Genomic DNA, 72,089 nt, shown 5'->3' with positions numbered 1-72,089 from the left:
TCCCAAGCCATTCCTCTAAGCGATGAAATTGTGTTTGCTGTACAAACCTATCCAAAAAAGCCTTCTACCCCATCATCTTCAAATCAGATTAGCATTCTAAGACTCCAGCATACGAAAATTCTGGAGCCTCCCTTTAAATGCTATTTAAACAATCCAAATGAAAAGTAAGTTCTCCTGAGTTAAATCCCCAGTCCTCCTCCTGTAAGGCAACAATTGCTAACATACTCTTTCTACCCTTCTCGAAGTTTATTTTTAAATTAAACTAAGAATGAATAAATTACTGATATAAGAACTCAGACAATAAAATTATAGTTTCTATCTATAATACTATCTGTAAAACTTTACCAGCTAGGTATCAAGAAACAAAAATTTAATCCAAACTAGATTTTTACACTAGACTCCCTGATTTGAAAAATTTCTTCTGGTATCCCAGACCATTGAATTAAAAGCTTATTCTTTTAGCCCTCATGCCCATGCCCTTGGCTTCCCCAAGGTATTTTCTGAGTGTTCTCAAAACTGGGAGCTAAAGGTATCTCTCATGTATATTCTCAAACTGGAGACATTGAAATTTGACCAACCCTAGGCCCAGGTGACTACTGTCATCTGCTGCTGTGTGATTCTTTCTACAGGTTCTGATGTATTCATTGTACAGATATTCATTAAGTGAATACAACAAACCAGACACTTTTGTAGACCCTGGGGCTGAAATGGTAAACAAAACTGAAAATTCTAATTTTCAGGGAGTGTACATTGTAGTGGGGGGAGCGGTCAAACAAACGAATAAAATATACAGTTTATTTAATTATTTTAAGTCCAATAGGGGAACAAAAAGTAGAGAAGGGGGTAGAAGAGAGTGCTGTTATTAGAAGGTAAGTAGGAAAGACCCCTACTGAGAAGGTAACATTACAGTAAAGATGTGAGGCAGTGAGCCATACAATGATCTAGAGAAGGGGTAGCAAGCAAGGCACACAGGCCAAACCTGGCCCATCACCTACTTTTGTATATCCCATAAGCCAAGAATGATTTTCATGTCTTTTAATTACTGAAGAGAAAAAAATCAAAAGAATTTTTTGTGCCACATGAAAATTATATAAAATTCCAATTTTAGTGTCCATAAGCAAACTTTCCTTTTTTTTTTTTTTTTTTTTTTTTTTTTGCGGTATGCGGGCCTCTCACTGTTGTGGCCTCTCCCGTTGCGGAGCACAGGCTCTGGACACGCAGGCTCAGCAGCCATGGCTCACAGGCCTAGCCGCTCCACGGCATGTGGGATCTTCCCGGACCGGGGCACGAACCCGTGTCCCCTGCATCGGCAGGCAGACTCTCAACCACTGTGCCACCAGGGAAGCCCAGGCAAACTTTTCTTGAAACACAATTATGCCCGTTTGTATATTGACTATGGCAGCTTTCATACTAAAATGGCAAAGTTGAGTACTTGTAGATATCTGATCTGCAAAATTAAAAATGTTTACTGATTTTGTCCTTTACAAAAAAATCTTGCTGACTGCTAATCTAGAACTAGTGTAATCCAGGAATATCTTTTTTCATTTTTATGCCATTTTTGAGTAATGACAGATTTTTGAGGAATGATAGATTTTTGATTTAAGTCTTTATTATAAATCTTATCCTTTATTGTTCACCTATATTAACTTTGAATTAAAACTTTTCTGATATTAATATTATGATCCATACTTTAGTTTTGGTTGCATTTAACTGATATGTTTTTGCCCACCCTAACTTTCATCCTTTCTAATTCAGGTGTCAATGCCCTTTGGCCAAAGAGACTAGGAATTCATGTATAGTTGAACAAAGTTAGTTTTATAATGTGTTATAATGGACGAGACCACACATCGGAGAACCATGGAGTGTCTCAGTAAAAGGGTGTTATAGGATTTGGGTTTGTGTTAGGTGATTTGGAAGAGGGATCAAGGAAGTATGGCTTGGTTAAGGATCAGATGATGTCATGAAGTGGAGAAAATTTTATGGTTATATCTTAAAATTTTTTTTATCTGCAAAATAGGAAGAATGAAACAAGAGTAACCTATAATTGGTGAAGCAGCAGTAGTTACTCATATTAACCATGGGAGGGATATGTCTGAGCATTTTTGTGGTTTGGGCAATATTTTCTTTTTCATCTGTGTTCAGACATGACTATAGAATAATTTTGTTTTGATCTTGATCCATATGGTGACAGAGTGACTTCGTGATGCTGGTGCTCTGTGAAATTGTTACATTCAATAGGAGAATATCATGGACTACTTGTGAGAACCAGACCAGATCCTCCTAACAACACTAAGGCCTAGATGATATAAAAAAGAAGGCAATCAAGAATTCTTTATTCAAACCATTCTTCCAAAAAGGGTAAATGAAGACATTTCCAAATAACCAGACAGATAATTCATCGCCAGCAAACCTGCTTTACACAAAATACTAAAGGTAATCTTTGAGGCATAAAGAAAGTGTCATCAGACAGTAAGTTAAATCCATGGAGAAATAAAGAATACTAGGAAAGGTAATTACTTAGATAAATATAAGAGAAAGTAAGAATATTTTTTTCTTCTTTTGACTAATGTAAGGATAAAAGATTATTATAAAACTATATTTTATAACTTCTATCATATAATATTTAAGGGTAAATATATATGACAATAACATCACAAAGGATAAATGAGGGAAGGGAACTATACTAGAGCAAAATTCATTTTATTGCAATTAAATTAGGAATAATCTGAAGCAGATTATTTTTAATTAAGATGTTATAATCCCTAGGGAAAAAGCCATTGAGAAACTAACTCAAAAAAAAAAAGTGATACTCCAGCAAAGATCTACTTAAAGCAAAATAAGGTAGTAAAGGAGAAAAAGTAAATAGCAAAGTGACTGACATTAATCCAACTATATCAATAATTACACTAAATGTAAATGGGTTAAACACTCTAATCAAAAGGCAGAGATTGGTAAATTGAGACCAAATAGGTATGTACTACAACTGTACTCTATCCACAAGAGATAAACTTTAGATTGAATGGCACAAAGTGACTTAAAGTGAAAGAATGGGGAAAGCTGTACCAGGCAAACAGTAATCATAAGAGAGTTCGAATGACCATATCAGTGTCAGAAGAAAATATACATTCAGACCAAAGAATGATAAAATGGTCAATTCAACAGAAAAATAAGGAATATCAAAACATAAGTACCGAACATCATATCCCCAAAACACATCTAGTAAAAAAAATGACAAAATTGAAGGGAGAAATACAGATCTCAACAATAAAAATCGGACATTTCAATACTACATTCTCAATAATGAAAAGAGGAACTAGACAGAAAATCAGCAAGGATACAGAAGATTTGAATAACACTGTCAACCAACCTGACATAACTGACATCTCTAGAATACTCCATCCACCACAAAAAACACACATCCTTTTCAGATGTAGATACAACATTCTCCAGAACAAACTATACACCAAGCCATAAAACACGCTTCAGTAAATTTAAAAGAATTAAAATCATGCAAAGTACATGATTACAAATCAATAACAGAAAGAAATTCAGGAAATTCACAAATATTAGAAATTAAACAACATACCTCTAAATGACCCATTATGTTTCTGTTGATACAAAATTACACAGAAAAGGCAACTTTATAAAGATAGAATGTAGATTAGTGATTGTCAGGAGCTGGGAATGAAAACCAGTATTTATTGCAAATGGACATCAGGAACCTTTTTAGGTGATGGAAACGTCAAACTAGATTGTGGCTATGGTTACATACCTATATAAAAGTACAAAACAAGCCATTGAATTCTAAGACTTAAATGGGACCATTTTATGGTATGTAAGCCCATATAGTATATAACACTTCTACATAGTTGATAGGTCAGAGAAGAAATCAAAAGGGCAATTACAAAGTATTTTTCTCTGAATGAAAATGAAAAGACAACATACCAAAATTGGTGACATGCTGCTAAAGCTGTTTTTCATGACGAATTTATAGCAGTAAATGCTTATGTTAGATAAGAAAAAGGTCTTAAATATCAATGACTTAAGCTTCCAACTAAAGACTAGAAGAAGTCAATTAAACCCAAATTAGGAAGATAAAAAATTATCAGAGGGGAAAAAAAAATCAATGAAATAGAAAACAAAGAAAAAATAGAGAAAAATCAACTAAACCAAAAGCTGGTTTTTTGAAAAGTTCAATAAAATTTATAAACATTTGACCAGACTGAGCAAGAAAGGCATTTGCCAATATCAGAAATGAGATATGGCATCAATATAGATTTGCAGATATTAAGAGCAAAGGAAAAGTTTATGAAAAACTTCATGGAAATAAACTCAAAAACTTAGATGAAATGGCCATATTCCTTGAAATATATAGGCAAACAAAGCTCACTAAAGATGAAATAGATAACTTGAATAGCCTTATATATATTGAAGAAATGTAACTTGTAATTAAAAACCTTCCTACATTGAAAATTCCACATCCAGTTTGCTTCAAAGGTGAATTCTACTAAACATTTAGGAAATAATTAATTCCAATTCTACACAAGAATATTTCAAAAAATTGAAGAGGAGAGAATGCTTTCCAACTTATTCTGTGAGGTCCTGATACTAACATCAGAAAAAGACACTGAAAGAAAAAGAAGACTAATATCCCCCATGAACATAAATGCAAAGGTTCTAAAATTTTCAACAAATCAAGCTATATGAAAAAGGTTAAGAATCATGACCAAGGGAAGTTTTTCTCAGGAACATCAGGTTGATTTAACATTCCAAAAAATAAATAAATAAAAATCAATGAATGCAATTCATAGTATTTGTTAATTAAAAAGAAAAAATCATATGATCACCTCAATCGATGCACAAAAACTATTTTCCCAACTCCGACATCTATTCTAAATTTTTTAAGTCTCAGAAAATTAGAAATAGAGGCAAACTTTTACAAAGTGATAAAGCACATCTATAAAACATCTATATCCAACATTGTAATTAATGATGAAAGAGTGAATGAATTCTCATAAGTGAAAGAGTTCCCAGCTGCCAAAGCTGGGAAAATGTGAGCAATCAAATACATAATGTAGTATTACAATGATAACCCAAATTATAAAATAAAAACATGAGTCTATACTGATAAAATAAAGGCTTATATAAATAAATAAATAGGAGACAAGAGACAAATCTCCTTTACAGGAGATTTCCAAGTAATTTATATAGACACTCTCCCCTTAAAGAAGGTGAAGCATAACCCCACACTTAAATACAGGCTATACTTGGTGACTTGCTTCTAGAGTACAGAATGGAAAGAGGGAAAAAGTGACTTTTCAGGGCAGAAAAACTAGCCAGATGATCAGAATTGTTACCATAAGTGATAAATCAGTTATAAATTTAAAACTACTTCACTTCTTGGTTATACTCTGAAAAACCCTTAACCCTAGTCTAACCATGAGAAAACCACCAGACAAACCAAAACAACATACTGTTTAAAATATCCAACTAGTACTCCTCAAAAAAGTCCAGGTTATCATAAACAAGAAAAGTTTGAGGAACAGTTATAGCCCAAAAGAGTCTAAAGAGACATAACAACTAAATGTAATGTGATATTCTGGATTGGATCCTAGAAACATATATTATGGAAAAACTAATGAATTTCAAATAAAGTATGAAGTTCAGTCAATAACGATAAACAAGGCACAAATTACTGATAGAGGCAACAATAAACTGAAGTGTAAAAGTAAGATGCTAAGAGAAAGAAATCAGATACAGAAGAATATATCCTGCATCATTCGGTTTATATGAAATCCTAGAAAAGTTATAGCTACAGAGACAGAAAGCACAATATTGATTGCCAGTGGCCAGAAGTGAGGAGAGGATTGACTGCAAAGGCACACTAAGGAATTTTTAGAGTCATGGAAATGTTCTACACAGGAACCACTACCATAGTGGTTACTAGAATGCATACATTTTGCAAAATTGGTGACTTTTTATAAATTAGATCTTAATAGTGCTATTTTCAATAGCCGTTTTATTGTCTTTAAGGCCTTTAGTTTTACTCAGGGTCACAGCCACCTCTAAAATGATAATACCAACACAGTGTTGTAAGCATGCTGGTAAAAGTGTGGCATATAACTCTGATATTGAGGATAACTGCCCAAAACAGCTATGGGGATAGAGATCTTAGAGAAGTCTTCCCAGAGCCTCTGGGAGGAATTTTACTGTTTCATCTTTTTGCATGTTTTATGGGTGGTCAACTTGTTCCAGAGAGACATTCCATTCTCTTTACAAGGAGAACGTGGGGATACTAAGTTTTTCTAAAGAACACAATAATTTAACAGAAAATGAGGTACCTGCTATTTGACATTACTGTACATGCCTCAGCCAGATCCTATATTAGTTATAATGTGTTAGTATCCGAATTATTAGTCAACTCATGTTGACTATGGGCCTGGGCAAAAGTCCTGCACAGAAAGGGGAAATTGCTCTTGCAGGTTCATGTAAACAGAATTTGGCTTGCTGTGATGCTTGTAAGTTTATCACTTTCCCAAATGTTCTATCAGATCCAAGGATAGTCTTTCTTAGCATATACTTATGTGATTTTTCTTTTTCCTTTTTTTTCTACTACCTTCAATCACCCTATAGCAGCTGGTTTCAATGAACACTTTCAAAGTCAGCAGACGATTCCCAACTGAAATGTCCAGCCTTGATCTTAGACCCTTCTGCTTGTTGTGTGTTTTCTTACAGCCTCTTTCTCATGAGAATAAATATATTTGCTTTCCTCACACATAAAGAAACTGTCTCTTATTTTTGCCAAAGATACAACCATCCCCCTAGTTCCCTAGGCTCAAGTTATTGGAATAACTTTTTAATCCTCTCTCTCCCTTGATCTCACCAAGTCTTTCCAAATGCTTTACTCAAATGTAACCTCATATGACCTCATATCCACACTCTTCAGATGACCTTCCTCCTGTTGCCTCCACCCCTTCTCTGTTCTAAAACACCTATACAAACTCCTATAACACCTTTTAAGTATCTTTTCACGGACATCTCTTTCTATACAGGAATCTACACTTCCCTTTGTCCGCTATAATAAATACAAACTTAAGTGTCCAGCATGCAGCGCCTTATATCAACTGCTCTTCTATATATTTTACACATCTCAAAAAACTCTGTTTGCTTTCCCATTTAGAGTTTACTGTACACTAATTTCCACATAGATTCTCACAATAACTCCATAAAACAGATGCACTATTATCACCTACATTTTACAGATGAAGAATCAAAAAATCAGAGTACCTTGACAAAGGTCACTCAGTTTGTAAGTGGTAGAGTTATTACTTTATGTCAGATCATTCTGACCCAAAGACTATAGTCTTAACTATTATACCCTATCACCTTCACATCAAATACCTGTCTCTGTAAGTATCATTTACGTCCACCTAGACTCTCTTCTCTCCTTCAATCTTACCCAGGTTGGCTTTAATCTAAACCACCACCCAGTCGTGCATTTCCTTTCATGGTTCGTCTCCTGCCTTGTACTATATCTGTTTACTCTTGCTGATAGGTGATATTCAACTCAACTATAGAAATTTCAACTTTGAGAATTATGTGTGTCTTATACAGCCTGGATCCCCAGCATCTAGTAAATTTCCTTGTCTACTGATGGAGATCAGTAAGCGTCTGTCAAAAAAAAAAAAAGTTCTTCATTTTTGGAAGTCTCTGGATTCTGTAATCCTTTCAGTGGTTAGTACACTTCTCTGCACACAGTAAAGGTAAATGCTGGCTCACTATGCTCCTTACACTTTAAATATGTTAACACATATTTCCTTGAAGTTATTTGCGTTCTCTTGGACTTTCCCTCTTTAGTTCATGCATTTACAAAGGTTAGGAAAGCAGTGGGTGTGCAAAGAAGGATTCAGAGGCTAGAGCTACTCTTCCTCAGACCCAACAAAATGGGTTTTGACATCTTATACCACATGGAAATGAACGGGAAAATGTTCAAAAAATAGTTGAACATATGACCAATGGGAAATCATTTTACATTCATGTTGGACCTTTTTAGGACTACCTTTGTTACTAGTAAGAACACGTCTTAAAATTAATGCCTGAAAAACAAATAAAGAAAAAACAAAAGAATGAGAAATGATATTTGCATTTACACAGCATCCTACCTTTCCCTTAGTGATTTTTACAATCATTTTCTATTCCTACCCTTAAAACAGCAGAAGCCAAGGCAGTTGTTATTATACTAATTTAATTTATAGTGTTATTTAAACACTATGAGATTTATTTTTGCAAAGTGATGAGGCCAATAAGTAATACCACTGGGACCAGGACTTGGATTTTCTGGATCACAATCCACTATTCTGACATATTTGAATTTTGCTGCATTCGCAGCCAATAATCCAGTCACAATTGCTTGCTTTGGGATCAGGGGTATATTTGTTAAACAGTGCTACCACCTGCTGGTAAGTTTTCCAATAATTCACAGTATAGCAAACCTAAAACAGGAAACAAATAAAAGGATAACCAATATAGCAATAGTTTACAATTACATTTACCTGCCACATTCTAACTGTACTTCCTAACTGTGCTATCATATCTGCTTAGGCGCTCCTTTACAGGTAGCCAATGAATCTTCCAACTTTAAATGTCCAAACATTTCTTTTCTCAAGATCTTATAATTACATTAATTTTGTCTACTTCTTAGAATATGCATGTTTGGGAGAACATTTTACTAAACTTTTATACAATACGATAACAAACTTGGTGCCTACCAACAATGTAAGTCAGTAATACCCAAATCTGTGTACATAAAATCACCATCTGGTGAGGAGTGAGGGCTATTATGGTAGCAAAGGCCTGTCTCCCTACATAAAAAAATAGTAAGCCAAAAAATACCACCGCATTCCTGAAGGGATTGCGGAGATCAGTGCCATTATTGAGGACTTGAAAGATTCAGGAGTGGTGATTCCCACCACATCCCCACTCAACAGTCCTATTTTGGCCTGTGCAAAAGAAAGATGGATTTTGAAAAATGACAGTGGATTACCGTAAGCTTAACTGTGATAGTGAATCCAATTGCAGCTGCTGTACCAGATGTGGTTTCATTGCTTGAACAAATTAACACATTCCTTGGTATCAAGTATTCAGCTATTGACCTGGCAAATACCCTTTTCTCCATAAGGTCCACCAGGAGAAGATTTTTTTTTTCAGCTGGCAAGGCTAGCATTATACCTTGACTGTCATATCTCAAGAGTATATCACAACTCTCTAGGCCTATATAATAACTTAGCCCAGAGATGTTGATCACTTTTCCTTCTATAAGATATCATACTGGTCCATTACATCAATGACATTATGCTGATTGGAACTAGTGAGCAAGAAATAACTAGTTTAGCCTAGGCATTATCTGATCCACCAAGCTACACAGTTGGGCATGCATAGAAACACTCCATAATCAAATGAAAGTCGTATATACTTGATTGGCCTCAAGCAGGCACATGGTTTTTCACTTTGCTTGGAAGGAGAAATGGCCAGATGTATGATTATAAACTGGCTCATGGGTTGTGGTCAACGGTTTGGCTAGTCAGTCAGGGATTTGGAAGAAACATGATTGGAAAATTTATGAGGAGGAAATCTGGGGAAGAAGTACAGGGGTTGACCCCTCTGATTGGGCCAAAACATGAAGATATTTGTATCCCATGTAATTGTTCAGTAAAGGGTGACCTCAGCAGAGGAGAATTTTAATATTCAAGTGGATAAGATGAACTGTTTTGTGAATACCAGGCAGTCTCTTTCCCCAGCCACCCCTGTCATTGCCAAATGGGCTCATGAACAAAGTGGCCATGATGACAGGGACAGAGCTTATGCATGGGCTCAGCAATATGGCCTTCCACACACTGAGGCCAATCTGGCTATGACCACAACTGAGTGCCTCATCTGCTAGCAAGAGAGACCAATTCTGAGTCCCTAATATGGCACCAACTCCCTAGTAGTAGGTTGATTACACTGGACCACTTCCATTATGCAAGGGGCAGTGTTTTATGCTTATGGGAATAGACACTTACTCTGGGTACGAATTTACCTTCCCTGCACTTAATGTTTCTTCCAAAACTACCATCCATAGACTTAAAGAATGGTTTATCCATCATCACGGTATTCCACACAGCATTGTTTCAGATCAAGAAAATCACTTCACAGCAAAAGAAGGGCAGCAATGGGCCAGTGCTCATGGAATTTATTGGTCTTACCATATTTCTCACCACACTGAAGCAGCTGGCTTGATCGAATGGTGTAATGGTCTTTTGAAGACTTAGTTACAGTGCCAGTAAGGTGGTGATACCTCACAGGGCTGTAGCAAGGTTCTGCAGAAGGCTGTACATGCTCTAAATCAACATCCTGTGTATGGTGCTCTTTCTCCCGAAGCCAGGATTCACAGGTCCAGGAGTCAAGGAGTAGAAATGGCAATGGATCCACTCAATATTACCCCTGGTACCTCTAGCAAAATTTTTGCTTTGTGTTCTTCAGGCTATATACTCTGCTGGACTGGGGATTTTAGTTCCAGAGGAAGGAATGCTTACACCAGGAGATGACTCCACTGACCTTGAAGTTAATAATGCCAACACCCCACTGGCCACTTTGGGCTCCTCATGCTTCCAAATCACCAAAGAAGGGCGTTTCAGTGTAAGCTCGGGTAACTGATCTCATACCAAGAGGAAACTGGACTACTACTTTACAATGGCAGCAAGGAAGAGTAAGTCTTGAATATAGGCAATCTCTTAGGGTGCTACTTAATATTATATCATGTGATTAAAGTCAATAGAAAACTACACTAACCAAATCCAGGCAGGACTACTAATGGTCCAGACCCTTCAGGAATGAAGGTTTGGGTCACCTCACCGGTTAAAGAACCATGACCAACTGAGGTGCTTGGTGAAGAAAAGGGGATAGAGAATGGATAGTGGATAAAGGTAGTTATAATTACTAGCTAAAACCATGTGGCCAGTTGCAGAAATTAGGCCTGTTTCTATACCACTCAGATATACACACACATAGGCATGCTTGTTCTCTTTCCTCTCTTATTTTCTTATAATGTAAGGTAAAATATATTGACTTTACAACATATATTTAAGTATTGTTAATTTAACATCATAGTATAAGTTATAGACTATCAAAGAGAAGACTAACCATCACTCAAGAACTCTACCTCTTTTACCAGAAAAGCAGTCAGTGCATTCTCAATTGTACACCGGAGAGTTGTAGCACAACAGGCAAAATTATGATCTTATTTTCATGAATTGCATCTTAAGTATGGTTTGAGGAGATGACTACGGGTGCGAAGTTAACAAAAGGTGTAGTTGGGTTGGGTAATATTATGTGTCAACATGAGCGAGGCATGGATGCCTAGATTATCTTACTGGGGGAGTGTTTTGAGTAGATTTCTGGTTGACATTGGTACCTGAATCAGTGAACCCAATGAAGTAGAAGGCCCTGTACAATATGGTTGGGCATCATCCAATCTGCTGAGGGCTGACTAAAACAAAATGTGGAGGAAGGAGAAATTTGTCTCTTTGTTTCCTGCCTCACAAGTTGAGCTGGGACAGCTCATCTCCTCTTCTCCAGCATCAGTTTGAATTCACATCATCATCTCCTCTTGTGCTCAGGCTTTCAGACTTTGACTCAATCACACTACCAGCTTCCCTGGTGCTCCATCTTGCAGATGGCATCTCATGGTACTTCTCAGCCTCCATAATCATGTGAGCCAATTTCTCATAATAAATCACCATGTATATACAAACACATACCCACATATATACCTATCCTATTGGTTCTGTTTCTCTGGAGAACCCTAACACTAGGTTTATCTCCTGAACATTCTAATTCATTTCTGGATTAGAATCAGGAAAAAATGTTTTTTAATGAGCACCCCAAGTGATTGTCATGATGAGGAAAGTTGCAAAGCTCTGACTTAAGCAAACAATTCATCCTGGGCTCTAACCATAATTGGCTCAGAGAGTCTAATAAGGTCAAATAACCCTTCTAAAACTCAGCTCTTCAAAAGAGAAATATGCAGACTGTAGTAAATTCCAACCACTAGATAGAACCTTCCTTTGTGGACAAAATCTTTGCAAAATAAAATATTCTGGATAGCCATAAAATTGATCTACGGAAGGCACACCCATGTGATAACTGAATTTTCACATACTGGATAATTTGTTTTATTTAGTCAGCAATATTGAACTTACAATTAATTATCCCACTAGACCATGAAGAGTTGTGAAATAAATGTTAACCTTAAAAAATAATTGGAGAAAAGAAAAAAAGACTGTCAACATCAGTAGGTTTGGGAAAGTAAGAATTAAAAGTGTTTTCCAACTGCTAGATGTTTTGTCATAATCCTTTACCTGCTCACAGAGTGTAACTGCACAATGTCAGAGTAGAAAGATAATAACCAGGAGAAACTCAAGAGATTCGTGGCTGTAATTGCATTAGTTAACACCCTCCATATGCTGAAAATCAAATGCCCCACAACTATTAGGAGAAAAATCAGTGAAAAATTAGCCTTACTAGGAAAATGTTGGACGTTTAAATGAACAATGTTAGAAGGAAGTAGAGGCTGGTGTAGGACAGGCTGACTTGGGAAAAGTTTGTGAAGCCATTAGGTGACTTACATATTCTTTATCTCATCATTAACTTGTAAAACCAATTCAGTCAGCCTTCCATATCCATGGGTTCTGCATCCTTGGATTCAAACAACCATGGATTGAAAATTGTGAGATACAGATCAAGACAGAAGGATGGACTGCATTGGCAAAACACAAAATCCTTGCAAGTGAAAACATCTGTGACTCATTCAATGAAAGGACAATACAGAAGCTCTGAGAATTTTGCTCCCCACACCTTTATCCTCAGACTCACCAGCACTTGGTGTTACAGGAAGAGCTAAACCTTCCAAGTGGTAAACGGGCAGATTGTCCAGGAATGGGCTGCTTAGGACTGAGGTAGGTAGTTAGGGCTTTTGCCAGCTCATGTTTGAGGTTTTTTGATTCATAGGTATGTTTTCATCTGGTCATTTTAAAAACTCCTCTTCTTCAATCCTCCCTTACGTTGGATATTTCTAGCTGGTGTTATAAGACTGCAAAGCTGCCCTTCAGTCTAATCACGTTTTACCTAGGAAAGAATGTGAGCTGTGAGTAACAAACCAGAACTGGTAGTCTCACATAGCAAATAATCCAATAATTTTTCCTGCTTACTGAAACTCCACTGATTTGCTCTATCCAAAGTGACAACAGAGTGTAGTCTACATTGAAAACTAGCTATGATACAGCTAGAACATCAAACTATCTGCCCTGTCTGGATGGGATTTGTTCCTTGGGTGCATCACACCAAATTCATTAAAATTCAAGAAAAATAGTTTCTAGTGGAACCACAGGAAAAAAAAAATCTCTTGATCTTTTATTCTATACACCTTCCACAGGTGCCCTATAGCACACTGAACAGCAATAAATTTGACTGGATCAGAAACCTATGAATCTTTCTTTATTCTTCTATTTTCTCTTTTAACTCCAAAGTGCAATCTATTTCCAAGATTCTCATTTTTTGCTCCCAAATATTTTTGAATCTGCTCAGTTTTCTCCATATCCATGACATCAACTAGCCTAAAGTGCTGTTATAGTAGACTGTGATTAATAAAATAGCTTACAAAATCTTCCTGCATCTAAACTTGCCCTTCTGTAGTTAATCCTCTATTCTGTAGTCAAAGTGATCTTTCTAGAAGACAAACAAATATCGATCATATTTTATGTTCTGCTTGAACTCCCTCATATCTTTACTATTTCCCTTAGGAGCTTGTTATTTAAAGTGTGGCCCATGAGCCTGCAGCGTCAGCAATACCTAAGAGCTTAGGAGAAATGCAGAGTAGCAAGGTCCATTACAAACCTAGTGAATAAGGCTCTCTACACTGTAAAATTTCTGTACTGTAAAATTTCTGTATGGTTTAAATGCACGTTAACGTTTAAGAACCACTATGTTAGGATAAAATCCAAACTCATGGCTCACAAAGCTTTTGATGAACTACCCACAAATTAGCTTTCCTGACACTTCTCTTGACAACCCCCATCCATCCAACCTATAAAGATGCTATGTGGTCTCTTGCATCTAGATTTTCAAACGTCGGTTTACTTTTCCTGAATACTCTTTTCCACACCGCCCCAACTTCTTCCTTGCTAACTCCTACTCATTTTAATTATTCTCCAAATAAATTTTTCCATATAAACTGAGATATGTATTTCAACTAGGTATTTTAATGACACTCTATACTTCCTTACAATAGAACTTCTCTCACTATTGTAATAGACTATATCCTCCAGAATACTGTAAGCACTCTAGAAATAGAAAACTAGCTTAATATGTTAGTTGTTGTATATCCAACACCAAAAGTTAGCACATACTAAGTGTACAATATTTAGTAAATAAATGTTGACAAAAAATATACCTGATAGCTTCGTTGTTTTTTTTCCCTATGCAGAATTATGCAGAAAAACTATGATTTTTTTAACTCCCAGGAAAACTAATTCTAGAAACCTAGGCTGAATGTAGTAGAAGGATGTCTTCAGGTAGTCACTCGCATGCAGTTAGGGAAGAGGAGGCAATCTGGGAGGCAGTATCTCAGACGATAAATTCAAAGCCAGGTAACCTTTCAGGGAAGTTAAGCTGAAAGTGGCAGTGAATACAGGAGATTCGGGTATGCATGAATGGGGAAGACACTGAGTAAATCAGATGGGAGCAAGATGGTTTGAAGTGGGGCAGAGATATTGAAAAATTCACTGAGTCATAGAATATACAACACAGGTTTAAACTGTATGAGTCCACTCATATCAGATATTTTTCCCCACTAAATACGTACTACAGTACTATACAATCCATAGTTGGTTGAGTTTGAATTTGCAGGTGCAGAATCATGGATAGAGAGGGCTAACTGTAAAGTATGCAGAGGGTCAGCACCCCTAACTTCCTCAGTGTTCAAGGATCAACTGTAGCTTGTGAGGAGAAGTCTGCAACCTTAGCAATAAATGCATGGTTCAAAGAGTAAAACCCCCAACTGTTCATAATGTTATGTTTTGTTCTCTTTCAAGGATATTTCTTCCTCATCCCCCTTCTCAATCCTTTCATCTATAAGTAAATTCCACTACTAAATGCAGAGGAGGATTTCACACTCCAAGTGGTGACATTTTCCTTTTTAAAATCCTGTTATACTCTCTATAACTTCTATGTGGAAAACGAATTATTGGGTTTCCAGAGTAGATGCTAGGAGACCAGTAAACCAGACAAGTAATTACAGGAGGCTGCACAGAGATTGTGGTATCGAAGGTAGAGAGGATGGGTACATTTGAGTGATATTAAAGAGACAGGGTTGATTAAATGGATTATAAACTGAAACGTAACCTCGTTAGCTGCCTTTTTAACAACTTAGTATCTGATTTTATCGCACACATTGCTGAGGAAATTGTAAAAATAAAGTATTCTCTTCCTAGGTCAGTGCTCAATAAGGAGAACATGTTTAGTTAGAGTGTGAAGATAGTGAAGCCCAATGGTGAAAAGTGGGATGAGTTTTAGTCCAGCATCTCTCAGGGTCTCCTTGAGCTAAAAATGAATTCAAACCTTAAGTCCCAGATAAGAGAGCTGAATATAACAGCAGCCAGGGAAAGTAAGTTGATAGCAGTCAGAAAGCTATTATGATCATTGTTCCTGTTCCTCAACTGAAATCTTTTTTTGAGAAAAACCAAGTCTGGTAAGTACTTGAATTGGAGAAAATGTTCAGTGAGAAATACATTATCTTTAAAGCCCAGAGGAGAATTCTGCCTAAGCCAACTCAAAAAGGCTGTACAAAAAAATAAGCAAAAGCATCCTAGAAACCATACTCTGACAACCATGCACGTGTGATCCTAGAGGACTTAGTTTCTCCAAGTGAAAGTGTAGGCAAGAGAATCCAGGTGAAACTGGATGCCAACTAACTCAAAGATTCATTTGGATAAAACACAGCAGAATAATGTGGAACACAAGGTTGAAACTTTTTCTGTTGTCTATAAGGGCAACACAGGCAAGGATGTTAATTTAAATATCCAGAGTCTCAGTTCTCAGTTGTAAACAAAAATGACTAAAATATTATTACAAAATATTTTAAAATAATGTAAATTTCATAGTTTAATTTAAAAGACATTCTAGAAATAAGAGAAGCTCCTTTTCAGAGGATGACTAAACTCCCAACAAGCTAAAGCAAAGCCATCCTATATAGGTTCTTATTCCAGAAGGTACCATCAAGTTCTTGTTATCTGAAACTACTTATTATCTAAGAGAATGAGTTGATAATACTTAGGTTACATCACTTTGCTTTACTGTTTTTAATATTGCCAAGAAGACAGCAGTAGAGAGCAATAGAGAGATCTTATTAACACCTTCTTAACACCTCATTAATACCCTGTGCATTCAGCACAGACCAAAATCCAACTTTGGAAATAAGGAACAAGCCCTAAGTTAAGGCCTACTTTAAATCTACCCTAAAACAAATTAAAACCAAGTCTTGAAAGGTCAGCAAGAAAGAAATATTTTGAAGATTGATGCCACAAGTAAGAGGAGCTTAAGAAACACCCTGGGCTTTCCAGAGATTCTAACAATGCATAAAGTCAAACCTACACAAGTCCAATGTGACGAGTTAGTAATTTACCTGCATGTTAAAAGAAAAAAAAATTCAAAATTTCTACAATGCTTTATCAATAATGTACAGTACACATGAAAATTATACATACAAAGCCAGAAATATTGTTATACATAGTTAAGGAAAAAACAGTCAATAGACACCAACCCTAAAACGGCTAAGCTGGTGAATTCAGCAGACAAAAATTGAATACAGGTATTAGAAATATGTTCAAAACACAAAAGGAAAATACAGTCAATATATGAACAGTTAGGATATATGAGCTGAAAAATGAAAATTATAAATAGTATCATATCCATGAATGATTAAATATGACAGGAATTTCACTTCCTGCATAGAAAACCCCACAAGATACATGGAACAAATGATTTAAACATTATACAAAAGCCAGAAAATGATTCTTATTCCCTTAGAGAAAGGAAACAAAGTTAGGCATATAATTGCCAGAGTTTGCTGTTTGGAGGCATTTCTGTGTCACACCTCAGAGAGGGGCAACCCTGTCAAAGTCTTATTTTCACTGAGTATAGGGACAAAAATGAGAGTTCAGGGAGGCAAAACAACTAGACTGTGTGAGATAGAGTAGTGGAGAAAGGGAAATTACAGAGAAAGAGAGCACACACTCCAGAGATGCACAGAGAGAGGGGTTCCCTCAAATATTTGGCTGAATACTGATTTTCTCATGTATGAGACAAACTATCCAAGATTAGAAAAGTACGAAAAGCAATAGGTCAAACAACTTCTACAATACACACAGGGCTAAGTATAATTTATGATCCCAATAGTCAGAGTTTAAATAGCCAATGAGGCATTGGATATCCAACGGGGCTTCATTGACCTACGTCTACACTAAATAATCTTAAAAGCAAGCCCCAAAAGTCTGAAATACATATAAAGCTTAATTTCAACATTCTTTAAAGGAATACAATTCAATTCAACCTTTAACAATATCCAGCATCCATTCAAAAATAACAAGATAAGCAAAAAAGCAGGAAAATATTATGTATACCTATAGAAAAAACATCCATAGACACAGAACATTAAGTGCCAGAAGTGATTGATATAGCAGTAAACATGTTCAAAAAAAGTTATGATAAAGATTATAAATCATCAAGGATTTAAAGGAAAACATGAACATAATGATTCAAGAACTGGAAGAGACTAAAATCAAACTTCTAAAGATGAAAAATAACATACTTGACATAAAAAATACAATACATGGAATTAAGAACAGATTAGAAGACAGTAAAGAAAATATCGGTGAACGAAAGAAATAAGATAGGAAGTAAAACTGATCTTGATCTCAAATAACATGCTTGTCCACATAGAAAATCCTAATGAAACTATAAGAAAACCAACGAAATTACAAAGTGAATTTAACAAGGTTATGGGATCCAAGATAAATATATATTAGCTACAAAATTAAGAAATAATTTTTAAAATGCAAAAATAACATCTAAAAGCATAAAATATTTAGGAATAAATTTAATGAAAGATGTGGAAGAACTGTACACTAAAAAACTACAAAACACCATTCAGAGAAATTAAAGATCTTAAGAATTAGGAAAATGTATATTTTTTATTGGAAGATTAAATTTTTTTAAGGTATCAATTCTACTCAAATTTATCTGTGGATTTAATACAGTCCCCCTGCAAACCCCTAACAAAGGTAGCTCCAGACTAATGGAACAGAATTGAGAGTCCAGAAACAGATTCACAAACAGGTATGGTCAATTGATTTCTGACATTTGTACTAACATAATTCCAAAGGAAAAAGCTATTCTTTTTCAGCAAATCATGTTGCAAAAACTATATTAAAAAAAAAAAAAAAAAGAACCACCTTGGCTTCTACCTCATGTCATAATACAACTTAATTTGAAATAGCTTAGAGACCAAACAAAAATTAAAACTATAAAATTTTTAGAATCATGTATTAGAGAAAGTATTAGTGAACAGTGGTAAAGATTTATTAGACATGATACAAAAAAAATTAGCAATAAAAAATTAAAAATTTGACTTCATCAAGATACAAACCTTCAGCTCTTCAAAAAACACCATTAGAAAAACCATACACTAGAAGAAAATGTTTACAAGATATAGTCCACAACTCAAAAATAAGACAACCACCCTACTATTTAAAAATGGGTAACGGACTCTTAGATAGACTCTTCATGAATATATATGCATATGAAAGATGTTCAACATTGACAGTCATCAAGGAAATACAAATTAAAACCACATTGAGACAGCAGAAGATATTACCAGAAAGGCTAAAAACCTTAAGACTGATTATACCAAGTTTTGGAGGGAATGTAGAACCACCTGAAATCTCTTTGAATCAACGTGAATCTTATACTTTGTCAAGAGTATAAAATGATAAAACCACTTTGGAAATTCATTCGAGGGTTTCTTTTAAACATACACTTACCATATGACCCAGAAATTCCATTCAGATAGCTATTTACTTAAAAGAAATAAAAACACGTGACCACACCAGGAGTTATATACACAAATAGTCATAGATATTTCCTGTCTCCAAACTGAAAACAATCTATATGTCCATGAGCATGTGAATGGATGAACAGAAAAGTTTGTATGAGTATTACTCAGTAACAAAACCAAAACATTAAACTATAACCCATGCAAAAATACAAATTTAAAAAGCATATTAGGCAAACAAAGCCAGATATAAAACATGTACTATATGATTCCAGTTATATGAATTTCTAAAACTAACAGTATTATATTAGTGATTCCTTGATGCTTGGGGCAGCAGGGAGAAAGACTTAACTGCAAAGGAGATTGAGGAAACTTCCTGGAGGTAATGAAAATGTTGCCTTGATTGGAATGATGGTTACATTGGATACATATATTTTTCAAGACTCAACAAACTACACACATGTAATAGAATTCCTCAATGAAGCTTATTTGTAAGGAACTCTTAGTTTTTCTAATTTTACTGAAAATTAGTAAAAACATACACATATGGTACCAGGCCAACTTGGGTAGGTATCCATTTCCAAAAAGGAAAAGTTAAACAATTAGTCCGAAAGAGCAGTTACTTTATTGACTAACCACATCTTTCTTTCCAATCTTTTATTTCATTTAGAGTCCTCTGATGTAGATCACTATGTTCCCTAATAAATAAACATAATCAAGTGAAAAGAAGAAAAATTAACACATAAGAAATATTAACCATGTCTGTTATACTGCCTGCAATTGATACCCAATGATCTCATCTCATAATCAGCAATGCCACTGCTACGGTCTGAGTGTTTTTGTCCCTCCAAAATTTCTACAATGAAACCTTAATTCCCAATGTGATCCGTATTAGAAGATGAGGCCTTTGGGAGGTGATTAGGTCACAAGGGGAGACCCCTTATGAATGGAATTAGTGCCCTTATAAAAGAGGCCACAGAAATATTCCTTGACCCTTCCACCACGTGAGGTTACAGCAAAGCAGGCCCTCACTAGATACCAAACCTGCTGCTGCCATAACCGTGGACTTCCCAGCCTCCAGAACTGTGAGAAAATGTTTATTATAAATCACCCTGTTTATAGTATTTTTCGTTTTAGGAGCCAAAATGAACACAGTCACAGACCTAGTGTCACTTGGTTTCCAGTTAGGTGAACCTTAGCTTCTTCATATTGCCAGTTGTCATCAGAACTGACACGTTAAAACATATTGTGATTTATAGTAGCAAAAGGCAATAGTTCTAAAATAAATTCACCTTTTTTATATAACCAGAGCATAACAATTCAGAGTATCTCTTTATAGATTGAACATATTATAGTTTAAAACAGTACCATTATTAACCATCATTGTAATTTCAAGAGCACCACTTGAAGCAGCCTTCCTCAAAGCAGATTGTGTCAAGAATTTTAGATTAAAAATATCAATATTAAATTAAAAAAAAAAAATCAATATTGGCTAGGAAGTTTCCATTGTATTTTTCTGTGAATATTATTAAATTTCTTATTTTTCTCTAGAGCAGTGTACCTTATAGTTAGTGAAATTTCTCTTGATCCTGTCAAGTGTAAGCATTTATTTCCAGAAAAATACAATTCGTATCTTTAATAGAAACACTCTGGGGGCTTTAAAGTAGGAAACAAAGTATTTGACTGAGGTCAATAAAAATATCACTGTTGAGTGAAAAATGAAGTCTATGAATTATCAATTCTGTATCATAAATCCATTTTTCTTATTAGCATGAAATATAAAGGAGCCAAATTATGTCACAAAAAATTACAGAATACTTAAATATTTATACTAGAATAGTATAAATTTACATAAGTATTTTAATAAGTCAAGTTACCAGACTGTTTTAAGTCTATGCCTAAGAAATTTTAAAGAAAAGTAACAGTCAAGAATGATGATGGGATTTTTTTTCTTCAAAAAGCATTATCGTTATTAATGTATTCATTCAACAAATATCTGTTGATTGAACACCTACAATGCTCTAGGCACTGGTGTAGATGCTTAGGATTCAGCAGTGAAAAATAAAGATATAGATCACTACCTGCATGGAGTTTATATGCTAGCAGGGAGAGAAAGATGTGAATAACATGATAAATTAGTAAACTATCTGATATAATAGAAATTAATGTGTCTCGGAGAAAAAGAAAAAAACAGAGTAAGAGATATCAAGAGTGACAGGGTTGTATGTATGAAATCCTCATACCCATCAACTAAAATGTATTTTTCCATCACGCCAATATTTTAATAAAGTATTTTTAGTGCAAAACAGATTCTATGTTAAGAATGCAATATCCATAGGTGGCCTCTAACCCAAGATTTGTTACAGAATAAACATTCCTTTAAATTGCAAATTCCCTTGGAATTCCAATTGAATTAAATTTCATTGAGTTCTTCATATCTTGTATATCATGTGAGATAGTTACAAAAACAGTTCAACTCAAAAATTACTGAACATCTATAATTTTTAGTTTTCTGTGAGTTTTCAGGTGAAACAGTTGAGTTAAAATTTTACCATCATCTATTTCTTTGCTCAAGAAATGAAAAAATCATCAGGACTTCCCTGGCAGTCCAGTGGTTAAGACTTCGCCTTCCAATGTAGGGGGTGTGGGTTCAATCCCTGGTCGGGGGGCTAAGTTCCCACATGCCTCACAGCCAAAAAAAACGAATCATAAAACAGAAGCAATATTGTAACAAATTCAATAAAGACTTTAAAAATGGTCCACATCAAAAAAAAAAAAAAAGGAATGAGAAAATCATAAGATATTATCCAGTACAAGGTTAAAAGAAAAAGATTAACCTTGCACTAGATAATACCTTATGATTATGATTTATAATGACTTATGAGTATAATTTTTCTGATTTATAATTATGATTTATCTCACGACACATTAGTTAATTCTGCAAATTCAGAATGTCAAGAGATATAAAAGTTTATTACTTTAATTTTAACAGTACTTAGAACTTTTCTTCCTGCTTTGGTGAGATGTAATTGACATATAGCACTATATAAGTTTAAGGTGTACAGCATAACGATTTGACTTAAATACATTGTAAAATGACTACAGTAAGTTTAGTGAACATCCACTTTCTTATACGAATACAAAATTTAGTAGAACATTTTTCCCTATGATGAGAAGTCTTAGTATGTCTTTTCTTAACTTTCATATATGATATACAGCAGTATCACATATATCATGTTGTACATTACATCCCTATTACTTATTTTTCTTATAACTGGAGGTTTGTACCTCTTGACTACCTTCATCCAATTAACCCTCCCCAGCCCCTTGCCTCTGGTAACCACAAGTTGACCTCTTTTTCTATGAGTTTATTTTTGAACTAAAATTGAGCTACAACACTATGTTAGTTCCTAGTACACAACAGAGCGATTTGATATTTCTAAACACTTCAAAATGATCACCACAGTAAATCTAGTTACCAACTGTCATCATACAAAGATATTACATAATTATTGACTATATTCCACATAATATACATTTCATACCCATGACTCACTTAATTTGTAACTGAAAGTTTGTACATTTTAATTTCCCTCACCCATTTCTCTCCTCCCCCAACTCCTCGCCTCTGACAACTTATTTGTACTATATATCTGTGAGAATTTCTGTTTAGTTATGTTTGTTCATTTGTTTTGTTTTTCACGTTCTACATATTAGTGAAATAATACAGTATTTGTCTTTCTCTGACTTATTTAGCATATACCCTCTAGGTCCATCCACATTGTTGCAAATGGCAAGATTCCATTCTCTTTTACGGCTGAGTAATATAACATTACATATATATATATATATATATGCAACCATATTTTCTTTATCAATTCATCCATTGATAGATGCTTAGGTTGCCTCCATATCTTAGCAACTGTAAATAATGCTGCTATGAAAACTCAGGTGCCTCTATCTTTTTGAATAAATGTTTTCTTTGGATAAATACCCAGGAGTGAAACTGATGGATCATATGGTAGTTCTATTTTTAATTTTTTGAGGAAATTCCATACTGTTTTCCATAGTGGTTGCACCAAATTACATTCGAACCAACAGTATACTAGGGTTCCCTTTTCTCTACGCCCTTGTAAAACCTTGTCTTTTTGATAATAGCCATTTGCATTCTCCCTGATAATTAATGAGGTTGAACATCTTTTCACGTTCCTGTTGGCTTTTTGTATACCTTCTTTGGAAAAATGTCTATTCAGGTCCAATGCTCATTTTTTAATCAAATTGTTCTTTTGATGTTGAGCTGTACAAGTTCGTTGTATATTTTGGATATTAACTCCTTATCAGATATATCGTTTGCAAGTATCTTCTTGCATTCAGTTTTATTTTTATAATTTATTTACTTAAAAATATTTTAACTTATTTATTTAGTTTTGGCTGTGTTGGGTTTTCATTGCTACACACGGGTTTTCTCTAGTTGCGGTGAGCCAGAGCTACTCTGTTGCGGTGTGCAGGCTTCTCATTGCGGTGGCTACTCTTGTTGCAGAGCACAGGCTCTGAGGTGCGCAGGCTTCGGTAACTGTGACATGTGGGGGGCTCAGCAGTTGTGGCTCGTGGGTTTAGTTGCTCCACAGCATGTGGGATCTTCCTGGACCAGGGATCAAGCCCATGTGCCCTGTATTGGTAGGCGGATTCTTAACAACTGCGCCACCAGGGAAGTCCCTTGCATTCAGTTTTAAAGCCTAAGTTATAAAGACTAAGTAAGCTTAATAAAATTAAAATGTTTCTAATATTTAATAATAGAAACATTTGGGAGAACAAAAAAATGTCATGATTATATTAGATAAGACACACAGAAGTTAAAGCTAGAGGCCTGGCATCTCCAAAAATAACCAGCTGAAAATGTGGCCCCCTCCCACTTTGCTGCACCCAAACCTCCAACTCCACCCCACTCCAGTCTTTATGCTTTTTGGTTTTAATTTTGCCTTCTTTTATACCTCTAGGTAATAATCAAACAGGAGAGTAATGACAGCGAATAGGTGATCAAAGTAAAGGACAATGAATTATAACAGGGCAGAAAGTTCTGTGTGCCTACCGAACTTAGGGTCTACCTTTTGGAGTGAGGATCAAAATGTTATCATTCTTGAGAAATCAGTCACAGTAACACACTCATGTTCACCACACTTATGTCACTTTTAACTTCACTGTAAATGGATATGAGGTTAACTTGTCAATTCACGTTAAATTTTATTTTTTATACAGCAGGTTATTAGTTATCTATTTTATACATATTAGTGTATATATGTCAATCCCAATCTACCAATTCATCCCACCACCACCACAGCCCCCCCCCACCCCACCTTTCCCCTTTGGTGTCCATACATTTGTTCTCTACATCTGTGTCTCTATTTCTGCCCTGCAAACTGGTTCATCTGTACCATTTTTCTAGATTCCACATACATGCATTAATATGTGATATGTTTTTCTTTCTGACTTACTGCACTCTGTATGACAGTCTCTAGGTCCATCCACATCTCTACAAATGACACAACTTCATTCCTTTTTATGGCTGAGTAATATAATATTCCATTGTATATATGTACATCTTCTTTATCCATTCATCTGTCAATGGGCATTTAGGTTGCTTCCATGACCTGGCTATTGTAAATAGTGCTGCAATGAACATTGGGGTGCATGTGTGTTTTTGAATTATGGTTTCCTCTGGGAATATGCCCAGTAGTGGGATTGCTAGGTCATATGGCAATTCTATTTTTAATTTTTTAAGGAATTCAAGTTAAAAATGAGGTTTTTTGCCAAAATAATGAGTTTTAACTATCCTTATGTTTATTTTAAGAATTTCTTTAAAAAAATATGATGTACTCTTGGCTGAACAGCAGACATTGTCTTGTGCATGAAGTACAGAAGGTTTAAGACCACTGTATCCTCTACAGCCTATGTCCAGTTTAGCAAGGAATTCCAGATGTACAAAATTAGTTCTTTACACTTGTACTGGGCAAGAAACTTAGGACAGAAACAAGACTAGTAATTGGTTGGGTGAAGACAGTAAGAAATATGGTACTCTCCTTTCCTACTTCCCTAAGTTAGAGATGTCTGCTAAGAGATGGGCACAAATTTAGCTCAGATACAGGCTCCTGGTAGCTTTGGGTACCACTGCAAATGGATTTAACTGCACCTCTCTCACTATTTCCATGGAAATTTGTACCTCTGTAGTCTTTCTGTTGTACTTCATTGTTAGTTCTTCCTGTTTCTTCTACTAAAGTGTACTCAGCTTGAGCTCAAGGAGTCAAAATTGAGAGTGAGGTACAGAGACTTACCATATACTCCCTGCCCACACACATGCAGAGCCTCCCCCATTATCATCATCACTTATCAGAATGGTACTTTTTTTAACCAAGGACAAATGTACAGTAGCACATCATAATTGCAGAGTTGTAATTTACCTTAAGTTTCCCTCTTGGTGTTGTCTCTTTTATGAGTTTGCTAAGTAAATTACATGTATCTTAAATTACATATATCTATCATTATTATACCATGCAGAGTATTTTCACAGCTCAAAAAATCCTCTGGTGCCAGAATGAAGACTACTTCTGGGATATCCACACCCATGCAGTACTATTGCTTTCTCTAGGCAGCTCTTCACAGACTTTTAGGAGAGCTTAAATGTGTCTTATAATGGGAAGAGGGAGGAAGGTACAATGTGTATGTGCATCCATGTAAGTGCTCTGTATTTTGCTCTTTTCACTTCTGTGCTCTATGCTTGCACATACTGAGCTCGGCCCATTCTGGGGTCCTGTTGGGGAGTTTGGCTTTCACCTCCATTTCAGTTTCCTCGTGGTCTTAGTCATCAGCAGACTTCCATGTATGTACTTTCAGATTTTCAGAAAATCATTACTCTCTAATTTCCCCATGATCGGCTACAATTCTCCTCACTTTTAAGATTTCATTCATTTTTGTGTTCCTTTATTGTCTCAGGAAGGAGAGAGGCAGGCATACGTGCACATTTTTGAATGAGCACCAAGGAGCTCCCTCTGAAATCATAACTTCCCACTGCTGATCTCAGGCTAGCTCGTTAGCCTCATGTTTCCATAGTTCTTTTTCTGTTGACCCACGTATGGCCAGTGTTTTCATATGCAGGGGTTTCTTAATAGTAGCAGTTGCGGGGTCAGATTCTTGGTTTCACACTTGGCTCTGGAACTATCTGATGCATCACTTCAGGAGAGTTGCTTCCAGTGTGTGCCTGAGCCAGGACACAATCAAGATTATTACTGTCGTCTACCTCTCAGAGAAACCTGAGAATGATTTCATGCATTTTCACTGCCGTAGCATTTCTAAAACAGTCTTCTGATTTTAAAATAACCTCCTCTGTCATAAAAACCATAAGCAGACACAGGAAAATGCCAGCAGGAAAAGGTAAACTGAGTACATTCCAATGTTCCATCAACACATCTTGAAAATTCTTCATCCTCACTGGTGAGTGATTCCTGAACGACATCCAGAACGCTAGGCTTAGGGGCCAGTAAGGAAGAAAAACAGCAATATAACTTTCTAAATCCTGCCCCTTGGTAGAACTTATCCTCAGTGTTGATTTCATTATGATTTCTCTTTTTCTACCTCTCTGACTAAATGAGAACTTGATGAATCATTGCATAATTAAATAACCATGAAACAGCAGGATGCATACTCTGGGCGCTCTCAACAGGCAGGATGTGTTTTCACTTCATTTTGTTCATAGAGGAAAGGTGACTCAAAGGGGAAATTTTTTCTTCTTAATACATTTTTTTTTAAACACACGATACATATATAGGGAGAAATAAAGGACTTGCTTCACAAACATCAACACTTATATTAACTTTCTAAACTTTTACAGACAACTAACCAAAGAAGTCCAGGCTTTAAACATCCCCTTATGTGTTTCCAGGATTTGGATTAACTAAATGAATCATTTCCATCTGGGTCTGGCCTCTGTCTCTGGCAGAGACACCAAAGGACTATTGCAGAAGGGATTGGTTATTGTCTTTGCTATTAGTCTCAGAAAATTAGTCAGAGCCAAAATATACTGATTTCCTTCATTCCCATGAGGATACCAACATATACATACACATACATACACACACACACACACACACGATCAAAAACTTTGTACTTATTCAGTAGTTAATACTTTTAGGTAAAAAGTCTAGAATCCTATTATTCCTTATAATTCTTAAGCATTGTAAAAGGCACAGACCAGGTGCTCTGACAATTCTTGTCTCTGTTCCTTTCATGTGTGTCTCTAACTTCCACGACAAACATCCTGCGTTGGATTCAGGTCTTAAGAACCATTGACGTGAACCCCTTGATGGCTCTGTATTTGGAGTCCCTGCCCTCTCAATGTGTTACTATACACACTAACATGACCTTACCTGCAATGTTTGTCCCTATAAGCCTTTAGAGTTTAGTTTACTTCAATGTCCAGAGAGGCTTACTCTGGTCATCTGCAAGCTTAAATAATAAATGAGACCATATCTGACATGAATTCTGAAGAGGCTCTCCTTTTTATGCTACTTCACCTGGAGATATGCCTGCCTGGTTTTTTCAAGTTATCTTTGTGGCAGTTATTTATAACAAATGCCTTCCCATTCTGCACTTTGAGTTTTTAAGAGCCATTATGGGTAGAATCTTGTTGATTTCTGAAGACAGATTACCACCACTGCTTCCTCACATTGCCCCTACTTCCTTTCTATTGAACTAGTTTGTAAAATCACTAGTTTCCCTGGTAGTTTACTTTTACCAAAACCGTTTAAATTCTTCACTAATTAATGAAAAGACAGGACCAGAAACTGGCAATACAAGGACAGAAACAGAAAAATCAATCTGGTTCTAAAAGTTATTTTAAGAAGGGTTTTCCTTAAAACACTTAATTTCTCATTAACCCTGGAAAATTAGGAGCCTTGGATTGTCATTTAAACATTTTTCTGACATTGAATAAAGTAGGAAGACCTATTCCAACTTATTAAGAGAGTACATGCACTTACATACCTAAGCAATTCATTCCAGTGACTGGAATTTTGTTTATATAGAGTGAAAGAATACATAATTTAATTTCTAATAGCTTTATTTTAAATTTGCCTTCAGTTAAACAACTGATTAGACAAAAAGTCTGTCTATATTTAAGTTATGAGCTATAAGCACATATTTGAGATGGGTACCTTTAGAATACTACTAGTGACCGATACATTTTTAGAATGACCTGTAATTTTAAAACATTTAAATGCTGTATATTATTTGATACCTTATACCTAGGCAAGGTGCTGAAATTATATTTCTACATGAAAACAATTGGCTTTAATCGATTCTACAGAAGATAAGCATCAGTCTTCTTAAAAGCAATAAGGAAACATAATTTTGGGGTAAAATGGAAAGAGTACTCCAAGCCTAAGTCAAAATTTTCCTACAAAATAGAAAAAAAGGTATGAAGGGAGACTTAGGAATGGCACTAAAGCGTATGATTGGCAGGATGAATGAGTCTCATGTACCCTGAACCTATGCATCAAATAGGCCTAAATTTCATGTGGTATTTTTGATTTAAAAAATTCCAGTAAACACATTTTTATATGTTTATATATATTTTTTTTTTTTTTAATATTTATTTTTGGCTGCGTTGGGTCTTCGTTGCTGCGCGGGGGCTTTCTCTAGTTGCGGTGAGGAGGGGCTACTCTTCATTGTGGTGCACAGGCTTCTCATTGCAATGGCTTCTCTTGTTGCGGAGCACGGGCTGTAGGCGAGCGGGCTTCAGTAGTTGTGGCTCGTGGGCTCTAGAGCACAGGCTCAGTAGTTGTGGTGCATGGGCTCAGTTGCTCTGTGGCATGTGGGATCTTCCAGGACCAGGGATTGAACCTGTGTCTCTTGCATTGGCAGGCAGATTCCTATCCACTGTGCCACCAGGGAAGCCCTCATTCAATTTTTATTATGGTTGATGAGAAGTTTATAACTTCTATAATAATATGATTTCATCTATATGATACTGCCTTCCCATCGATAACCAAGTTTCTCAAAAAACACACAATATTCGTGTGATCTAACAGTGGAGCAAGTTGCCAAAATACCTCTTCTCTTTAGAATAGCAATTCCTTTTGTCCTTCAGTGGTTTAGAAGTGGTTCTCCTTTCTTGGATAAATAGACCACAGAGACTATCCTGTATGTAAGTGTATCCCTCAAATTTCTGCCATTTGGTTTAAAATCTGGAAGTGTTTTTGCAGGCATTCTGCTAAAATCACCCTAAAATAACCATATCGTTGGTTCACGAATTGGCCCCCCTACATGGAGGGCAAGGAGAGAGCACTCCAGATTGGTAGGTGGCAGTTCTAATAAGCAACTTACTTAGGAGCCTTGCTTGTACAAGCGCTCACCCACCAGGACCTCAGAAGTTTCTATATGGACCTTACCTGGGTTTAGCCTGGATGGTCTCCACACCTTACTCTCTCATGGTTACTTCCTAGTGACAGCTCTGCCTATGGGAACAGTGGGTTCAAGATTTCATAGGTTCAGCTCTCCAGTCAACTCAACTGGTGGTGACATCCTCTCAATGACCTCCTCCAAAACAGCTGCTGTTCCTAAAGCTGGCTTGTTAGCAATCTTTATTTTCCAGGTTTCTATCAGAGCGCATCTTGTTCTGACAACTACAAATAGCTTCTGTGACCTGATTGATCGTATATCCGTGGTCTTTGGCAGAAATGCAGCTTTGTCCATCGTGCACATATCCCATATGAAATTATTCCAGATGTGTTTACTGTCTACTTACTATCTTTTCAATGAATGTAGTTTATTTTAGTAACAGAGGTCCAGGAAGGGAGCAAGGAAAGCAGGGTTTTGGCTCTGGCTTGGCACCCGTATTTGATAGCTTAAACAAGGCACCTCACCACCCTAAATTTGTTCCTCAACAGTAAAATACGAGTATTGACTAAACACTCTCCCTTTCCATAAATGCCATGGAATTTTTTCATTATGAAGGGTGGAACGTGTCTTCTTTGGTACATATAATCAGCTTAAGCCCTACTATTGATGGAATACAAATTCTTTTATTACCATAGTATCTGTTCTACCTCATGGTGGCTGGATCTCCCCCTTCCCGAGACATCTAGCTACTTCTAGACTTTTTCCACTGACGTCTGTAGTCCAACAGTATATCTTTTGGAGGGAGAGAATATTACATTAAGGTGAGAATTAGCCTCACTTAAGAAACGACTTCCTTTGAACACTTTGGGCTATCAAATTTGGCCTGTAATTTGAAGACTTTCCTTTTCATTCTTTCAAGCAATCTATTTTAACTTTAAAAAATTACATCAACTGATCAGCTCTTTGTCAAAAAAAAACCCCACACATCACACTGATTGACAATTTGAGATTATACTCCAAAATGTAAGATGTCAGGTAAAAAAAATTCCAGAATAGTAAATCCTACTTGTTAAATAGTGGAAATATATGTGTTTGTACCTAAACTCTTTTGTCTAGTTGACTGGCTCTAATTAAACAACTCCCAAGTTTCAGAACAAGATGGAGGTTCACTTTATTTTTAAAGGATTAGAAGAGAAATCCTAACATTTCCAAGAAAGGCAACCTTTACAGTAGCTCAGGTTAGAGACCCAGGAACATTGCCACTCAAGAGGCAATACCATCAAGAGCAAAAGGGAGAGTACTTCTACTCCTAAAAAACCTACATCCTAAGATGACTCACTTAACTTCTCTAACCCTCAATTCTCACATCTGTCAAGTGGGGATATTTTTAAATTCCATCCACGCATAGTTACTGAGAGGATAAAATGTGAACTTAAAACTATTAGACTCATGTTACACTCTATATAAATGCAAGGGCTGTAGTTAAAGCATACAGTTAAGAGCTGGGATGAGAATCGGGACATAGTTTTGATCCTGTTTAAGGCAAATCATTGACGCATCTGGGCCTCAGATTCCTCATCTGTAAAAGAGGGAGCTAAATTAGATGATGTGATTTCTCTATCAACTATGAAATTTTATGACAGAAGAATTGAAAGGTGGGTAAGTTTGTCATTTGATAAGTGTGTGAGGTGGGGTGAAATGAGTGTCTTAGTCTTACATAGCCTGCCAAAGTCAGGACTTAATCCAGTGGGCCTATTACATGCCAAGCAACATGCTAAGCTCTGAATTAAAAACATATTTTAAAACTTGTTAAAAGTGGCCTTCTCTTCCATTGCTCTTTCATCAATAAAGCTTAATAAAACAAACAAAACTCTTCGAGGGATAAAAAAACAAAGTACATTTAAGTACACCAATATGTGACGAGTTTACATAACCAGTCTCTAGTGTTTCATTAGTGAATGCAGCTGTTTTCTTGCTTTTTTACCCCAGCACATTTTTTCAACATGATATGTATGTCTCCACTGTCCTATGTCTCCATGACACAAGACAACAAACACAATTCTGGCACAATAATTTAAATAGTCCATGCAAAAAGCCATTACTTGAAAGTAATCTCTATTTTTATAGCAATTTATAGGAAATATGGGAATGCTTATATATACATATTATCTACTCGTGAATTTATATAAATTCATATTCATGTGTTTAATTTGCTTTAAGAAACTCTTAAGGGAAAATAGAACACGTACTCATACTAGACACATTTTAGTATCTATGGTTAGTACGGTATTTTTATGACTAACATTAACAAAATGCTAAGGAAGGAATATCAAAGGTCAAGGTGCTTTCACAGGGGGAAAGAAGACTATCATGGATTTTTATTTCAGGGCAAAACCCTTAGGCCCTGACAAATGTTTTCTGAACTCCTGCTACTATTCAACATCCTTCCTGAATTGCATTTACTGGATGAAAACTTCTTTGCTGAAGTCCCAGGAAGAAGTAGAACATCTACTTCTATTTGAGAACTTAATGTCAGCAGCTAAGAAAGGCAAATTTGAGAGTACATGGCAGAGCTTTGGTGGCCCTGGTACCAGAGGACAAGAGAAATAGACACTTCCCTAAACAGAACAATCAGGAAGCAGAGATGAGGGACCACCTCAGTCTACTTCACAATGTAATCCAATGTTAGGTCATGACCATGCTTTACGTATCATCACTTAAAGAGATTTTAAACACGTATCTTAAATTGGCAATGAAGGATCATTTGCATATATATTTAGGAGTCCCTCAACACTGAGAATTTATTTTCATGTATTCATTTTGATGCTAAATAAAAGGAAAATTTGTTTTGCTATTGAAAAGCCAAAAATTCTCTTTTGCAATAATACTTCCAACTGGAAGACATTTTCAGAGAATAATGTTACAGCTCCTCAGGTTAGTATTTGTCAAACAGAGGTATTTGGAAGACTATTAAGTCTGAAAGATTTTTCCCCTTGAGCATGGAGAGCTCAAGTCTGACTTGACAAAGACTAAATAGGGAGACCTACAAAGAACAACTGTTGATGCTGAAGGTGACCTTAACATTTCTATTCAGTCCGAAATAGATTCAGGAAAAAAACAAACCCTCTGCAGGTAGACCTTCAAGAAATGCTCAGCAGGCTTTCCTGGTGGCACAGTGGTTGAGAGTCCGCCTGCCGATGCAGGGGACACGGGTTCGTGCCCCGGTCTGGCAGGATCCCACATGCCGCGGAGCGGCTGGGCCCATGAGTCATGGCCGCTGAGCCTGTGCGTCTTGAGCCTGTGATCCGCAACAGAAGAGCCCACAACAGTGAGAGGCCCACGTACCGCCAAAAGAAAAAAAGAAATGCTCAGCGTAAAATTGTGCAGAGGACTTAGAAAGCCACTACAGTAATGGGATATCAGAGAGTTAAGCTAAGGGGAAAAGCTTTTTTGGAGACAATAATTAAACATCCTAAAACTTACTGGGACAGATGCTTCAAGCCCTATGGCACTTACTACTCTCAGTGTTTTCCAGTATGTGGCTACTGCCATCAGAACCACTTGATAAAAAAAACCAGATGCTTGGCCCAGACCCAGACCTACTGAATCACAATTTCTTGGGCAGGGGCCTGAAAACCTGATTTATATTAAGCTCCCCAGGTCATTCTGATGCACAAAGAGATTAAGAACTACCACTCAGTTTTAAAAGGTACTTAGGAAATACCACATACCCCTGCATAATCCCGTTTCTTCCTCCCCACTATGGCTAAGACATAGAATATACTGAAAATGGCAACAATGTCAGATACTTTTCAGGACTACGTAATGATCCAGGGGCATCAGTGATGAGAGAAATGTCTCTGTAGCTTCTTCATTAGTTTTCTCATTCTTGAAATTCTCAGAATGCTTTATTGTCTGAAGAAGTTTGGAAAAATGATGTTTAGAGAGCCTAATATTAGCTTGACAATGATGGTTGTAAATAAACTTAATACACAGTCATACATTCTTGTATACAGCTAAGGCCTCTGTGGCCCAGTTCAATCCATAACATCTCAGAACACTTAAGAGAGCAGGAAATTGTTTAGCCAAAATATTTGAACCTGATATTTAAAAAGAACAGATGTTCATCTTTTAACTAGAATGAATTAAGTAACATGTATTTCTGATTAAGTACATTCACTGAAGAAATTTGGAGAACACTGAAAAGCATAAAAACCAAATCTAAATACATTAAATATCAGCCTCAACTAGAATGTAAGTTCTATAAGCAGATATTTTTGTTTCAGGCATTGCTGTATATACAGTACTTTGACTAGGTCCTGGCACTCAAATTGACTATTCAGTATTTTATATGGTTGAAAAGAAAATAACGATTGATATTTTGACAAATATCCATGTCTCTTCTCTCATAAGCAAACATCCATTTATGTATCCCTTAATGTTTCACTCCCTAGAACTTACTAAAATTTAAAGAACATGTCTATACATATACTTTTAAATTTACCATCTTCCCTCTGGAAAGTTTTTACTAATTATACACAAAACTGTACCAGATTGTCTTTCTGTTTGCTTCCTTTTCCAAGTACCGTGGATAGTAATAATTTCCTATTTTCACTTATATATATATTTTTTTTTTTTTGCAGTACGCGGGCCTCTCACTGTGTGGCCTCTCCTGTTGTGGAGCACAGGCTCTGGACGCGCAGGCTCAGCGGCCATGGCTCACTGGCCCAGCCGCTCCGCGGCATGTGGGATCCTCCCGGACCAGGGCACGAACCTGCGTCGCCTGCATCAGCAGGCGGACTCTCAACCACTGTACCACGAGGGAAGCCCCACTTACATTTTTCATGATAATTTTTCATGCTGTGGTCATCTGCATTCTTTTTTGGTAAACATCTGGCAATTTCCTATTTGCCCATATTTCTAATATGAAAAAAAGAGCTGCCAGTTTAAAAAAAAAATTGCTAACAAATCTTTACGTTAAAAAGTGTAAGTTCTTTTTAATTATATGCTGCAGAATTTTCCAAAGTTGATGTTTGCTTTTTAATATTACAGAGTTATAAGATTTCACTTATTTTGTGGTTACACTTCATAGTATTTTATTACTTTTTTCAATGCTGAGATAAGCTTAAAGTAATCAAATGTGCCTATCTGCTCATTATGTATGGGGGATCATTAGTTTAGAGTTCAATTTGGTGAAGCTGTCTTTATTTTGGGAAATGAGACCTGACTTATGGTATCAAACTATCAATAAATGAGTAAAGTATGCTGCAACTTCAAAATTATGAGAAATTTGTGAAGAGTTGGTCATGTAGTGAGTTAATAATTGATGAAAGAAATACAAGTTATAAGCATGCGTATTTGGAATACTTTTTACAACGTGGTACTTAAATGAGCTTATTATCATTCTCTCTTCCTTAAGATTGAATGAGGTAAGCTTAGAAAATGAGCATTGATCCTCTGGCCTTAGTGGGCATCTTTTCAAAACTCCCTTGTTAATGGATATTCTCAGTCTCTGACTTCTTTCTGACATTATGGATGACCTTTCCACGTAAGCCCAGGCTACCCTGTCAATTAGCTTCTGAGTGTGCTTACTTGAGAGAATACAGTGTATTTAGAGGCTACAGGTATAACCTTATATTTCCCTGAACTTACCAGCTTACCTTTGTCCTCATTTTAGGACTGACAGTAAAATCAGCTATGAGAATGCAAATGGATTTAGTTAAATTTTATTTTTAAAGTACAAAAAGAATTCTCTCTGTGTTGCTTTGAAAATGACCTAGAAAGTAGGTCCAATTCAGGATAGTGAAAATTCACTTTGGTTTTAATATTTAGGTGAAATAATGCATACAAACTAATGATTTGTTACAAAATTTAAATAATTCTCAGTATTACTCCTAAATTTCATATAAAGTTTGTTTTTAATAATCTGAGATCACAGAAATCACTAGAAATCACTGGGAAAAAATGCACTGTTGTATTATGACTTTGCCAAAAGTCTTTATCTGATTAAATTTATTATGTTTCCTAGCATTCCCTAAACTGACACAGTGTCTAACTCCATTTTTTAAAAAAGTAACATTTCTGAACTCCTAAACCTAAAAATTGATTACTAGCAGGAATTACGGCTAAGTCTCACTTTTGAATTCTTTGATGATTAGAAATTACCTCACGAGTAGATAAGTGCCTTAAGATGGGGCAGTTTCATATTATGTCTTTGTATCCTCAGAGTTCATCTGACATGCAGAACATACACACACATACAAATCATTGTTGAAAAATTAAATCTGCAGAGAGAAGGATGGCTGGAGACAGAACGCAACCAGGAGAAAGAAATATTAGCTCTGCCAGCCCTGTTTCAGTCGTACTTTTGACTATTTATAATAAAGGAAAGTAAACAGATTGGAAAGCACCACCAAATACCAATAATTAGGTCTGCAAAACTCTCAGCAAAGCTGTGGAGTTTTACTCAAGTCACTCATGTCCTCTCCCCTACACGACTGCCTTATTCAGGCCTCACTGCTTTCACAGTGCACAAGGAAGCACTGAATCCAAATATCCAAATGTATGCATTTATACAGAACACAAATAAGTAGTTCAAAATCCTCTCAGGAATTTGTATCAAATACTGTATACTTCTTATAGCTAAAGACAGTAGGCACACCGATTAAAAAATGATTTTCTGATTTATAAATTTGTATTTAACTAAACAGTAAGTAGTGAGTCCTCATTTTTCATACCTTGGATCAGCTTTTCTTAATGTGAAGTCACCAGGTCTTTGAGCTTTGGTTAGCAAATAAACAATATCCCCTCAAAGCTCTGAGGAAATGTGAGCAGCCTTGATGTGGCCTGGTTAGGAAGACATGAAAACCCGATGAACAAATCACTCGTGGAGGAGATGAGTTTGCATTTCAGTATCTCATCCGTAAAGGAAATTCGATGAGTTAATTTCTAAGGCTGGATTTACTGAAAAATTCTTAATTTCTAATTAGGCATTCACTATTTCTCAGTGTATTTCACCATCTAGGTTCATAACAAATCACATACAAGATACATGCCTTTCCACAAACAAACAGAAAGCCGGGGGGAAATACTAAGAAACTTGTTATCAAAACAGACTCCAAAAGGAATGTCTGAAAATACTGGATCTCCTTTCACTGAGCTATTACCACTTTCTTCAAGTGATATTTAGATTACATGATCCATTTTTATAAAGTGAAAGCCGAGATACCATCATAAGTTACATCCCACAAAGGCAGGGACTTCACTTTTCTGTAAATGAAGATTTATATGGAAGATAAATAATAAAACATGAGAGATGAGCTGCTCTGGACGAAGCAGTGTTGAGAGCCCTATTCCCATATCATGCCCCGAAGGGGTGCCATAGAGCTTCTAGTGCACGTGTTCCCGGACTAGGATCCAAGCGTGCTTGTACTGAGATACGGATGTTTCCAGCCCTCTGAGCAGCCAAAGCATTTCAGTACGTTGCCTCTCCTGATCAAGCTTTATCAGTTTACCCTAAAGTACTCTAGAAATGTTAGTTTTCTTTTTTACTTGCACTGTGATAGAAAGACTGAAAACCACTGTAGCACGACAGATCAATTAGCCAGTCAAACTTGAGTTAACAGGTGTGACCTGTTGCCACTGACAGAACAACCTTAATATGGTTCTTAAAGTACTTGTGATTGGGATTGCAGGCCCACCCACCTGAATTTGCTTGCCGGCCTGCCCCACAAGGCTGAAAAAACTGAATCGCTCAATTCAACTGCTTACTTGGGCGGGGGGCGGGAGGCGGGGGCGGGCACTTAATTTTTCTCAGATCATTTGGCTTATTGGGGTACCTCTAGCTCTTTATGATAAGCCATGCCATCTGCATAAGAAAAGGTAGCTATTTTTCTATTTTGTGATTGGAAGGCATACAACTAGTTCATTAAGGGGGAAAAAATGCCTTAATTTGGGTAGAAGTTAAAGAAATTGGAGCCAAGGTCTTTGATATACACCACTTGAGGTGAATATCTTCCATCAGGAGAAGACCTGCCCTGTCAGATTAGACTTTCAGAAGTATTCAGAATTGAGACTGTGTTAAGTGCTTTATAAACATTATATGAAGTTCTCATAAGTAACAAGATCTTCTTTTTTAACAGTTGAAAAATCTGGAGTTCACAGGAGTGATGATAAAATTCGATTTATTCCAGGTGATCTCTAAGTCCTAACAGATAAGACAACCTGGTTGGTTGAACTGTTCCAGTAGCTTACTGTGGGCCTGTGTGTGGGTGACTAAAAGCACGTGCCCTTCACCCCATCAGAATTCTGAGCTCTGTGAAAGTACACTAAATGTGGATGCAAGGTCCCCAGATGGTTTTGCTGTATAGATAGACTGAAAACCAAAGTGAAGGGCTGCCTGTTCACGAACGAAGGCAGACTAATTCTTAAGTCCATCTTCAAGAGTGGCAAATGAAGAGTTACTTAATATCAATGATCAGAAAACATTCAGACCTAGTTCAACTAACAGCTAACAACATTCAGCTAACAGTTTTGGAAGCAGGCAAAATTCTCCCAGTGCCTTTTTCAATATGAAGTAATTATCAGATGACTCCATACAAGAAAGATGTATTGGGTGAAGACAGTTTCATAGAATTTCAAAGTGAAAAAAAAAAAATGTATGTGAATTACAGGTTTTTTTTTTTTTTTTCTAACCCTGGCATATTAAGATTCACTTTGGGACAATTTTTTAAAATATTGATTCCAGGATTTTAACCAGAGATTAAAACAGAATTTCCAATGACAGATGTGAATATTAGTGCCTTTTTGAAACTCCCTGCTGATTTTTATGCGTAGCCGTCATTTAAGAACCACCGTTCTAAGGCTTTAGAGTGAGGTTCAACCTGTCACTTGATTATTAGGCAATGCTTCTCTAACTTTAGCCTGCATAGAATCACCTGGGAATTTTGGTAAACCACAGATTATGTACTAATAGTACTAGCATGGGGCTTGAGATTCTCTATTGCCCACAGGTGTGACGGTGATGATTTGAGGGGCTCGTTGAGGAGCGAAGTCTCCGAGCGCTGGTTCTCAAACTTCGCTGCACACGCATCAGGCCTACCTGTCCCATTTCATTTATTTGTATTGCTTGCCTCCCCCCATGGGCAATCAGGTTTGAGCGCTCTGGGTTATGCAATGCCTACTGCCCATTAACCCCCAGTCACCCGGCACGACTAGCAACACCCCAGCAGAGCTGTCTCTAATCGATACATACCACGAATAATTGGTCTACTCAACAGAATTTTTTTAGACACTGCCCTGGTGTACGTATCGTGAGCTGTCCTTCCCCACAGCTGATATTTAGGAATATTCAAGGCTATGCAGTTAGTGGGAGAGCCCGTAAAACAGGGTTCATTCATACCAAGCTCCAGGTTCTTAACCTCTCCGTGTAAGGATAACAGAAACAACCTGACAAGGTTATGAGTATTAGGGAAGTCACAGCATCTAAGTACCTGGCTCAGAGTAAGTGGTATCAAGCTCCTATCACTGCCCATTTTGTACGAAGCCCTTCACCTGTGTTGGGCATGGCCAGTGCAGGTTGGGCAGCTCTTTTTAGACAACTAGATTGTAAGCTCCTTCAAGGAGTAAAATGTCCTAAACTGTTAAGGCAGGAAATGTTACAAATATTAAAACAAACCATAATATAGATTATATATTACAATATAATTGTATCTATTAAACCAAACTAACCAGCCAAAGGCCAAAGAAACAAACCCTGCCAGAAAGAATTAAAATGAAAAGGTTCCAGGCCCTGGATTTAAAAAGCCGTAACCCATCTGGGGAGAATTTGTTTTCCAGCATTCCCCAATTATGTCCAGGACCTCATCTTTGTACGAACCACCCTGTGTGACCTGTTTTGTCTCTCATTAGACTGAACTTCTTCAGAACAGCTCTCTCTTCTGGAGACATTCCCCGGCAGGGAGGCTTTCACTGGGTAGGTAGTCAATAAAGCAGTACTGAAGAACAGACAAACCCATATATACTCACTCCAGAAAACTCTTGGTAGCCAAGGTTTGCTTGCAGTCTATTTCTTATGTGTTAAAGTACTTCAAAACCTGTGCTGCTGGTCTATCAGTGACAGAACGTGTTTGCTGGATGATGTTAATATAAATAAACCCCATGTACCGGAACATCTTTCCACATTCTAAGTAGCCAAAACAGAGTTTTGTGTACAATCTAAATTTTAACAGTGAGAGCATGATTGGATTTTCCAGAACTATTTTTGCTATTTTGCAAGTTAATGTGGACTCAAATCATTTAACATCTTCCCAAGTATCTTTCATTTAAAAATTTAGTAGTTCTTTCGAGTAGAATTTTTCAAGGGGTGAAAAGTAGATGCTTAACCTATTTTTGAGAAGTTTCGACCAACAAAGCTGATCTTAATGTAGTAATCTTCAGCAAAATTTGTGAATTCACAGAATCTATTCCAAAATCTAAAATAAAAAATCTATAAAATGTGTTTCACAAGATTAAGTAATGAGCTCTCATTCATTTGTTCTTGAAAAAAAATCTCAAACAATGCATTCAATCTAAAATCTCTTAAGCTGGTCCAGACATTCCATAAAGATGATAATTTTTTTAATGAATGCCCTTATGCCTTATATAATCACTGGAATTTTTTTGTTTATCAAAGAAAATGAGGTAACATTTCTTGTTCACGCTTTTATAATTGTGTTTGCGTTAAGGTATGTCTCTTAAAATTATAAAGGGCATCCTTGTTTGAACCAATACAATGATTCATCTTCTCTCCTAAGAATCCATTTAACACTTGAGGGGAATCAGCCATTCTGTGCTCGTGTTGCTTGATTTTGTAAAAATTCTGAGGCTCAATTTTTAGCCTTAGGCAACCTGTTCAGTCTTATTTTAAATGAAGGTTTTCAGAAAAGTATAACCCTAATATCTAGATGAAAGAGTAGATATTTTTTGTCATCTCATCCAACTCCATTTCCTATACATTTCAAGAGAACCTAGAGATGTCTCAGAAAGGCTTGTTGAAGGCTGCTGCAGAGAGCTAGGACAAGAACCAGAGCCCTGCCTCACTACCCTTTCCACTAAGGTTCACCACACCTGTCTGCTGGGAGGTAAGTCCTCCTTAGAGCTCTTGTACTCCTCCAGGTCTTGCTGGGTGTGCCATGTCTTCAAGACCCTGAACACTACTACCCAGCCCACTTCTCAGTCTTGTTTATGCAGCCGGTAACCTTGAGTAATGAGGTAACAGCTTTTTATGGACAAAGAACAGGTTTGCTTACTGTTTGCTATAAAAGTTCAGTGTAAACCCACTGAGTGCATGGCATCCATCTGGTACATACTGCATCGCCCCTGTGGGACTTAGGTGTAAAGGGAACCAATGCACACATGCTACTGCTCACAGTGCTTGCATAATTAAGTCCTTTGTCTCTAATCCAGGAATGTCATGTCTTCTGCTAGCATCCATGAAACAGTAGCATGGTCATTATCTTATAAGAAGTGTACAATCAAATCCCAAGCCTGCCACTGATTTTAGCTTGAAAAGTCATGTCTACAGGTTGTTATAGCAAATGATTTAACTAGATTTATTCAGAACATATGAGATTGGTCAACATGGAAAGAGAACAAGGGCGACCGCATAGGTGTGTTCCCACTCCTCTATAATTCTAAAAAGCTTTTATGCTAATTTTGGTTCTAATCATGTCACTGAAGACTTTTTATTCAAAGCTAACTAAAATATTCAGGTATTTAAAAGAGATGGATTTAGTTTTAGCTAAGTATAGTTATTTTGTAATTAAAATATGCAGAAAGTAATTTGTCAAAGTCAATATTCGCCAGACAAATTAAGCTTCTATTTATCTCTGGAAGATTTGAACACAGAGGTTGGGCGAGTTGACAAAATTTCTAATTACTTTTTTGAATGCATAGCTAAATCAATTTAATATTTAAAGGAAGACTAAAGACAGCAAGACGGTTGGCATATAATGGAACTCACCTTTCTCAATGAGCTCTCTAAAGAATATTTTAAAATGTTTAGTCTTCAAAAAAGCTATTTATAGCAAACAGAGCATAAAGTTGTCTATACAGAAATTTTTTTAAAACTTGGAAATAAAGAATCCCCACTTGCCACCCATGCCTCACACATCATTACTTGCTCACAGAGGCTTCCCTCGCACAATGACTGGCTCTCATGATGGCCAGAGGGAGTACAGCATAGTAGTTATGGCAGTTACAGCAGTTTCTAAATTCTAGGTTAAAATCTCAGCCTTCTCACTTCCAACCAGATGGATGACCTTGGGCAAGTTACTTATTCACTTAGTTCTTCAGTTACATTATATGGTTGTTATCAGGATTGAGTTACTTAATATGACAGACGTTCAAATATTAAATTTGATTCACTGTAAAAATCTGAAGTATACAATTTAGAACTGCAATGAACCTTACACATGGTACAGTTCAGTCCAACCTCTTCATTGTACAAATGAGACATTTGCCCCCAGTGTTAAAGCTATTAAGAATGAAGCTGGGTCTACCATTTCAAAGCTTTTCATTACACGATGCATCACATAACCAGTGGCTCTTTCTCCAGTATTTAAAGGCAATACCCCATTCTTCTCTTTCCTGCCAATTCCCTCCACCAACAACTCCAACCATTTTTTTTTAATACGAAAAGAAAGGTATGTAATAGATAAACACACACAATGTTAACATCTACACCATGCTGTCTACCTGCAGGAATGAATTGCTGAAATCCAATATGGACATCATAGGACCCAGTATTTAAGTTTTGCCAAATTCTCCAAAAGAAAAAAGCACTTATTGGCATACAAACAATACAACCAAAAAGATGTTAACATTTGGGTAACAGCTAACAATGTACACCTGCCTTCTTTGTATGTTTCATGTATTATTTCTAGGTCTTAATTTCTTGGAAAAATCCCCACATTTCTGACATTTACAAAGCATTCCACATTTTTAGTTGGGGCTGCCAAACAGGCTATTTTGTGAAAGCACAATATGTATCTTCCAGAAGTCCAATTAAAAGCTGCATGTATTCAAAATACGTTAACAGTGAGCATTTGTGTATTAACCATAGGTTCTGAGACACGTCACCTTTCATTTCTTGCATTTACTGTCTCAAGTGGGAGGAACAATTCAGCAAGGAAACAGCTGTGAGAACAATGAACAAATCTGAAGCCAAGGGACTTCTACAGTTTAGTGAAATATACCGTGCAACTAACAATTATATCAAGAAACAAAGCCTCATCTATGACAGGTATGCTCTAAGTTGACTATTTTCTGCAATAAGAATGACAAAAAGCTAACCTTACAATGAAAAATGCTACATAATTAATACAACAGACATACACTTTCCCTCCCATCCCACTTTTCTGGAAATAAATGAATAGAAGCTAGATTTACTGTCTTGATGGCATCCCACTTATTTTCTTCCTCTTTTTCTTCATATAAACATGATTGCAAATCAAAAAAAACCACAACAAACAAAAAAAGCAAGTACATTAATTTTCTATTGCTGTGTAATGAATTATCACTAATTTAGCAGCTTAAGAGACGTTTACTACCTCATAGTTCTGGAGATCAGAAGTCCTGGCACAGCATGGGGGCCATCTCGGCTCAGGGTCTCACAAGGCAGAAATCAAGGCATTGGGGGTCCCGGCCGCATTCTTACCTGGGGGCTCTGGGGGAAAACTTGCTTCCAGACTCACTGAGGTTCTTTGCTAAATTGAGTTCCTTGTGCTTGTACAACTTAGGAGCCTGTTTCCTTGCTGGCCTCCCAAATCCTCAGCCTTGTAGTAAGCAACAGAGAATCTTCTAAGTCAGCAACAGGGAATCTCCCTCCCACGGAATCCCTCCCACAGACTGAATCTCTTTTGCCAGGAACAGCCCAGTCCCTTTTAAGAGCTCACCTGATTCAATCAAGAACACAAAGGCAGTCTCCCTATCTTAAGGTGAACTGATTTGAAGCCTTAATTACTTGAGCAAACCCTTTACAGCTGAACAGAGATTAGTATTTGCCTGTCGGGGCAAAGTGTGTGTACACCAGAGTGGGAAACTTGGGGCCCAGTCCAAAATTCTGTTTCCTACAACAGGGAAATCAAGATTACAGTCTCTTTAACCGGAATTAATAGGTTATTTTACTTGACCACCACTTTGGACTTTAATCTCTTCTAAAAATAAATTTTCAATAAGATGTCTGCTATTCAGGCTTAAAAGATAAAGAAAAGCAACATGGTAATAAGAATTCTAAAAGCCAACTGCAATTATTTCATAACCATATCAAAGTAATCGATGTATCTCATTATGGTAGCCTAGTGATTTTTAAATTTTTTAATCATGGGTTAAACAGTGACAATAATGCTCCATGGAGGATCAAGGAAGCATTAGTGATGTAAGAATATTGATTTGTAGTTATCTGAGGATGAAAATAATGGTAATTTTCATATGATCAGCCATTCTCCCAAATTAGTTCAAAACCATCTGGAAAGAAGTAAGGCTAGACTGAAGATGGGGCACAGGGAAAGTTCTCGGCGCTGGAAGCAGCCCTTTAGCTTTGCGAATGTAAACAGTGTACTGTTTTATAGATTCTAAAATGGATCCTTTTTACTGTTCTCCCCCCTTTCCTCCTGAAAATCTCTAGCGTTATCAACTAATGTAAGGAAGCCCAGGGCAACGTGTTAAGTAATGTAGTTGTCATCTTGCTGAGCCTTTCCTCACCTCTGCAACTAGAAACATCTATCTCTGGGTCTCACTAGCCACACTTGTGAAAGAAAACCGTTCTAGAATTTTACAGCTGAAATGGACCTGAGATCATGATCTTTAAAGTTCCACCCAGATCTAAAGTCATATTTACCCAAATATCAACTTTCAAAAAGAGAAAATATTCTTCCTAATTAGAGAAATGTGGTAATTAAATGGATGTTATAGGGTATTTGGTTTCCTGGTTAGAATAACTTTTATTACTTTTAATTTGTTTAACTTAATTTGAAACGCATATGTTTTAGCATTTCAATAAACGATGTGTCTTGATCTTATTTCTAACCCCCTTGCAATTCAAGACACTGGACTATTCTTTTGCTTATGTTCTCAAGGTCTTTATTTACATCAGTTAAAAGAATTTTGTTACCTTACAAAATTGGAGACACTTCCAATTCAAAGACTAATGTATTAAAATCAATTCAGGTTTCCTATAATTAGGCCTCATCACCTTGCTTGCATGATCTGCAAAAAAGAAGGGAGAACGCAGAATTCACAAGTATATTACTCTAAACTTTGTTGTACTGACATTCCTGAACCTTTGACATAATTCAATTCACTTTTACTGAAAGGTTATGATACATCTGATTTTGTACCAGACCCTAAGCTTCCTTGGGGCATCTTTCTATCCTCAGCACATGTTTAGAACTTAGTAGGTTCTCAAAATGAGTTTCCAGAATGAGTATAGAATGCACAGGTCCTGTTTTCAAGAAGCTTAGAATCTAGTGGGAAAGACAGATTTTAGCCCCGTGAAACCCATTTCAGATTTCTAACCTACTGAACTGGAAGATAATAAATTTGCATTGTTTTAAACCTCAAAGTTTGTGGTAATTTAATATGGTAGCCATAGGAAACTGACTCAAGTTCACAGAATTGTTTCAGCTGTGAAAAGGCTTCATTGGGGTAGTGTTTCATGAGAGGAAGGGCCAGGACTCAGTGGAGGAAAACAGGTGATGTTATATAAATCTTTGCTACTCATAAAGTATGGTTGGTCTCTTCTGAGCAGGGCTGGTAGAAACTGGCTTTTTTTTTTTTTTGGAAATGCAAAATGTCAGGCACAGAAGCCAGACCTATTGAACCAGAGTCAGCATTTTAACAAGATCCCCCAGGTGATGTGTATTCATATTAGAGTTTGAGAAGCACTAGGTTAAATTTATTAAAAACTATTTTAAAATGTGTAGAAATCTTTGATTCTTCTTTTTTGACACACAAGTTTGCTGGGAAAAAAATTTAAACATAACCCTAAGAAGAATGCTAGATTACTGTTTGTTATACTGACCAGAAAAAAAAAACAACAAAAAAATTCTACTGCTCTTAAATAAGAAGGCCCTTCAATAAAATCCATTTACCCCCATGGACAAAACATTTTCATTCTTCGAAAATTTCCATGAGTTGAAAGATTACAAATGTCAAAATTTTTACACCTTTAAATAAATATTAGAATCCCTGGAAGAGTACTCAAAGAGCCATGCTGTGGCAGACAAAAGAACTTCATTCACATAATACGTTTTCTTTAATTACTTTAATATAAAAGACACCAATGTTTCATATTTCACATAATATTTTTTAAAAAGTTTTAAAACCCTATAATAAGTATTTAATGAAAATAAATTTATTGAATGGTAGTAATGACTGCAAAAGCAATACTACCAAATGATTACTGAGGCCTTTTGCATTAACAGTAATTGGAAGGTAGGTGGAAAAAATTTCAAACAAGAATATGGATGTTTTAAAACTACATTTTATCCAGCCTTTCCCTTTTTGCTAAATCTTGTGCATATTAGATGTATTCAAGATGGTTATAAAGCTATTCAGCTAAAGTAATACTTCAAAGATGTTAAAACAGCCCTCCATTAATGATATGGTGTTGCAAATCCTCCCATCTGTTTACAAAATTAAAACAAGCAATGAGCGAATGAGTCTTTCTGGGTAAAAGATTCAGTTAAAAAAGAGAACATTAACAGAGAATTAGTGATGGTGAGCAGAATAAGAAAACTAGCATAATTAAGAAAGATATGTAATTATTCAACATAAGTTTGTCTGGTTAAACCAGTGCAACGTAATAAATAACTTGACTGCATCGTGAGCGAAAGGGGTAACACGATCCAGAGTCCTGTTTTTAAATTCTCGTTTAATAATCCTATTTCAATCAACCTGTAAAGTAAAAGCACTGAATCCACATTAACATTATAACATACATCTTACAATAAGACAAAAGTCAAACTATTACTGGTAGATCTTTGTCTTTAACTGTGCACAATTTAAGAAAATTTCACAAGAGTGTGCACTTTGGAAAGTATGATCAGTGTATACGGTATAGAGAAAACAGGCACCTCCATTATAATTTTTTTAATAAATAAAAGCACATTAACATAAGAAGAAGGTAAGCAGCACCTAAAACCTTTGACATCTGTAACCCAAATGGTCTAATTGGTTAAGTTTTACTAAGAGGCGCAAAAAAGAGCCAATTTTTGACTTAACGTTTTAATTCTACTAGAGACATGAGCTTGTCCAGGCTTGCAGTCCTGTCACCTGATGGTGAGTAGCACACCCGTTCTTCACATGTCTTATACTTTGGAAAGCAGACCCGACTCTGGAGCACTCGCCTTAATTAGATTCTGAATTTCCTTGAATTTTGGATGATCTTTATCAGCCACCAGCTGTAGCAGAACAGCTTCACTTGTAGTCACTATGATCCCAGTTCGAGCAAGACGCTTTAAAAAAAAAAAAAGACAAATCAAGAAATTAAGCATGAGAATGAACACTGTATTAAAACAGCAAAAAGCATGCCAGGACACAATGATTAGTGTCCTCTATCAAAACCAGGGCCCTTAGCCATACCATCAAATTCAGAGATGAGGAGAGATTTCAAACTAGCCACACCACAAACCCTTTATGATGGTTCTCAATATTAGTAATAAGGACTAGAAACAAGTAAAAGAGAATAGGCAGCCAATATTCTCACTTGCCAATATTCTCACTTACATGCACCAGGGACAGAGGGAAATCAAGGCTAAGGACTGTAAAACAATGATTCTTAAGTTCTTTTTTTCCTCTCTGCAAATATCTGACATTAAACTGCATGCCCTTCCCGTAAGTAAGAAATGCTGGTGGTAGAGGAGCCTCATGTGAGGTTTAAGAACGTGCCCCTGGACGACAACAGAACCACTACCATTGCCACCATTGTAAGCTTTTTAGAATCATAAACAGGAGTATAAAATGTAAGGTTGTATAGAGTTTCACTGACAGGTGAAAGAACATCCTTGCCAAATTGTTCCAGTGGAATCATAATAAAGAGCTAAGGACAGAAATCTCAAGGAAGGGGAGGAGGGAAAGGGAAGGAGGAGGGCAAAGAAGAGAAAGTGGAGAAAAGGGTGGGAGAGGGGAATGGGAGGAGAATTCTAGAGCAGAGATCCATTTTCTGGATGTATTTATCAGAAACCTCAGGGAAAAAAACAGACCAACTGTTTGTTACCCCAAGCAACATTCACTGTAAGAGCCTTAGAAGATGAGGTGGTTAGACACGATTCCTATGCAAGTTAGAGGAAAAGACGTGGATCAGTGTCTCGTCATAACGGGAGTCACCTGAATAAACAGGACATCCCAATGGAGCCAAAGTAAACCCTTCAAATGGCTGCAGATCCAGAGACCCAACCTTCCCACTGGCAGACTCTTCCTTTTTATCCCCAAGGATGCAGAAGGGAGCGTAAGCCATAGCCTACTTATCAGATAGCAAGCTTGGACCTCAAACACCAGCACAGGAGTGTGCAGAGCAGGCTGACCACAGCTCTGGAGAAATGAAAAAACAGCAGAGGGTTACATAGGAAAGAGGAAGAAATAAGTGAGGCTGCTAGTGTCCTTTATGTTGGGACAAATCCCAGAGGATGAGTCATCACTGAGCTCTTTAAAGACGTCTGGAGACTAATTTCCTCCTCCTCGCTTTTCAGTCAACTCCTGACTATCGTATCAAACCCTCAGAAATCTCAAAGGACTGTGTGCTTGCTTCAGACAGCAGGGTGGGGAATAAGACTAGCTGCAGCTCGATGTCGTGAATGTCCAGCCATCCAAATGCAGCTCTCTCCCTGGCTGCCTGCCTTCCTTACTGCTCCCTGTTGAATCAACGGACTTTCAATCAGTCAGTCTGAATCTGAATCATACTTTCAATGTCTGTGAAAGTGCCTTCTATATTCCAAAGTGCAAACAAAGGTCAGTTCTCAGTAATCTTTCTAGTTCCTTCATGAGGCAGGAAGGACAGAAAACTTTTTCCAGGTCTGAGGAAGAAATGTGATGACCCAGGAAGAAGGCAGCTTTTGTCCATAGTGCTCTCCTGACCAGACTAGAGCAGCACCGGATCCACCCTAAGCCAGCAACCCTCAGGGATGCTGTGAGTCCGTACACTGTGGCAGGGGCAAGCTGGGACACTAGAGGCACACAGAAAAACTTCAGTAAACAGAAACATAAAATTACTTAACTTCAAGACGGAGATATGCCCAATACTGATTGCATTCGAAAGTAATCAAGCCAAGAACCTGTGTTAGGGGAAGGCGTGGCTCACGCCTTTGCTAAGATTGCAAAGTCTTTAGATCAGGCTAACAGATCTTCCCACGGTGCCTTCCCAGCCCCAACCCAGAAGGGTACCTGAGCAGAAAGAGAACAGCAGCACTTTTTCCAGACACCGGCAGCTTCCTGCCCACCACCTTGAACTATGAGGACACCTACAATACTGGTCCCACACTCACTTTATCTCCTGGCTTTAGAAGGGGCAATTAAAACTCCAGCTGTTTAATGCAAATGGGTACACGGCTTAATAGGCTTCCTGAGTTCTTCCCTTACACTTGCAAAACCAGTCCAACTAGGCCAAAGGAAAGGTTACTCTGACCCACAAACCTAAAAATGCAAGAACACAAAGCCAAGATGGCCTCAGAGAGGGTGGGGAAAAAAAAGACTAAACCCATTAAATTCCCAAGTAACACTAACAACTCCCCAGAAGTACAAGGACATCAAGCTCATGAGACGGTTTTAGTCTATTTTATCTCACATTTACTCTACAATTGTAAGTTGAAAGAAAAATGCCTGACAGATGGTAGGTGCTCAAAAAATTTTGTGGAATAAAGCACACACCACAGATCCCGGCAGAGAAGTTTTAATAACGGTAACTATAAATCTTATTAGTACAATGGTCTTAACAGGTAATATGGGGAGTCTCAGGAATGACCTTAAGTAGTTGCGTTCTCAAGGAAAAAAAGAAGGGGAGCAGACCAGATCTCTATTTCACTTTCATAGTCACAGAAGAAAAAAGGAGACTTAACATTTCTCCCAAGGACTGAGGGACTAAAGCACCTCCATAGCAAATTAAGACTAAGAGGGAAAATCTGAAATGTGGCACACATCTTCCCCCATCACCACCTGACCTGCTTCTTCTCTCCCTTTCAACCTCAGCACTTTAAGCCAAGGCAATGCTGGCTGCTCCAGGCTCTTCCAAATCCACCCCAGACCATATTCCTTCCTTCCCTCCTCAGAACTTCTCAGGACTAGTCCATTCTGGGTCTTGGGAGCTGATAAATGCTTATACTTTTCTGATCAGATGAACCTCATGAAGACAACAAAAACAAATAATAGCTACAGTAAAAATAAAAGCAACAGCTAACATTTGAGTGTTTACCATATCAGACACTGTACTAAGTGCTATTGATACATTATTTCATTGATTCTTCACAAAAATCCTCCCACATAATGACTATTATTTCTATTTCACAGTCGACAAAAAATTAATCCATCAATCTAAGAAAGAAACAGATGAACCTATTTGCAAGGCAGGAATAGAGACACAGACTTAGAGAACGGACATGTGGACACAGGGGTGGAAGGTGAGAGTGGGATGAATTGGGAGATTAGGATCGATATATATACACTACCATGCATAAAATAGATAGCTAGCGGGAACATGCTATAAAGCACAGGAAGCTCAGCTCGGTGCTTTGTGACGACCTAGGTGGGTGGGAGGGAGGTCCAAGGGGGAGGGGACATAGGTATACATATAGCTGACTCACTTCATTGTACAGCAGAAACTAACACAACATGGTAAAGCAATTATATTCCAATAAAAAAAAAGGAAGAAATGGAAAATTTTATTCAAGCCTAAGTGAGGATTATAACCTGGGAACAGCCCCTCAGAAAGCTCTGAGAACTGGTCCACCCGTTAGAAGTCAAAGCACAGTTACATAAATTGAGACAGAGGGCTGTACATTAAATAACCTATTATTGACAGTTTACATAATCCAGATCTAAGTGCCATTGTCGTGGGTCATGTGACCCTTTAGAAGATCAAGAAGGAACGTTATCTTTTAAGGGGTTGTCTGCTCTTTATGGTTGAGCAGGTATTTCTGCTGATGGGAGGTTTGGTCGATGCATACTTTAGATACACAATGCACAGTAGGGAGGAGAGAGGAGGCCAAAGGGCAAAGAAAATTTTTTCATGTTTAAATTTTTCTTGTCTTGCCATAAAAATATGAATTTTATTTCACATCACCAATGAGAAATCTGAGGCAAAGATATTGGGTAATTTGTCCAAGGACACTAATTTACAAAATGCCGGAACCTGAATTCAAACCCATATTACCGCTCCACTGTTTAGACTCCTCCTAATCAGTAAGATTACAGACTACCTCCAAAAGAATGAGGCTCAGATGGTAAATGGCTGTTTTTATTCTGAGTCTTGGTAGAACATAGAACTGCCAACAATCAAGATTTTCTGTAATAAATGGCATAATAAAGACATCTAAAAAACGAATGTAGGACGAAAGTTCTTGAAATCGCTTTACAAGCAAGGAAAATTTTTGGTTTTGTATGTTCTTAGTTTTTCGCTTCCTTGGAAACACTTCAAGTTCTGGACCTCAGCATTACCATAAAGGTATTCAAAGAAGAAAAGAGCTGCCTGCCGAGGTAGTACAGATCTGACAGTGGAAGTGTTTAAACTCAGATTACTAAGGAAATTTGAAAACTGGAAGCTAACTATGACTGTAAGAACAGCTTAAAGATCTCTGCTGAGAGGGGAAGAAGCAACACTTAGTATCTAACCAACCAGAGAACCCAGTAGTCCAAGTGGATTTCAAAATAGTTGAATAAAATAAATAAAACCATTTCCACCTATAATCGCAAAATAGGACTCACTGTTCAGGAATAAGAGAAGGGATGGCCAACCAGGGCCTTAAAACCACTGCTGCTGACAGCTACCCGCCTGCTTCTATATCAGCCCTCCCCACTGACGTGAGTCTCCTTTCTTTCCTCTCTTTCTTATTTGCCCAACTCACCACCCTAGGGAACATTTTAGGCTAGAGAGGTGATTGCGCAATCCTACAGAGAAAGTGGTTCACAGGTCAGCTTATGCATGGAACACTGGAGGGTCTCAAAAAAATATCTACATTTCCCATTCTCAATAAAAATAATCAGTTAAAAATTCAGCAATTCAATCCAGATTGACATCACTTTAAAGCTATTATAGAATTAGAATTAAACATGAAAGAGAGAGATGCACAACGCGGAGTGAAGGTTCAAAGGATTAATTGTGGGAGTTTGTTTTTCAACAGTCTCGGAATAGGCAATGCTTACGTAAGGCTACTGTTATGCAACACTGATGAAAGTCATCAACTCCCTGACTCTGAAGTATATCTTGACACTCCACGCAGAGAGCCATTAAACACTGTGTGTGAGTGGTGTCCACAGTCAGAGACACACCTCCTATCCCCAGAAATTCAAGTCTGAGGAAATCTAACAAGTGGCTGAACCAGGCTTCGGCCCACCATACCCTAGGTGTTGGCTAGACCCTGGACGAGTTAAGCCTAGGTGAACTGTTGTTAATTTGCAAATCTTTCAGCAGTTCAGAGTAAGCTGACTGGAATACCTCTTAGTTGATGTGCAAAACTAGCAAAGTTACGAAAGAAGATGTAAAGGAGCATTTGGCTTTACTAGACATCTAGAAATAAAGACAGAAGATGTAAAACAGGATATGATGGTGAGACCTCAGAGGTTTCTCGTGCGTAGTAGAGACCCCAGAAATCAGCCTGATTGTTGTCAGACCAAGCTCAAATTTAAGAGGTAAATCTTTCACTGCTGTTACATATTTGATACTCTCCAAAGTTACTTGGAAGCCTTGGCTAATGATTTATTTTAAAGCAGGACAATTACCTCAAGAGCAAACATCCTGTCCATCATGCTTCTTGACGACGTGGCATCAGCAACAATATGAACCTCAATACCTCTGCCAACGAGCTCCAGAGCTGTCTGTTGGATACACACATGGGTCTAGTAGGAAAGTAAAAACCATATGTAATAACGTGGTGAACTACAAGTATTTTACAAATGTGCAGCAACACGGTAGAGCAGAAAGAGCACTACAGGTCTAATGGCCTTGTCCACATCTAGTTTTGCCTCCAACTCACTAGTGATCTTGAGCATAAACAGCATTTCTGGCTTTGGCTGCCTCTTTGTTAAGTCAGGGACTGCATTACATCAATGTTCTTTGTACTGGGAACCTTGAACATATTCTTAGAGCTCTGTGAGCGCTTTTTTTAAAGATTTTCATCTATGTCATCTGGACGACCTTCATATGGCTGACTACTACTACTCAGTTTTGATGCCACTCGCAGTTGGGTTTATTTCTGTATTCACACCAAGTGCCTAACACAAAGAACGCGTTTGCAGTACTGCCAATTGAGATAATGGTGGGAAAACTGAGTTGTTGTAAGGCACCCAGTAGTATAAAGGTAAGCCAAGTTAAAAATAACTTGCAGCACAGGCAAAAAATACCCAGTATACATCACCAGAAAATGAATTATACAGATTCCATCTTTGTAAGTATGAACTTGTAACAATTCATCAGCAGAGAATAAAGAGTAAAAACAGGCTCCAACAATAAGTGGATTATATAACCAATGAAAGCAGATTTTAATAATGCCAACCAACCTTATTTTCATATGACAAGAGGGCTGTGGAGAATTATCAACTGACAACTCATTAAAATTAGCACTGGAGGACTGCCCAAAGATGATTTTGATTAGACATGAGCTCTAATGATGAACAAGCAAGAAAAGTGCAAAAGTCAGCATTTGGTGTGACATATTTATACAAATAGGCTTCCTTTATTTTATCATTATTTAAGTCAAAATACAGAAATATTTTATATCTAAACCTGAGGCTATTAAAACCTACTACTCTGAAACCTACTATCAAAACATCATGGATGTCTTTAATATTATTTGGATTTCACTGTTTTCATGGTTTTCATAATTTTAAAATTTTAGTTCAAGAGGTGTTTAAAAGCTATGAATAAATACTTATATTCTGTTTCTACATGTCAAAAAAACAAACCAAACAAAAAATCATTTTAATCAGCATTAGGAATCCATGAGTATTTTTTTTCCTTTAAAAAAATAGGTACACATGATTCAAATGTGAAGGACAATGAACTACATGACTTCTAAGGTTTTTCTAAAACAAAAGCATGACCAAGGTGAGCTCCTATAACACATAAATAAACATACTGTCTTTGGTGAAAATGTGTTCCAAAAGTTGAGGTTCAAAGTAAAGGCCCAAGAATCTATCAACCTACATTCAAATGCAGCTTCATCGAACTTTAACTAACTCTATGACCTTGGGCAAGACACACAGCACCTGTGTTTGAGTTTTCTCACCTACAATATGAGACCAAAAGTACTTAGCTCAGAGGATTGCTGTGAGAGTTCAACAAATTAATATAGATCAGTGCCATGCAAGTACTCAACACTTAAAAAATGGTAGCTATTTTCTATCAGATACCTACATGGTATTCTATATACAAAATTACATTCTGGAAATAACAAGTTTTCTACAAATGATATTGTGTCCAAAACAGAACAAGAGGTACTCACTTCTACTCCAAATAACACAACACTCCTGACTCCAGGAATCTCTGCTAATGCTGCTTCTACTTCTGGTAATACCATTGAAAACTTGGTCTTTGGAAGTACCAGTTTTACACCCGCTAAATCAATTTCTTGAACAGTGCTTCCAAGACCTTTAGGGTACTGTTCTGTTACAATAACTGGAATTCCTAAAATCCGGGCCCCTTGTAACTGGAGGAAAAAAAACACACAAAGATAAGTAGCAATATACATATGTTTGTGTATGAATCATGCTTTAGCAAATTGGAAAAAATGAACAAGCAAGCATACCAATCTCTGTCCCACACTAATAATATCTCCAAAATACTTGATGGCTGGTCTGAACCTTTCCTGCATATCACAGCAGAAAAACACAGTGCTTGAAGGTGTAAGATTTCCCAGGGTAGTAAGCTGAAGAAAAAAGAAAAAAAGAATGATTTAGCATTTGTTATACAATGACATTTATTTTCAGCTGGAGGTCAGTAAAGAGAAAAACATTCCTACTGTTTGACCCATTAAATCCATTTCTACAACTATTGTCTAAGAGAAATGATATGAATAACAGGAAAAAAAATTATGCGCAAAGATGTCCACTGAATTGCTTTTAATAGTGAAAATTAGAAATAAACCAAGAACAATACAAAAATGATTTCACAAATTTTAACACATTCACATAACATTTTTTAGCCTATTAAAATAACGTATGTATATGTTTTCAAAAAATGTGCACCATCTAAGAAGAAATGCCATAATCTAATGTTAATTTTAAAAACAGAGCACAGTTCAATAGTATTTCAATAATGTAAAAATATGCATAAAAAGTAGAAGCAGGGCTTCCCTGGTGGCGCAGTGGTTGAGAGTCCGCCTGCTGATGCAGGGGACACGGGTTCGTGCCCCGGTCTGGGAAGATCCCACATGCCGGGGAGCCGCTGGGCCCGTGAGCCATGGCCGCTGAGCCTGTGCGTCCGGAGCCTGTGCTCCGCAACGGGAGAGGCCACAACAGTGAGGCCCGCGTACAAAAAAAAAAAAAAAAAAAAAAGTAGAAGCAAATATATGAAAATATGAACACATGGTTATATAGTTAGGGATGCTGATAACATTTTTCTTAATACCTTTCTTTTATTTTTCAAATGCTATTTTAAAACATTTGCTAAATGTTATTTAAAAAGATGTATTACTTTTATAATAAAAAAACAGTAAAAAACTTAAATCTGTTGATGGCATTGCTTACAAGAACAAAGAATAAAATTTAAGTAATCTGTAGCAAAGATTATGGAACAAAAAACTAAAAAAACAGAAACAAATCTAGATATACTGCTATCATCAACACAGAAATATTAAGTTGGTATTCTCAAGAATAACTTCTTAGACTTCAAATAAAATGCAATGAAATGATGCCAAGCACATCACCACTGTCAAATGGAAAGACGTAAATTTGACATCTGAATTCTTACACATATTTATCACAATCAGGAAAGTCAATGAATTAAGATGAAAACTGGGTATTAGATTACCATGCTTTACATTAATTGCTGCAGTTGGTCTATTATAACAACTTGGGCCCAATATGGATCTACCAAAAAGGGGAAAATCACTGTTGAATACAAGAATTTAATTCTTAAAAGTCCATGGTACTTTTCTTTCTACCTTCTCAAATGAGAGAAAGCTCTGGAAAGGATGCAGTCTGACCATGAATGAACCCATGCCACTACTCTTACTAGGCACCCCGTTAAGTCTCCCCTCTAATTAACCTAAACCACCCACAGACAATAATTACTCATAATTTTATAGAGGAACCTGAGTCCTGATTACATGGTGGTGGCTTCACCACCAGCCTGGCCCTAGACTCTGCCTTAGTATCTGTGCACATGGCATACTCCCAAGAAACAATTACTACAAGAATTAAATGAATCATCAAAAGGAATCTTTTATCCTTAACAGTATGACTGTTCTAGTCAGTTTGCACTTTTATTTATCTGTGTCCTGGTCTGAAGGACTCCGACACCTTAATCTCCCTCTGGTATTAACTCTATAGGTGTGCACTGATTAACCGTGTGCAGTCCAACACCAAGTTCACGTCAGAATGCGCGTGCCATCTTTAATTCTAACACTATGTGGACGGTTTTCCTACTCCGCCAATAAAGTATGTTTAAAATAAATATTCAGGCTGCTTCCTTACTTAAATTTTTAATGCAAGTACCATGCTTCCATTCTGGTCATTATCAAAAGCAATGAGTCTGATGTATAGGTAAGTACTTAGGGTACTTGGTTGAAAACCAGTCACTATGACCATGTATCTTAAATTTCAGTAAACATTAAATCTTGGCTCAAAAGGCTTAAAATCCATATATATATATTCTTTTAGAAATTTGAACCAGGGGTCCCTAGTCATCCACAATGTGTTGAGGGGACACTATGAAAAGCAGTTTAGCTGTAACTGTCTTGTTTCAAGTAACTGTAACGCACCTTAGCCATCTTGCCATTCTACCACATGGGAATACCAGCAAGCAGGCGAAATAAAACTCCCAGGCAGCTGCCCAAGTATGCTGGATGGCCATGCACTAACACACAGCCGACACTTGCTTCGATCTCCAGCTTTCAGATCTTATCTCAGACGGTACTGACTAACTCTGTATACATTCCTAACAAGTTTGGTTGTCTGGATTATAAATTAACACAGGATTGGAAACAGCAAATCTGAAAGGGAACTGCTGAAGATAGGCAAACTGATAGCAGCAAGAAATGACAGCTGAGGAAGCAAAGATTAAAAATACAATAAAAGCAGATCAAAACTCAACTAGTTCTCAGTCTAGACTCCAATGAAGGAGTAACAAGCTGTATATAAGTTATAAATTGGGACAAAATCATTTTATCACACTCATTAAGAAAATAAGTTACATAATATTTTAGGACTACCATATAAAGTGGTCAAAATACAGAAAATTGGGATATTTAAAGTAATAAAACCTTACCTACTCAGAAATCCTAGAATATTCAGACTTGCGGTCTCCTGGGGTTCCTGTTACCTGGTGCTTCCCTATACCTCATTTCAGCTGTGAGGTATCTGTTCTAGGCAGGGGACCACATCAGACGTATGTCATATTAGACACAGATTGAGGAGGTCAGAAAATGCAGCCCTGAAATCCTTAGCACCCTGCAAATCCTTTCTAGCAGAGGAATTCATCACCTATAAACCTTCAGTTAAAGAAAGAAACCATAGAGATAAGCGGGAGAGGCATATTTTTATGCAGAAATGACTGGTTATAATTTCATGAAACAAAAATGCCTTAGATATTCTCCTCTCCAGGAGTTGACATCCCCTTGAATATGACCCGCACTTAGCAATTTGCTTCTTCAGAGTATAGAGGGAGGATAATGGTGAACACAGCCTCAGCCAGGTGATCAAGATTCAGGTAATCCATGGTGACAGTATTCAGCTTTGATATGTGATGAGAATGACCTTCATGATCTTCCTCTCAAAATCTCACAACCCTGGCTGAAGCCTGAGGAAGACATCAGATAAACCCAAAATGAGGTCATTCTACAAAAATATCTAATCAGGGCTTCCCTGGTGGCGCAGTGGTTGAGAGTCCGCCTGCCAATGCAGGGGACACGGGTTCGTGCCCTGGTCTGGGAAGATCCCACGTGCCGTGGAGCGGCTGGGCCCGTGAGCCATGGCCGCTGAGCCTGCGTGTCCGGAGCCTGTGCTCCGCAACGGGAGAGGCCACAACAGTGAGAGGCCCACATACAGCAAAAAAAAAAAAAAAAAAGGAATAAAAAATATCTAATCAGTACTCCTTAAAACTGTCAAGGTCATTAAAAACAATGAAACTCTGAGAAACTGCCATAACCCACAGGAGTCGAAGGAGACATGACAACTAAACGTAATCGGTATCCTGAATTGGATCCTGAGACAGAAAAAGGACATTAGGGAAAAGCTAGTGAAATCTGACTAAAGTGTGGTGCTCGGCTTATAGTAATGTACCAATGTTGGTTCCTTAGCTATGACAAATATGCCACAGTAATGTAAGATGTTAGCAAGAAGGGAAACTAGGTCAGGTATAAAGGAGCTAGCTCTCTGTACTATCCTTTGCAACTTTGTTGTAAATCAACACTATTCTAAAATTAAAAGTTTATGGAAAAAAAAAAAGGTCTCCCTATGCCATAGTAGTAGGGGGAAAAGATGCTACTTTATGAATAAACTCCATATCTTACAAGACAGAAAAAGGAGGATTTGAGGCTACCAAAACAAAAAACAAACAAATAAAAAACTACTGAAAAACTCTAACCAAACCCCCCATCCACCCCAAATCCACATGAATTTCAGTAATTGTTAAATTACACACTGACTCTATAATTCAGGGACTTTGTAACTTGACTCAGAAATTCCTCTTAAACCAAAACCTTGTACATAACTAAAGTGCTGCTCATTGTCAAACATGCTGCAACTGCAAGACAGCAAATTAAAAGTGACCTTGACCAAGTGCCATCATGAGTAAAAGCGAAGCAATTACAGATCAACACATATTCAAGAATATGAAGAAATCACATATAAAAGTAAATATGTGTATACACACACACCTTCATATATTTATACACATAAATCCCTACACATACACATATACATAAAAAATACGTATTTCAATATACATATTTCAACACAAAAAGTTGATCACAACCAATGGCTTCCTCAAGCAACAGTTTTAAGAGATAAATTTCAAGTATAAATTTTTTGTCCACTTTCTTAAGAACTGTCTTAGCTGGCATTCAACCTTAGATTTCATATTCAAAAGACTCTTCATCCCCAAGTCTCATTATTACCACGATCATAACAGTATTTACCCTCCTTCACTTCCACATGTGCTCTGACCATTTTCTAACAATGGCTGCTACATCTGCAAGGAATCTGCTCCTCCCTTGCTCGGTTACTCAGGACAGGCACATACACAGTGGCTGGCCTTGCTTAGTGATACATGGTGCCCCACTTCTGTTCTCTCCATAAACGTAATGCATGGTGAGTGTTGTATGTTGAATGGTGTGCTCTAAAATTCATATGTTGAATTCCTAACCACCAGTACTGTACCTCAGAAAGTGGCCTTATTTGGAAATAGTCACTGGAAACATAATTAGTTAAGATGAGGTCATACTGGAGTGGGGTGGGTGCCTAACCCAACATGAGTGGCATCCTTATTAAAAGGGGAAATCCAGGCACAGAGAAGGCCATGTGAACATGAAGGGAGAGATCAAGGTGACATGTCTACAAGCCACACAATGCCAAAGACTCCCAACAAACCACCAAAAGCCAGGAGGGAGGCATGGAACGGCTTCTTCTTCACAGCGCTCAGAAGGAACCAAACCTGATCTAAACCCTCCAGAATTATGAGAAAATAAATTTCTGTTGTATAAGCCACTCAGTCTGTAGTACTATACTTTGTTACAGCAGCAACCTAGCGAAGGACTACAGTGAGTAAATTGTATATCTTTAGGAATGATTAAAGTTTGGAATTGTAAATGTGATGTTTTCAAAATTTTAGTAGTCTATTATAGTCACAATATAGGCATGATGTGCTTGGGAGAGGGGTCTAGAAGGGGATATGAGGTATCATTATTTCACTGAGAAGTGTTTCCAAGGAAACCCGATTACCACAGGCATAGTAAGGCTTTGTTCCAATACTGACTCAAAACAGAGGTCTGTGACATGACTCTCCCAGGTTACAAGAGTGCCTACACAGGACAGCCCAGGCGCATTAGAATCTGAGTCCAAATGTCAATTTCACTAATTTCAATTACATGAAATGCAGCAAATCATTAACATCTCCAAACAGCTGCTTCTTAATCTGTAACAAAGTAATAAAAATAGTATCTACCTCACAGGGCTATTTCAAGGATTAAATCAGCTTCATGTAAATCAATCAATAAATGTATTAGGTTATTGTGTATCCCTCCTATAGGAAACATACGCTCTGAAGGTCAGCACATGTTAAAAACAGTTCTTCTGTAATGAGGTTAAAATACCACTTACTACTAAAATCCCTTATGAAAACAATAAATATATAGAAAGAAATACTGATATTGCCTAACTTATGTTAACATAGTCTACAGAATTAAGAAATGATTCATAAAGTGGATTTCTAAATGTCACCAAAAGACTGACAATTACATGATCTGCTCCTGGCAAAACGGTTTGGGGCTTTTTAATTTAGACTACAAAAGAATATTTATTTCACTCTTATTTTACAACCTACTCACCTGCTGTAAGCACTTGTGTCACTTGCACTGAGGTTACAACTCCAGCGAGCTTTCTAACTGCCTAAGGGAAGCCAGCCAACTCCATCAATTTCAGTGTTAAGGACGATGGATTTCTTTAGACTGTACCTGAGGTTGGAGTGAAGGTGAAGCTGGCCAGATCCCAGGAACACAGTGATATCTGAATCTACTTTGAATTCCCCTTGGCAAACTAAATGACAGAAAAAAATTTCCAAACACAGTTTGGAAATTGTGTTTAGCTCCCACTCAAACACAGTTTATTTATAGGTAGCCTCTAATGTATCCACAAGAGGCAAAATGTGTACAATGCTTTGGGCAGTAATCTGCAATGTTAAATTCTTAAAAAGTGGGCGGGCAGACAATATCATACCCTCAGGATCCAGCTGTTTTCTCCAGTGCCCCTGACACTGTGCGCCTCCCAAGATAGTTCCTGCCTGCTTCTCTAACTCAAGAGTTCTGAGCATTAGCTTATCTACCTGCTCCTCCTACACGCTCCACAGTAAAGGTTCTGAAATCAAAAATCACCACCTTCCAGGCTTCCCTGGTGGCGCAGTGGTTGGGAGTCCACCTGCTGATGCAGGGGACATGGGTTCGTGCCCCGGTCTGGGAGGATCCCACATGCCGCGGAGCGGCTGGGCCCGTGAGCCATGGCCGCTGAGCCTGCACGTCTGGAGCCTGTGCTCCGTAACGGGAGAGGCCGCAATGGTGAGAGGCCCGCATACTGCAAAAGAAAAAAAAAAAAAAATCACCACCTTCCAACTAGTAAGCCCAAGGGAGACCCAAGTCCTTTCCCCTTTCTTTCCAAACCCTGCCTTCTCTCCCTTCCCACCATGTACTCTGGGGTCTCTTCTAGCTATAAAACGTCTACACCGCTGTTTAAAATAATCATAGTACTAATAAACTTCCAAGAAGTAAAACCTGGAGCAGGATCCCTTCCAAATTAACTACCTCAGGAAAAAGTCGAAATAACCTTCCCAGGGAAGCCCTTATCTTCTGCCCAGACGAAGCTGCCAGAGCCTTCCCTCCTACATACCGAAGTAAAATCCTCTCGCTGGTGTCATTCTTACTATGTCCTTTTCTTCCTCTCTTCTACTTGGGCTCTGCCCAAGTGTCCAAGGTTGAATTCTCCGTTAGTTAAAACTTGGGAAATACCTTGTGAAAAATTAACACTTATAAGTCATGAAAATGACCTAAATTCCCACTGTATAATCCTCTCATTTACATTTCTTCCCCTGACTTCAAGCATTTTGACAAGGCTGAAGACTCATAAACCGTGCTTGAAACATGAGCTGTCTTCAGCTACCTGAGCTGTCAGCAGACACTCGGTCACTTGGACAGAATATTTCAGAAAAGAAGACACTAAAAAGTTACCAGAGCCTAATACTGGCAATGGGGGTCTTAAAGATCAATCCCCACAGAACCACTAACCAACCACCAGCGCAGACAGTGTGGCACAAGCAGCCACTGTGTTTTACAAGGTCACTAGCAACGTGAGTCAGAACAAGCGTGAAAGCAAACTCGGACCCCTGTGTAAATTAAGAATACATTCTAGAATATTTTGTATGTTAGCCAGGGCCACAGAGGCTATAAGGCCTATTCTTGGAGAAATAATAAATGGCATTATTTAAGCTGTGGATTACATGTAGCCAAACATGCTCTTCATCCCTGCCTCTGGGAGAAGGGGCCTATACCCAGAGCATGGCCTCACTGACAGGCCACCTTGAGTCTTGCTGAGTGACAGGCATCTGTTCCACAGAAACAACGAATAGCATCAAAACAAATGATGTTACAAGCTCAAGTGTGCGGCTTGTTTTCCATTCTGCTTGCTATTTTCATTAAGCGTGAAAAGAGAACATAAATGCTATGCCCAGCTGTAGGACCTTCACACGCTTTGCCATGGAACCTCAGGCAATTTCCTACATGTTCTGCTCTTTGGTAAAACGAAGGAGTTAGATTACTAGGTACGGAACAAGAATTGGGTCTTACCGATGTTTACATTCACTGGGCCAGGCACTTACAGCTGCCACTCAAATGGGGAGTGAACTCTATGTTCTCATCCAGCCATAAAATGTCCATGTCTCTAGGATTACACAGCCAGGTTCCAAAAAAATATAGTAAAACGGTCATGAAAAGAAGTATCTTCCCTTTTTCTTCTGAGAATATCCATACACATACACACACACACATATATATCTCTTTTCATATAAATAGGTATCAGAATAAGTATATGGATATATATGGTATGTGTGTATATTCCTCCACATTACCTATTTTTAAGCTGGGGGAGGCACCTGGCTGAAGAAGTCAAGCTATTGTGATTACTAAAATGAAAGAATATAAAAATATTTTTAAATACTTTAAAATATATAAAGTATCCTATAACAGATGCTTAAGAATTATTGGACTATTTAGTGGGGAAAAAAATAACATTTTTAAAAGAATGGGACAGAGTAGTGATATTATCATTATTATTTTAAACATCACCACAAAAAAATAACTATATTTTATCTCCAATACCAAGCAAAAGACTTCAAAAGCCACATGTGACCTGAATTATATAATGCCTTTTGAGAATGTACAAGACATTTCAGGTATATACAAATATTTCATTAACTTCTAAACTGATAAGTTAAAAAGAGTTCTCAGATCCAGGCTTTAAATTTTTCAAAATAAGAAATCCCATTGTTTGGGGAGGGGGAAGTCTTAAAGACTTGGGGAGGGTGCTAGTTTGGCATAACATCTTATTAGGTAACAGCCCACTCTCCCTCCCAACCACTACAGGAAATGCATCACAAAGAAGTCTGCATCCTCAGTAAAGCTCCAGATCTCTTCAGCTAGTATTTGGATTCTCCCCTTTATTAATGGATTTGTCAAAGGTGCATCCAGCTTCTTCCATATTTTGGCAGCAATAATCTAAACAGACTGACAAGGAAGGCTGCAGAGAGGTGTCAGTCATGAAAACTCTTGAAGGCATAAAAATGGGTGGTAGTAAACACCTACCAACCACAACTCTCCCAAGAACAGGGCAAATTCTAGGGTATCAGACACCAACTGCCTCCCTTTTGGCTCTCCAAAGGTTGACCACAGAATCTCACAGCCTTTGCCCTCTGGTTAAAGTATCTGCTTTGGAAGCTTCTGGCCTTCCTTTGCCATCACTTGCTGGAATAATAGCAAACAAGACCAATTCCACAGACAACTACAAATGAAAAACAAACAAACAAAAAAAAAACCCACCAAAAACTACATAATAGTCCTCAGAAAATGACACTTGAATATTAAAATGCCTTCTAATCCTGAATCCCACATTTCAGTTTGGTCTTCCAAAGAAATGGCTTACCGGTTTCTCAACCAAAAAAAATGGTGGTGGTGTAGTACCTAAAATACACCTTTTGTTCTTGCTTTTCAACAGGATAAATCTTCCGGTGAATCCTCTGAGCTGAGCATAAAAAGAACACAGGAGGCAGATCTGCGCAGTATTAGAGCACGGCTTTTTAAAAATATTAAAAAGGCATAAAATAATCCTCAAGTATGACAACTTTTTCTGCCAGCACGACCAGGAAAGAATGGTCTAGCTAAAGTTGGGTATTTAAGAAGGTGCTGCAGTGCTGAGTCAAACGACTTTTTCAAGGTAGGCAACGTATATATGTAATCAACAGATTCAGTTGACAGTTACTTGGAAGAGGCTAAACAAGGTTATTTCACTTAAGGTTAGGAAACACTTAAGATCAAAGGAGCAGAAAACTGGGGAAGAGGATGGGTGAAAGGATAGGACTCCTGAAGTTTCTGTTTCCGCAAGTGGTAAACACAACTCCGGGAACAAACCCTAAGGCCGATACTCCCCCACAATCTCTTTTCCCCGGTTCTGCATCAACCCAAATAAAAACACAGCTTACTCTGCACAGCCCTTCGGTTACGCAGGAGGCTAGGACTCGCTCCCAGCACACAAAGCGGATGCGGGCGGCTGAGGACCACACACGTGGGGGCGTTCGCGCGCGCCGCCAATAGCCGGGAGGCCCACGCCCCGTCCTCGGCCGAGGACAGCCGGTGACCGTCACCTTCGGACAGGCGCCTTCGCTGGGCCATCCCGGACGCTTGCGACAGCGGCACGACCCTTCCCAGCGGGCGCGGTGCGCAGGGCCCGCCGCCACGGGGCACCTGAGGAGCGCCGCGGGGACGGGGACGCGCGGGGACGGGGACGCACGGGGACCGGGAGCTGCGGCTCGGCGCGCGGCCCTCCCGCGGGACCCACCTGGATCTGCAGCGGCACGAGGCGCACCTTGCAGCGCTCGCTCACCGTGAAGCCCTTGGGCAGGTCCACGTACTGGCCCCACTCCTCCGCGAAGAGCTGCATCACGAATTTGCGGTGCATGTCGATCTGGTCGCCGTACAGACTGAGGAACTTCTGGATGAGCAGCTCGTAGCCCGCGCCGTGCGGCACGGCTGAGGGCCGCGCGAAGACCGAGAAGCAGAAAAGCACGGGGACCGTGCCCGACGGCGCCCCCAAGCCACCGCCGCTGGGGAGCGCCGGGACCGCGGGCTCCGCCGCCGCCATGTTCCCCGAGCGTCTGCTAGCTCCGAAACCGCGAGGCGCAGACACCGCCAGCAGCCGCGGCCCCGCCTCCTCGCGCCGCCTGTCGCCTGCTCTGGAAAGCGAGGGGGCGGGTCCTGGCGGCCGCGGCTGCCGCGCCCTCCTCCATGCCCGGCGGGGGGCGGACCCTGCGGAGGGCTTGGCTGTGGGGCCGGCGCTCGGACGAGCGCCCCCTCCAACTTCCGGCAGCACGCGGCCCCTCCGGCGGGCCGCGAGGGGCTCGGTCGCCTCGCAGACCCTCGACCTGCCTGGGCTGCCCGGTGCTCTAGTCCTCAGAGGAGATGTGTGGCCCGCCTTCCACCCCGCTCCGCCCACCGTCGAGCGGTGTGCTCCGGAAGTTTGGGCCTGTGCTTGGGGACACGGGGCTGCCCGGCTAAAACTGCTGGGAGGCGTTACCTGTCGCTCTTGTCCAGAGGCAAGCAGTACTTGAGGACGGCGGCAGTAATCTTAAAACCAATCGGGCAGGCTGATCGATGCTAAGAAGAGTGGTGGGAGTCGATGCTTCCTTAGGAGGGCCATCCGAGACTCAGAATTTCATGTTTTTCCACCCCATGAAACACAGTTATCTCTCTAGTCGTGGATTTGAGGTCTTGCCCTCCCTTTATCTCAACCCAATTTCCAGGAGAACTTGGATGGGGAATTGCAAAAAATATAAAGGGTAAAAAGAGTAAAAATCAGGACTTTATATTCAAACTGAGGATTCTGTTTTTGAGCGAGTAAAAGCAATCACCCTCAAATAACTTCTGACTTATGAACACTGTAAGGCACTATAATTAGCTGGAATTAGAAAAGTATACATTATGAACAAAGTTTCCTTAAACAGAAGGTCCTGGGAAGATAGGCTTATGACTCTAAACATACAATTCGATTTTAGATATTAGGGGTTTCTTCTTTTAGAAAGAAAGAAATGTCAGGGTTTCTCAATTGGCATTGCTGACATTTAGAATGGATACTATTTCATTCTAAATGACGGGGGTGGCTATCTTGTGTATTTGTAGAATGTTTAGCAGCATCCCTGCCTCTACCCACTAGATGCCAGTATCACCATGCACCTCCCTAATTTTGACAATCAAAAATGTTTCCAGACATTGCCAAATATCCCCCAGGGGGCAAATTTGCCCCCATTTGAGAACCATTGCTTTAAAATAATGCCAATACCATCCTTTGGCCTTTACTGCTCACTTGTATCCAACCTACTGAAAATAGTCTGTTTTCTGTCTTCTCATCAAACTTGGAGATTCCATTTAAAACTGCTGTCTGAACCCATCAAACCAAAATGATATTTTTGCAGATATCATTCCACTGAAAGTCTTCTGTAGGCAGATGTGCAAATCTGTGCTAAGAGAAAGGTACTTTCTCTAGACTAACTAATTACAAAAACGTACCTGTTCTAGGGGGACTAATTATAAAAGTGTTCCTTCTACTCACTAATGCCTTCTGGGACAGAGCAGATTGGAGATTGGAAATTGGTCTGGACCTCAGTCCCCCTCAACAAGCACCTCTGCATCTGCACAGTCTCTTCTGATGGCCCCGAGTCAACATACTTATTCCACTCTCAGATTTTGTAAATGGTTTCTTTACTGAAAGTCAGAAACGTAATTTCCATATCCATTGTACTACCTGAGATTGGCCTTTGGCCATTTAATAGTGCAGTCTCTGTGGTAATAACATATCAAATAACATTAATAAAACAGGTATTTGATGGACATATTCACATTTATTGAGTACCAACTGTGTCAAGCAGTGCATTCCTATGCTAGAAAAGCGCCATGAGTGCACCTTTCACTGATAATTTACTATTCTCAGGAAGCTAATTATTAGAGTATTAAGTTTTATAAATGTTGTTGGAGTCAATGAATAAGAATCCATAAGCAGATATTCTAATGACAAGAAGAAAATAACTATCCTAATTGACAAATCATTACAGGTAAAATGCCCAAAATGATCTCACATAGGACTCTAAGGACGTTTATTAGTTGAATTTAAGCACTTACTTTCAGAATTTAAATTCAAAGCAATTCAAGAAGTTAGTTTATACAGTATTGATTAATATGCTAATGCACTGCAGAAACAAACTTCAAAATCTCAGTGGTTTAATACAACAAAGGCTTATTTCTTACTCCCCCTAATTAGCAGTAACTTTTTTTTTTTTTTTTTTTTTGCGGTACGTGGGCCTCTCACTGTTGTGGCCTCTCCCATTGAGGAGCACAGGCTCTGGATGCGCAGACTCAGTGGCCATGGCTCACAGGCCTAGCCACTCCGTGGCATGTGGGATCCTCCCGGACCGGGGCACGAACCTGTGTCCCCTGCATCGGCAGGCGGACTCAACCACTGCGCCACTAGGGTAGCCCAGCAGTAACATTTGACAAGCTGATTACTCCTTCCATTTTGAATCATATTCTTTACTTCATCTCCTGGATACCATTCTCTTTTATTTCTCCTTCTACTTCATTTTTAAGTTCTTTTCCCACGTTCTCCTCATTTCCCAGACCTCTAAACATTTGAGTACACCAGGGCTTAGTCCTCACACCCCTTCTTTAAGACCCATGGCTTTAAATACCACCCACAGACTTTTGACTGCCAAATTTATGTCATGCAAGATCTCACTCCTGAATGCCAGACTCATATACAAGTGGCTATTCGATATCCCCACTTGGAACTCTAACAGATTTCTCACATTTAATTTGGTTTTGCACCCTCTCCAAACATTCTCCTGCCTGTGTTAGCATGTAAGCAAATGTCAACCTCATTTTAGTCACTAAGCACAATAACCATGAGCTTATCCTTTATTCCTCTTTCTCTCTCCCTCCAATCTATCAACAAGACCTGATCATCAAAATCCAAAACTTCTCATCCATACCAGTGCTACCACCCAAGGCCAAACCACCATCATCCCTCATCTGACTAAAACACTATCCTCTTGGACTGTGCCTATTTGTTGATTTTTGTACCCCAAAAGGCCACTTACCACACTGCAATCAGAGTAGTACTTTAAAATCGTGATTTCACAGTACATCACTCATCTGTTCAAAATTCTCCAGTACATAGAAACAGACCTCAAGAAAATCCAGATGTTGGAATTAAGAGAAAAGAGCTTTAAGGTAGTTATTATATAACTATATTTAAGAATTCAAAGGATATTTATAAGAATGAACAGAGAATATCGGCAGATATTGCTGCATATCAGCAGAGAAATGAAAATGACAAAAAATAAACAAATGTATGTTTTAACACTAAAAAGTACAATATTTGTGAAAAAATTCACTGGATAGTCTAAACATCAGATTATAAGTTACAGAATAAATGATTAGTGAAATTACAAAAAAGATTTATAGAGTTTATCCAAGGTGAAAAACACAAGGAGATTTTTAAAATATGAAGATAGCCTTAGAGATCTGTAGGACACTATCAAGTGGTCTAATGTATGTGTAATTGGAGTCCAAAAAGGAGAATCAAGACATAGTGGGACAGAAAGAATATGATGAAATATTGGCCCAAAATAGCACTTCTTAGTAAGTCCTCAGCATGCTAACATTTATCTCACAGTATGGTATCAAGGAAACCCACATGTGACATTTGGTGTGAGGAATGATTCAAGAAAGTCACCGTGAATGGGATTTGAAAGCTGTCAAGCTAGTAATGAATACCTTACCATTTCCAGAGAGTGGAACACAGATAGTTCCTGGCAACTGCCCTGGCAACTGTTAAAACGTCACCAAGAGTGAACTTGGATCATATTCCAGTAGAACGAAGTGCCTTAGCTTTATCAACCATTTGAAAAGTATGGGGGAAAGAATAATTATAGAGATGTAGGAATAATAATTATAGAGATAAAGAAAACTTGTGACAGTTACATGTCTTTATTGATGCTCTAGAAAAAGATGATAGAAAGATAATTGCCAATTAAAAGATAAGTGTGAAATCCAGAATGCCTTTCTTGGTAGCATTGAAAGAGGCTCTCTATTCCTACAGTGAGCAGATAGAGAATGCTGAGGGCAAGGACTAGGACTTAAATATAAAGAGTAGCAGAGCTCCAAAAAACATTAAACTCTTTAACAATACATATTTTCTATGCCAAGGTCAGGGCCCTGGTTGGGAAATGGAACCATGACACACGAGATGGGACTGATAACACCAAAAATCATGAGTCCTCAGACTCCTTAATGACTAGCATTCCCCAATATTTTGAAGACAGTGCAGAGGCTTTTCCTCAGCAAGACATGAACTCTCCCAGGATTTTCCCTTCACCTTCCCTCCTGGTACCTAGGCCCATACGTAGGCTTAAGCAATAGCAAAACCAGGCCATAGATGTACTGGGCCTGATAAGGAAGGAAAGGAATGATATCTCAAAGGAATTGTAGAATCTAACCAGCAGGAGCTGAGACCATGCATGGCACTGGAGTATGAGGGTGCATGATCAAGGAGGTGGAGCATAAGTTTATCAATCAAGAAACTTCCAGCATACAGAACTTAACACCCTCGTAAAGCTTTTGGGAGATAGACCAGACCCAGTGCTTCTAGGGCAGCTCCTCCATGGACCACACATCTACGTTTCTCAGTCCAAAACTATGGCAGCTGTCTTTCCCTCTGAAGAGATAAAAAGTGCCTGGACATCCTGCAGAACATCACATTCATCTACTATATTGATAACATCACGCTAATTGGAGAAGATAAGGAAGAAGTAATTATTCCTGGCAGGGTTTGGTGAGACCAAAGAGCTCCAGAGGGGAGAGAGAAACTCTCAGAAGTTTCAAGGACCAATCACATTCGTAAAATTTTAGGGTCCAGTATCTAGGGCATTCTAAGACACCCCCGTCAAAGTCCAGGACAAATTACTGCTTCTTGCACTCGCTATTCCCACCGTGGAGAGGGAAGCACACAGCCTAGGAGACCTCTTTAGTATATCATAGAGACAGCATATTCCACAACTGAGCATAAGCCAAGACTCATGCTGCACAACATGAAATGCTGCCAGCTTTGAGTGGGGCCGAGAGTAGTAGAAATGGCTTTGCAGTAGGTCCCAGCAGTGGTGCAAGCAGCCCTGCCTCTCAGACCATACAACCTGACAAATCCTATGTTACTGGACATACTAATAGTACAAAAGGGTGATGTTAGATTTATGGTAAACCCCAGGGCAAGATTCACAATGCAGACACCATAAGTTTTGGAACAAAGCCATGCCACCTGCAGCAGAAATCTATATTCTGATAGGACATAAAGTAACCATGCAGATGGAACTGCCCATCCTGAGTTGATTTCTGTCAGATCCACCAAAAGCTAAGGTTAAGAAAGCCAAGAGGAAACCCATAGAAAGCTGGAAGTGATTTTTATGGGATCGATAATAAGCAAGAATGGACAGAACAACTGAACTACGTGAGCAGCTAGTCTAAATACCCACGTCATCCACCAGTGTTTCACCAGTGCCTGTCCCTCAGGTCAGATAGGGAATTCACTATCACTAGCTGATGGCGTATAAAAAGTTTGAGCTTGGTTCACAAATGGATTGGCTTAGTATGTTGGTATAAGTCTTGGAAGTCAGGAATGAGGGGAAATCCTCCCAGTGGGCAAAACTTTGAGCAGCAAGCTGGTCATCTACTTCGCATGGAAAGAGAAGTTGCCTGAGCTGAGCTTAGAAAAAACAGAGAATCATGGGCTGTGCAAATGGCTTGGCAAGCTAGTCAGGAACCTGGAAGAAGAAAGATTGGAAAATCAGGAACAAAGAGATCTGGGATAGACACATGAATGTGTTCATATGGGAATAAGCACCAAGTGTGACAATTTTCATATTGTATGGTAATGCTCACTAAGAGGAGCCTCTAGAAGAGAGATACTATCCCACCAGGTAGACAAACAGAATATATAAAGGATTCCTATTAATCAATGATAAAAAGACAGCCCAATTAAAATAGGAGAAAAAGACTGGAACAGAGCCTTCATAAAAAAAGATAAATGTCCAAAAAGTACATGAATAAGTGCTTAATGTCACAAGTTGTAAGGCAAGTAAACATAAATCAACAACAACAGGGCTTCCCTGGTTGCGCAGTGGTTGGGAGTTCGCCTGCCGATGCAGGGGACACGGGTTCGTGCCCCGGTCCGGGAGGATCCCACATGCCGCGGAGAGGCTGGGCCCGTGAGCCATGGCCGCTGAGCCTGTGCGTCTGGAGCCTGTGCTCCGCAACGGGAGAGGCCACAACAGTGAGAGGCCCGCGTACCGCAAAAATAAATAAATAAATAAATAAGTAAATAAATCAACAACAAAAAATACTACTTCACCGCACTAAAATAGCTAAAATTAAAAAGACAATGACAATACAGAGCTAAAATTTTTATACACTGTAGTGGGTATGTAAATGGCACAGCCATTTTGGAAAAATTGATAAGGAAGCTTTTTACACAGGTAAATACATACCTGGCCTTTAATCACAAAATCTCAATCCTCACTATTTATGCAAAAGACATGACAACATATATCCACAAAAGGGCTTATACATCAACATTCATGGAAGCTCCATTCACAATTTCCCCAAACTGGAAATAACCCAGATATCAATGAGATCTGAGAAACAGATGGTGATATATTTATACAATGGAGTACTACACAGAAATAAAAAAGAATGAATATCTGATACCCTAAGAATGTGGTTGAATCTAAAAACAAAAACAAAAAACAAAACCAGGAAGCCAGACACCAAAAAGTGTGTGTTGTGTGATTCCATTCAAATGAAGTTCAAAAAGAGATAAAATTAATCTCTGGTGATAGAAGTCAGAACAACGATTCCCTGTGGGAAGAAGTGGAATGATTGGAAGGGGTGACAGTATTTTCTGGGTTAATGGAAATATTCTGTATTTTACCTGTGTACTTAAGATCTGTGCATTTTACTGTATGGGAATTTTTATCCTAAAATATTTAAAAATAAAAAGTACAGTTCAATGTCTTATTTCTCTGATCCTAATTTCTGTCACTCACCCTCTTCTCCAGCCCCATGGACCCCCTGTCGGTCTC

The 72,089-nt window shown here is 38.1% G+C and overlaps 1 protein-coding gene and 1 pseudogene across 1 annotated transcript; one reads left to right on the top strand and one right to left on the bottom strand.

The window, feature by feature from the left end:
• The first annotated feature begins 15,549 nt into the window (after positions 1–15,549).
• Positions 15,550–16,154, top strand: LOC136120238 (small ribosomal subunit protein eS7 pseudogene; annotated as a pseudogene).
• A 29,761-nt stretch (positions 16,155–45,915) lies between these two features.
• ISOC1 (isochorismatase domain containing 1) lies at positions 45,916–65,108 on the bottom strand. Its single transcript, XM_065874560.1, has 5 exons — positions 64,748–65,108; positions 54,523–54,642; positions 54,220–54,423; positions 52,499–52,615; positions 45,916–47,028 (listed from the first exon to the last, which is right to left on the bottom strand). Exons 1-5 carry the CDS (start codon positions 65,048–65,050, stop codon positions 46,882–46,884), a joined length of 891 nt encoding a protein of 296 aa, XP_065730632.1. The 5' UTR covers positions 65,051–65,108; the 3' UTR covers positions 45,916–46,881.
• Positions 65,109–72,089: the final 6,981 nt, after the last annotated feature.

The sequence above is a fragment of the Phocoena phocoena genome, chromosome 3 (genome assembly GCF_963924675.1).
Source record: "Phocoena phocoena chromosome 3, mPhoPho1.1, whole genome shotgun sequence".
Classification (NCBI taxonomy): Eukaryota; Metazoa; Chordata; class Mammalia; order Artiodactyla; family Phocoenidae; genus Phocoena; species Phocoena phocoena.
This window is presented reverse-complemented; position numbering and strand designations above follow the sequence as displayed.

Coding starts and splice junctions, on each gene's coding strand:
- ISOC1 (XM_065874560.1), bottom strand. CDS start 65,050: ATGGCGGCGGCGGAGCCCGCGGTCCCGGCGCTCCCCAGCGGCGGTGGC. Junction 52,616..54,219: donor TTGTGTTATTTGGAGTAGAA/GTGAGTACCTCT, acceptor CTTTCCTACTAG/ACCCATGTGTGTATCCAACA. Junction 47,029..52,498: donor ACAGGATGTTTGCTCTTGAG/GTAATTGTCCTG, acceptor TTTTTTTTAAAG/CGTCTTGCTCGAACTGGGAT.